Here is a 53,255-nt window from a genome sequence, read left to right on the forward strand (position 1 = left end):
ACAACTGCCCACTGTTTGCCCGGCAACTCAAATTTATATGCCCACATTTGTCGTTTGGAAGTATCTAGAGCATGCATCTGGCAACATCGAGAAGCCAACTAACAACAAACACAGACGCACACTCGCACCTAGCGAACAACAACAACACACATATACGGGATACAAACACAGAATACAGACATGACGTAATGGACAAAGTAAAGTACAACAAAAACAAATACTGGGCGATAATTGAACGATGGAAACAAAGGCACATTAGTAACATGTAAAGAACTAGAATGATGAAGATAATTCTACATGGTAGTTGTTGTTGTTTAAATAAAGTAACTGCGTAATAAAACTTTACGTTACAATTCAAATTTTTAAATTAACGGAAATTAAACCAATTTAACATAAATCTATCAGTTACATTCGTAACATTGCCTCCCGCTTAAGCCTGTTCGTCCCGAATAGGCACAGTTCCCTCTCTGTGGTATGGGCATTGGTAACACTGCCTCCCGCTTAAGCCTGTTCCTCTTGACTAGACGCAGTTCTCGTTCCGTAGTGGTGGCAACCGATTTAGATGTACCCTCTACTGCGTCAGCTCTGGACTTCTGCTCTTCCGGACGTTGCTTTCTTTCCAGGAATCTTGACGTTATACCTTCTTTCTTTGTGGTCACCTTCCTAAGTGCCACCTGGTCTTCATCGGACTTGTCCTTCCTTGTTGTACGGCCGCTTTTCGATGGACGTTTCCTCGACGTACATCTTCGCTTTTTCCTCCTCGTTGCGAGATTTTTCCGCTTTCGTACTGGCCATTTTTCGGCGGCTTCCACCTTCAGCGTACGGACATCTACAGCGATTTCGTCAGATTCTGCGCTAGGGCGACACATGCTTTTCTTCTCTTTGTAGCCCACATTAATCGGTATTTCCACATTGGACCAAGTCATCACACGGTGCTTTATGTCCAGGTTGATATCGAAGGCAATCATGAAGTCTACACCAAGTATGACTTCGTCCACAATATCGGCCACTATAAAATCGAAATTTACCGATTTTCTACCCATGCTCAGCCTTTGGTAGGCCTTTCCATGCACCGTTGTAGTCTCGCCTGTGGCCGTCCGCAATTTAACTCCATTTAACGGCAATACCTTCCCTTTTATCAAATCCGGTCTAATAATGGACTTTGTTGCACCGGTGTCCAATGTCAAGGTACGCAATACACCATTGACGAAGCCTTTAACCGTCAAGTTGTGATTCTTCTGCTGGACTATGGCTATAGAAATTGTTGGACCATCGTTTTCATCCTCTGTCAGAGGCGCCTCGTGATTAGCAGAACTTGCTGTATCTGATTCACCTGATGTCTCTCTTTGCAGAGTCTTGGCCACCGGTTGGTCGTTGCTTTTTGAAGGCGGTGAGGTGGATCTGAGCCTTGGTCGTTGCAATATGCATTCTCGTGCAATGTGTCCAGCTTTACGACAGTTGTAACAAGTCTTTTTCGTTTTACCAGCCCTTCGTTTCACTTTACCTATTACCTGCATTAGTGCATCTTTCATTAGTTCGACAACGGTCTGAGGATTGTTGTCCTCAACTTCCAGCTTCCGCACATTGCAAGCCTGAGGTTTCACCATTGTCTCTTGCTTATGTCCGCCACCGTACTTTAGTTCGAGAGCTGCAATTATATCTCCATAGTTGTTTCTAGAAGCGGCGGGAATATTCTGTAATACGTCAGCAGCACCGCCCTTCAATGCCATAAGTAGTCGTACCGCCTTGTCGTTGTCGTTCCACGAATTCCTCGAAGACACCGCCTCGAATTGTAATTTGAAGACATCAAACGATGTAGATCCGTCGAATTCAGGAGGCTTGATTTTCAGAGTGTTATCAATAACTCGCACTGGTCCTCCTTTGATTTCCAGTTCAGACATTTTCTTTTCCAGATTCACAATCTTCTCGTCGTGGGCCAGCAATTGCCTATCCAATTTCTTTAAATGGTTTTCCATAACCTCGAATCGCTTTCCAATAACTTGCGTAATATTATCGATTCTTTCGCTGATTTTTGCCTCTAATTCTTCCAATTTTTCGTCGAATTCCTCCGTCAGACATTTGAAGCTTTCATTTATTGCAACAGATTCCTCTTCCATTCTCTTATTAAATTCCTTCGCCAACGTTACTGCAATAACTTTTGCAACCTCCGTATAACTCGGAACCGCGTCTGAAGTTTCATCTCTAATATCAAACTCATATTCGTCGATGTTCATTCCACGGCGCTCGAACTCTTCCAACAAGCGTTTTTGTAGTTCGGCCTTGTTGCCAGTAGAACACAACTCCAACTTACTTAGCTCCTTCTTCAAATCTTCCACTCGTAGATCCTTAAACTTCATTGTAGGATGATCGTAATCTCACTTCCTGACACCAATTGTTACGGAATTAGATTTAACTAATCTCCGTGTAGACGTTGTTTTATTCCCCGATACGATTTGTACCAAATAAAACAGGGTTCGATTTAGATTACGTTTCTACAATGCTTTATTTACTTTATTACACTTATTCGGAGCTGACTGTTATAGCTAAGTACACAGCTTTACTTTACTTCTTTACTAGTCGATGTTTACACTTCGGTATAAAATTCACAACTGCCCACTGTTTGCCCGGCAACTCAAATTTATATGCCCACATTTGTCGTTTGGAAGTATCTAGAGCATGCATCTGGCAACATCGAGAAGCCAACTAACAACAAACACAGACGCACACTCGCACCTAGCGAACAACAACAACACACATATACGGGATACAAACACAGAATACAGACATGACGTAATGGACAAAGTAAAGTACAACAAAAACAAATACTGGGCGATAATTGAACGATGGAAACAAAGGCACATTAGTAACATGTAAAGAACTAGAATGATGAAGATAATTCTACATGGTAGTTGTTGTTGTTTAAATAAAGTAACTGCGTAATAAAACTTTACGTTACAATTCAAATTTTTAAATTAACGGAAATTAAACCAATTTAACATAAATCTATCAGTTACATTCGTAACAATAGGTTGGAGGTTTTTGTTCCGATAATATCGGTAGGCAAAACTATATATCGATAGTTGATTTTTTTTTTTAAATACTCGATTTTATCGATAGTCCATCGATTTTTTGCCAGCTCTATTGAACTCTCTTTATACATGGCATCACCTTAAAACAAAATTGGCATCACTTTTTTAGCCAAATGTCATAACTGTCAAAAATCATTGCCATCGTCTCGTGAATGAAAAATTGATATTTTCACGTAAAATAAAATTCGGTAAATTATATACAAATTTACTTTTGTAGTACAGAAACAGAAGAAATGGGAACAAAAATTTTATTAGAGCTTTTACCTCTATTTATCATGGCATGTTTGGCCAATGGAGATATGACAATTCAAGATGAATTGGTGGTAGGTGGCTAGATGAGTTTTTTTTTTCATTTGCTATAATTAATGCACTTTAACATGTCTCTTGCCCGTATAGGATGAAGTATCCGGTTTATTTACAATTGAGGGCAAAGTCTACCCACCAGAAGCACAACAGATGACCTATAATCCAAATGCAATTCCAAACAATAAATGGCAAGCGGATACAGTGCTCTCCATTAACGGTGGCGAATACAAAGGTTTTATAAGAGAAGATGGTTCGTTTGTTATTAGTTCCGTGCCTTCGGGTAGTTATGTTGTGGAGATTGTAAATCCAGATTATTTCTATGAACCTGTCAGAGTAGAAATTAATCCCAAAGGCAAATTCCGGGCACGTAAAGTAAACTACGTACAACCCTCCCAGATTGTACAAGTGCCTTATCCTTTAAAATTAAAGGCATTGACTAGATTTAAGTACTTCCAAACAAGGGAGCAATGGAAGGTAAGTTACAAGTTGTGGTTTAGCAAATTTTTTATATAAACATGTTCCTTTTTATACTCCAGATCACCGATTTCCTCTTCAGTCCCATGGTATTGATGATGGTAGTTCCCCTACTGCTGATGTGGGTATTACCCAAAATGATAAATGATCCAGAAACCAAAAAAGAATTGGAAAACATGCAATTCCCCAAAATGAATAACGAAATGCCTGAAATTAGTGAAATGATTACATCGCTGTTCACCGGCAATCCACCCAAGCAACCCGAAAAAGAGAAGAAACCATCATCCAGCACAAAGCAAACCAAAAAGCGAAACTAGTCAGAACAGTAGTGAGGTGATGTGGTTTAGGAAATTGTGTATTAGTTTATTAACTTGTAATACATACTAATATCAAAAAACACTATTATACTACATACATACATTTTTTGTAATAAAAATAATATAGAAACTTATTCAAACAATAAGCTACTTATTTTAGTAGCACGAATAAAGAAATAAACAAACCCGACTAGACAATTATTTCAAAAATCCAACTGTTTCTTTTCTCTTGTTGCCAACTCGGGATTCTTCCAAACGCAATGCTTTCTCAAGGGCATCATTGAGAGTTTCGCCAGCTGTAACTCCCAAATGTAAACATTTATACATGGTATCTTTGTGCAGAGATCCACCACCAACAGTGTGTATATGTGAGACATAACCTAAAAATATAGATAGAAAAAACAGTTGTTAAGATTAAAACTCGATTTTTTTGGTTGGGTTTAATTGCATATAAACTTCAGCAAATCGTTTACTTTTTAAATTGGGCAACACTGGGAACAGTTTGAAAGTGTAGCAATTTTTGGAAAATTTGGATCCCAGAGTTGAGGGACTGTTATTAGATTAAAGATTAAGCGCTGAGCATAAGAAAGAAAATTGGCCAAATAACCTGAAGTGCTGCAAACATTGAAGCAGGAATAAAGAAAATTCCTGGAAATTGTTAAGGCACTGGCGCTTTCTGGAAGAAAGTATAGAATTTGAGCCACGCTGACGGGTCCAAGGAGGTGAGCACATGATTTTATCTGCCAATTTGTCACGATTGGCAGGGCGAAGATTATTACGCCTCCAAGATCTCTTACTACCGATAAGCCATAGGCTACGATGGATATCTCCCGAAAAGTTTAATTTCTATTTATCCTGTATTCCCCCTTTAGACAAATACAGCTGATGACATTTGTGAATGGTTTATAGACTTTATAGCCTTTCTGTTGGTTATCATTGATTTTATCTAATGCATTACTCAAATTTATCTTCATCGCTTCGTTCGTTCCCCCCTTAGCCCCTTCGCTGTCCATAATTGTCCACATTATAAAAATTTAATTAATTTACTTGAACTACTTACATTTGTTATTTCTTTTCGATACTCCAACCACTAAACTTGCTGTACTACACTGTTCTTCCTCTGCTGAGGGATCCACCACACAACAATCGCCTATTTTACAAACTGTTACCAAAATGGGAATGTTATCAATTTGTATACGAGTACAGTTGTAAGGATCATCTGATATTAGTAGTTCAGCTTCTCCGGCATCCATAACTGCGGCAGTGACTTTAGGTATTCTTGTATTAAATATTGCAGCTTTGGACGCCAACGATACAGCATCAAATAAATTTCCACCACATTCTAAAATCTATGGAGATGATATTTAGCTTTCAAAACATCCGTAAATTTGTTATTGTATCTAATTACCAAGATATCTACATAAAGTTTCCAACAATGTTGTCCCGGCAAAATACACAATGATTTCAGATCAAATGCTGAAGGCGATTCATAGGCATTTGTTAATGTGTCGGCCAGTTCTAAGGCTAGTTCTTCACCACCTCTACCTTCAAATTCAGGGGTGGCATTGGCTGAACTGTAAAAAAGATAACAGAAATTAATGAAGGCAATGAAGTGAGTTCCATTATTTCCGAATGAAATTATATCATTTTCGATTTCCATCCATTTGTAATAGAATAAATGACATAATTCCTAATAAAGATTAGGAAATCTTTCAAGGGACATTCCGGCCATTCCATTAATATAGTTCACATACCAATCAACGAAAAACTCAATTTTCCCCTGATCAGGATGCAGTGATGTGGGCGTATCAATTTCACATTTTACTCCCACTAAAATATCCGTATTTGCTAAACGTAATCTAGCCGAGCCACTGGCATTATTAACTATTTCACATTCCAATTCCATGGGGCGATAATCTCGCCGGGAACGACCATCACAACGAAAGTCCTCCTGAAAACAAGAGCATTTTATTTCGTAAAAGCATTATAACAAGCTAATTGCAAAACTTACCTCGACTCCATGTAATATGAATGTTTTTTCAGCTTCGCTTAATGCAACATTTGCCATTATTCTCCTCGAATATTAAGTGTGCCTTTTATTTAAAAACAATTGATCAAAAAATATTTGGAGGTTATGTTTACAATTGATGTCAACAAATGGTTTGCAACGTTGCCAACTATACCAACTATAGGTTGTGAGGTAGGGAACACAAATCTTCAGCTGTAAACACATCCAACGTTCATGGCCCAATTATACAGGTCCTCTCTAAAGCGAATTCAAAGAATAACAAAGATTTGAAATGTCAAAATTCATAAACAAAGGCGAAAATTTTGTTTTCGCCGACACGGAGTATGTTCGAGGCGAATTTCTTTATTGTCAATTAAGGTAGATGCACACACAACATTTTCCGTGAAAAAGTTTTTTTTTTGTTTGGCGTAACAGAAAATACCAGCTGATCGATCTTTAACTGCCAAAATAAGTTATTGTAAATTAAATTCTAATACAAAACACAACAAATGTTGACATTTTACGTGTACAACATAAAGTTGATTTGTTTTCTTTTTTCGATATACATCATGGTTTAATAAGAAAGGTTAGCCAAAGCTTTATGCTAATTTAAATTTTTTCATTCGAGTATTCCTAAAACTTCAAAACAATATACACAAACTGTGTATGTGTGTGTGGTGTTTGAATAATATGTCAAACAATTTTAAAAACAATCGAATTCAATGATTTTTAAAATTATTTTTGGAAAATTTGTATAGAAATAATTCGTCAGGTTATCATTGAAACAAACATTTTATCATATCCACAACTTGACTATGCGGAGAAACATTGGTCCTTCATTCATTTTTCGCGATTTTTATAAAATGCTCAAAATTGGTGTTGTAAACAAACCCACTTGTTGCTTAATTTTGAAGTTTTAGGAATTCAGGAAAAACAGGGGTTCTAAAGATTTTTTTCATTTAAATCTACCTCTATACTTATACCATGATATACATCTACCTGTTCCTCTACAGTTTGACATTTCTCTACGTCACAGCGAATTCAAATGACAAATATGAATTTTGACAGCTCAAATCAAATTCATTTGTTTTTGAGAGAGGACCTTTATAATTGGGCCATGCCAACGTTTGAGTAAAGTTTTGTGCATGGCCCAATTACAGGTCCTCCACCAAGCGAATTCAAAGAAAAACAACGATTTTAAATGTCAAAATTCATAAACAGGAGCGAAAAATAGTTTGAGGCGAATTTCTTTTCTGTCAATTCAGGTAGATACATACACAACACTTTCCGAGAAAAAGTTGAAAAAGAGTTATTTTTGTTTGACGAAACAGAAAATTCCAGCTGATCGAACTTGAACTGCTAAAATAAGTTATTGTAAATTAAATTCACATACAAAACACAACAAATGTTGACATATTACGTGTACAACATTAAGTTTATTTATTTTTTTCGAGATACATCTACCTGTTTCTGTACAGTTTGACATTTCTATACCTCACAGCGAATTCAAATGACAAATATGAATTTTGACAGCTTAAATCGAAATCATCTGATTTTGCTGGGGGACCTATTATTGGACCATGGTTTTGTGTCATTTGTGGTAGATGAATAAAAGTCGTAGTGCTGAAGCGCTCGGCACATACGGTGCGTTGAGCGTCGCGCGACACCAACCACATGAAAAATGTGTAAGTGATGCCAAATTTTTTGAAAAACAACAACATGGCTGACGCATTAAAGTTAAACATAATTTAACTGTTTTGGGACAACGTGTGTCCCAACGTGTCACTTAAGCCCTCGGCACATACGGTCCGTTTAGTGACACGTTGGGACACGCGTTGTCCCAAAACAGTTAAAATATGTTTAACTTTAATGCGTCAGCCATATTGTTGTTTTTCAAAAAACTTGGCTTCACTTACACATTTTTCATGTGGTTGTTGTAACTCAACGCTCAACGCACCGTATGTGCCGAGCGCTTAAACGCATCGTATGTGCCGAGCGCTTTAGTCTGCCAAGTTTCAATTTGTATTTACTCTTCTACCAGAAATGACACAAAACTTTACTCAAATGTTGGATGTGTTTAGGGCTTTAAAATCTCATAACACTGAAGCTGAAAACACATCCAACGTTTGAGTAAAGTTTTGTGTCATTTCTGGTAGATGAATAAAGACAAAGTGCTGCCAAGTTTCAGTTTTTTCTCTATTCTTCTACCAGAAATGACACAAAACTTTATTTAAACGTTGAATGTGTTTTCAGTGGTTTCATGTGGTTGTTGTAACCGACGCCTTATGTTACATGGCCATATAGCCGCACGTTGAAACTTTCACAGTTATTGGGTGAGAGCGGAGGTGAAGTAGCTTATTCATCTCCGCTCACGGAGCAGGATGAATGTTTGGACTGGATTCGGATCGACCAGAAATTTTTACCACAGATAGGGCTTGCAGTGCTGATCACGCCAATATATATATATATATATATATATATATATATATATATATATATATATATATATATATCATGGGCAGGAAGTCCATACTTCCCGAGATATAGGCTCCGAAAGTTAGAAAGATCCCTTGGTTTTGAAGATATGTTTAGTTTAAACCGAAATTTTTTCATATATTGCCGGCCTTCGGTCGGAGATTTAAGACTTTCTCCTATGGACAGGAACAAATCTCGGCTAACGCGAACAAAATTTTCCTTCAAACCGAAATTTTTCTATCATCGATCCGAATCCAGTCCGTATGTTCAACTTATGCCCCGCTCTCTCCAAAAAGCGATGAAAGTTTCAACGTGTGGATTTAAGCATGTGTTATTAGCCTTCAGTGAATGGCATCACTTTTAAAAAGAAGAAGCAGCAAACCAAAAAACATTCAAGTCATTTTGCGAAAGATTCAATTTGCAATAGCCGGAAAGGTTTTAATATTTTCTTAAAAAGAATAGAATAATAAACTCCTCAAAATGGTTTTTGGAAATGACTGGATGGATGCTGCCCACAGCACTGGCGTAAGTTAAAATACATCTCAACAATTTAAATCATTTATAGCAATAAAGTTCGAACTTGGTTGCCTTCTTTCCAGACAACTATTATGGCCGTGGAATTTGATGGTGGCGTCGTTATTGGTGCCGATTCACGTACCAGTACTGGTGTCTATGTTGCAAACCGTGTCACCGACAAATTAACACGCATCACCGACAAAATCTATTGTTGCCGCAGTGGATCTGCTGCCGATACCCAAGCTATTGCCGATATTGTTGCATACTCATTGAATTATCATGAAAATCAAACGGGTGAAGAACCTTTGGTGGCGGAGGCTGCTTCGGAATTCCGCAATTATTGTTATAATTATCGTGATTCATTGGTTGCGGGTATCATTGTGGCGGGTTGGGATAAGAAAAAAGGTGGTCAAGTCTATTCGATACCTTTGGGTGGTATGCTGAAACGTGAAGCCTGTACAATTGGTGGCTCCGGTTCCAGTTATATTTATGGTTTTGTAAGAGAATTCTTCAAGCCAAACATGAAAAAAGACGATTGCGTGGAATTCGTTAAGAAGGGTAAGTTTCAAGAGAATTTATTAAACACATTATATAGCGAATGTTTGAAATTGGTAAATTAAAGGAAGGATAGTAGAAAATGCCGATGATTTGTCCTTCCTATAGGAAAGTTTTCAGATAACACGTTGATTTTTTAACTGTTTATAAACAAATAGAAAGTATGGACTTCCCATAGATGATATATATGTATATATATTTTTTTGTCTTTAAAGGCACACACATCTCAAAAAATGCAGTTTCGACAAAAACGCGTTTTAAGTTGGCGATTGAAATTTGACTTCCGAACTTAAAAAGATTATTACACAAACAATAAACTAACTACTTGAATTATGTCAAGATTCTCTAACCGGGAAGATGGTTGGTTCAAGATGCTCTTCAAATAAATAAATAAGAAAATCTCTTGATGTCTTCTATAGACAAAACAAAACCCTCTGAGGTCTGCTATAGACTGATGAAGATCTATTCAGGTCTTCCATTGGGAACGGAGCCTTCTATAAATAGGTGAAGACCTCTTGAGGCCTTCTATAGACGGATGCAACTCTCTTTTCTAGAGACATTATATAGCTGAGGTCTTCTATAGAAAGATGAAGAACTTCGAGGTCTTCTATAGGCAAAAGAAGGCATATTGAGGTATTGAGAAGATGACCACTTGAGATATTTTAAATACTGGTCTTTGGCTAAATATAGCTTCAGGATCCAAAATAATTTTTGAGTACGTATAGTTCAACGATTTCCACTCTAAAAAGCAGGCCATCCCTATTTAATATTGTTCCCCAAAATCATCCTACCGGGAAGACGGTTGCTGCAGAGTACTCTTCAACATTGTAATTAAATTTTATTTTTTTTTTCAGCTGTAAGACATGCCATGTATCATGACGGTAGTTCTGGTGGTGTTGTACGTATTGGCATTATCACAGAAGATGGCATTGAAAGGAAATTATTCTTCAACACTGAATCGGGTGAGGCCATAGTTGCCGGTCAATAAGTACATGTGTAAAATAAATTTGGTTTAATGAATATTAAAAAAAACTTTTGTAATAAATTTGAAATGAGAATAAAATGTGGAAGCGTTTTGGGGCTTCAAAGAAGCTAAAATTATATTAATACATCAATAGCTTTCATTTATTGTTGTCTTATTAGGACGAAGGTAATTAATTAATTGAAAACACCTTAGGTCATGTTAGCTTGATTAATTCAATTAATCAATAGTTTTCGTTGTTTTAAATCGAAGCGATTTCTGGGCCGCATATTCCGAACGTGTTTTTAGAGAGTAAAATATTTGTGCATTTGGATTAGTGGTATAAAGAACAAAGCGGTCTATTGATCAAAATACTGAATCAGTAAGTTTCCAATTTGAAATAAAACATATCAATATGTGTTTTTAATATTTGTATTTTTTCTTTATTTCGTTATAATAAATTTTAAAAACTATAATATATGTCAATTTTATAAATAAAAAGTAAACTTAAATAGTAAAAAAATTTACAATATCACACGTTAGGATTGTGTTTATAACTTTAGATGTTTTCAATACGCCAATAAGTTCATATTATTGTGAACACCCACCTATTTTGTTTGTAAAAAATGTTTAATTATGAATGTATTTTTATAAAAAATAATCACTAATTTTGGCTGATCCCATTTTCATATATAATAACTTATCGGCTAGTAATACTTTAAAAATGCCTTCTTAACAATATTAACTTATAAATTCAAACTTCTGCTCTCCCTACATATAAAAAAGTATTAGATATCACTAAACTACTAACAGTCATTTTGCTTTGGTTTTGTTGTTGTTGTCACATTTAGGCTTTCTTTCTCCCCTTCAATAACATTATTTAAAGGTTCTTCCTGTACATTTATGTTTGCCTCTTGCTGTTCTTGTTGTAGCCTCTGACCAAGACGTTTTTCTTTAAGATATTTACGATATCTATAGAACATCTCTGGCGTCCAAACACATATTACAAACAATAACAAAGCATTTTGTGCATGTAAACATAAAACATACGATTTGGTAAAATCTCTGATCCAACCCAAGAGTTGACCCACACTTATAACTAGAACACCTTTGGCAATCATGTTTAGACCAAGTCCTCCTGGTAGTTTTTCAGGTTTACAATGGCCAGATATTGTTAAATTGTTGTTGAGAACTGTGGCAGATTTTGTCATGCCAGTAAAAATGGACATTACAATAACACTAGTAAGATCTACGGATTCGGCAAGAGCTAAAGAAAGAATAAAAAAGAGCGAAATTGGTTACAGAACATAACGTTTGTTAAATTACTTTTATTAACTTACCAGCTCTGGATATAAGTAAGCCCACTGTACCGAATAAGAAAATAACACGATAAGGAATTTTCAATTTATCTGTTATGCAGGGCAATAAAAGACGGCAAATAATATCTGCTCCAGCCATGATAGACATACAGGTTGCTGTTGTTTTTCTGGTATAGCCAACAGAGTCCTATAAAAAGAAGAGAGGTGGTTTTTCAGTAAGATAAATTTTATTACGAAATTACAATAAATACAAGTTATGTTACATACAGGAAGGAGATTTCTACAGACAGAAGATCTCTGGAGTATTCTATGGGCAGAATTACTCTTGGGATTTTTCATAGACAAAAACGACCTCTTGAGGTCTTTTTTAGACAAATTAGGACCTTTTAAGGTCTTCTATAGATGTAGTTAGACCAAGACCTCTTCTGAAAAGCGATAAAGGACCCCTTGGGGTCTTCTATAGACAGAAAAAGTCCTCTTGATGTCTTCCATAGAGAGTAAAAAACCTCTTGAGGTTTTCTATGGACAGAAAAATACCTCTTGAGGTCTTCTTTAGACAGTAAAATACCTCTTGAGGTCTTCTTTAGACAGTAAAAGGCCTCTTGAGGTCTTCTTTATACAGTTATAGGTAGAAGAGGATCTCTTGAAGATCTCTTGTGATCTTCCATAGACAGAAGTAGGCACATTAACTTAATCTAAGGACAGAAAAATATACCTTCAAGTCTTCTATAGACATAAAAAATAACTCAAGAGGTTTTCTATAGACAGAAAAATACCTGAAGAGGTCTTCTATAGACAGAATAACACCTCTTGAGGTCTTTTATAGACAGAATAAGGCCTCTTGAACTCTTCTATAGACAGAATAAGACAACTTGAGGTCTTCTAAAGACAAAAGAAGACACCAAGAAGTCATCGTCATATAGAAATATCATCTCTTAAGATCTTCTATAGACAGAAGAATACCTCATGGGATCTCCTTTAGACGGAAAAAAGGCCTCATGAGGTCTTCTTTAGACAGAAAAAGACATCTTAAAATCTTTTATAGGCACGAAAATACGTCCGAAGTCTTCTATAGACAAAACAAACCCACTTGAAGTCGTCTACAGACAGAAGAAGACCTCAAGAAGTCATCTGTAGGACAAAAAAAGACCTCTCGAGGTCTTCCGAAGAAGAATGAGGACCTTTTAAGGTCTTCTATAGATAGAAGAAGACCTCTGTCCTCAGAAATGCGATAAAGAGCAGAAGACTTCTCGAGGTCTTCTGAAGACAAAATAAATCTTCTTGCGGTTTCCTGTTGACAGAAAAAGACCCCTTGATGTCTTCTTTAAACAGAATAATACCTATTGTCGTCTTCGATAGACAGAGCAAATAATACATAAAGAAACCTTCTTTAGACAGAAGAAGGTCTCTTTGAGGTCTTCTTTAGATAGAAGAAGGCCTCTTGAGGTCTTCATCAAACAGAAGAATACCTCTTGCGGTTTTCAATAGACAGAAGGCCTCTCGAGGTCTTCTTCAGACAGACCTCCTGTGGTCTTCTATAGACATAAGACTTCGTTAGGTCTTCTATAGACAGAAGAAGACTTCTTGTTGGCAGAATAAAATCTCTTGAGGTCTTCTATAGACAGAAGTATGTAGACCTCTTGACATTGACAAAAGAAGGTGTCTTTTTTATTTAATTGTTGTCTTATTAAGACGAAGGTCAGTCATTGTGAGAGTTTTATTTAATTGAATTAATTGAGCTTTCATGACCTAAGGAGTTTTGTATTGAAAAAGTGATATCTAGCGAAGTCCACATACAACAACTAATATGCTATGATCGTTTCGCTGGTGGTTTAGTTCAGCTCATAAGGCATATTTTGATGTGGTGCTAGACAAAGGCTGGATTTGAAAATTTGTATATATACTAAACTTATTGCAAATTTGCAGTTGTGAAGTATTTTAAGTATTTTTGAAGCCTTTTTACTATCAAGTCAGCCTAGTGTCTCTGGTCTTCATAGAATCCTTCTTCAATACACACACATATACAATCGATGATTTTTTCTTTCAAGAATTGTAATGCCTTCCAGTTCGGAAGTTTGATAGATTGGCAGTGGTTTAGAACGCAAAGACCTCGACAACATTGTCTGTTTGTTGAAGAGGACACGGGTTCAAACCTCAGCCGGGCGCAGGCTATGAATTTTTATTTAATTGTTATCTTATTAGATCTCTTCAAGTAATCTATGGACAGGGCAAGGCCACTTTAGGTCCTCTATAGACCTCGTTAAACCTTCTATGGACATCTTCCATAGACAGAAGACGCCAAACAGAATAAAGTGATTATCTAATAGACCATTGGCTAAATTTACATAATATTTTATCTAATTTTACATTAATCAATTTTATCATATGAATTCTTACCTGTAGAAAGCTTGGAAATATCATTGTGAAATTTATTGTCGATGTATAAACCAAAGCCATGCCAATGATTATACTCAAAAAGATGGGATCCTTTAATAATTCCAAATCCATAGCCTGTATAACCAACAGCACGACCTCGCTTGGTTGTGAAATAAGAATTAATGGCCATAAATGTAGAGGGTGCTATGAGACCTAAACCCAAACCAACCTGTAAAGAAAACAATTTAAATAAGTCCCTGTCTATTATTACAGTGATGCAATGCTGAACTTACAAATAAAATATAGCCCACTATAAAATGCCAATTTTCAGTGGCAAATGCACATAGACATAGGCCAAAAGATACCATTACACAGCCACATACGGCAACATTACGAGGCTTAAAACTCTTGATGGCAGGTCCTATGAATAAACCCGAAAAATTCAAAGCCAAACTGTTGAGATTTGTAATTAAGGCTGCAGTAAATGTTTCCTGGTGCATATCTCTAAGTTGTGAGCCAAAAAGCAAACCAAACACCGATAAGATAGATTGATTTGTCATCTACAGAAATACAATGCAGAAGAATAGAGTTATTAGGGGAATGGCCTTTTAAGTGTACAATCCGGAATACTTACGTTTATTAAAGCCACTGCTGCCACCACAACCCAGCCCCATCCTCCATCAGGAGGTACAACGGTTTCCGCCGAGATATCCATTTTAAATAAAGCAAATATTTACTTTACCAATCTGCAAATACACAATAAGAACATGTCTTATTAGATGTGCAATGAAAATGTTTCATTTGTTTTCCTCTTTCGAACCGAGGGAATGGACAACAAAAGAACTTTAAAGGTAAACATTGTAAGGCAACAAATGGTTCATATCTTTGACTTTTAATAATTCCATAGACTGTTTCGCTTTCAAACTAAATAGCGTTCTGCTTTTCTTTTGTTAAAGAGTTTGTAATTATGAGCTTTTGTTTACCCAACAAAAAATAGGTATTTACTTACAAATGTGCTGAAGTAGCAGACTGAATTTATATGGCTTATCTTTACGTTCTGTTCGTCGTTTATTGCCACTGCTTAGCAGTCTGATAAAACCCATATGGCTCTGGTTCCAGTTATATTTATGGTTTTGTAAGAGAATTCTTCAAGCCAAACATGAAAAAAGACGATTGCGTGGAATTCGTTAAGAAGGGTAAGTTTGAAAAGAATTTATTAAACACATTATATAGCGAATATTGGAAATTGGTAAATTAAAGGAAGGATAGTAGAAAATGCCGATGATTTGTCCTTCCTTCCTTTTCAGATAACACATTAAGATAAATTTCTTAACTGTTTATAAACAAATAGGAAGTATGGACTTCCCATAGATGATATGTATATATATATATATATATATATATATATATTTTTTTTTTTTTGTCTTTAAAGGCACACACACATCTCAAAAAATACAGTTTCGAGAAAATCGCGTTTTAAGTTGGCGATTGAAATTTGACTTCCGAACTTAAAAACATTATTACACAAACAATAAACTAACTACTTGGACCATATTTTCTGTGCGAGATCAAGCGTAATTTGAAGTGTTTTAGTGCTTCATAAACTCAAAAAACTTTTTTGTTGAATTATGTCCCGGGAAGACGGTTGGTTCAAGATGCTCTTCAAATAAATAAATAAGAAAATCTCGAAGTCTTCTATAGACAAAACCAAACCCTCTGAGGTCTGCTATAGACTGATGAAGATCTATTCAGGTCTTCCATTGGGAACGGAACCTTCTATAGATGGGTGAATACCTCTTGAGGCCTTCTATAGACGGATGGAACTCTCTTTTCTATAGACATTATATAGTTGAGGTCTTCTATAGAAGTATGAAGAACTTCGAGGTCTTCTATAGGCAAAAGAAGGCATATTGAGGTATTGAGAAGATGACCAATTGAGATATTTTAGATACTGGTCTTTGGCTAAATATAGCTTCAGGCTCCGATACAGTTTTCAACGATTTCCACTCTAAAAAGCAGGCCATCCCTATTTAATATTGTTCCCCAAAAAACATCCTATCAGGAAGACGGTTGCTGCAAGGCACTCTTCAACATAGTAATTAAATTTTATTTTATTTTTCAGCTGTAAGACATGCCATGTATCATGACGGTAGTTCTGGTGGTGTTGTACGTATTGGCATTATCACAGAAGATGGCATTGAAAGGAAATTATTCTTCAACACTGAATCGGGTGAGGCCATAGTTGCCGGTCAATAAGTACATGTGTAAAATAAATTTGGTTTAATGAATATTAAAAAAAACTTTTGTAATAAATTTGAAATGAGAATAAAATGTGGAAGCGTTTTGGGGCTTCAAAGAAGCTAAAAATATATTAATACATCAATAGCTTTCATTTATTGTTTTCTTATTAGGACGAAGGTAATTAATTAATTGAAAACACCTTAGGTCATGTTAGCTCGATTAATTCAATTAATCAATAGTTTTCGTTGTTTAAAATCGAAGCGATTTCTGGGCCGCATATTCCGAACGTGTTTTTAGAGAGTAAAATATTTGTGCATTTGGATTAGTGGTATAAAGAACAAAGTGGTCTATTGATCAAAATACTGAATCAGTAAGTTTCCAATTTGAAATAAAACATATCTATATGTATTTTTAATATTTGTATTTTTTCTTTATTTCGTTATAATAAATTTTAAAAACTATAATATATGTCAATTTTATAAATAAAAAGTAAACTTAAATAGTAAAAAAATTTACAATATCACACGTTAGGATTGTGTTTATAACTTTAGATGTTTTCAATACGCCAATAAGTTCATATTATTGTGAACACCCACCTATTTTGTTTGTAAAAAATGTTTAATTATGAATGTATTTTTATAAAAAAATAATCACTAATTTTGGCTGATCCCATTTTCATATATAATAACTTATCGGCTAGTAATACTTTAAAAATGCCTTCTTAACAATATTAACTTATAACTTCAAACTTCTGCTCTCCCTACATATAAAAAAGTTTTAGATATCACTAAACTACTAACAGTCATTTTGCTTTGGTTTTGTTGTTGTTGTCACATTTAGGCTTTCTTTCTCCCCTTCAATAACATTATTTAAAGGTTCTTCCTGTACATTTATGTTTGCCTCTTGCTGTTCTTGTTGTAGCCTCTGACCAAGACGTTTTTCTTTAAGATATTTACGATATCTATAGAACATCTCTGGCGTCCAAACACATATTACAAACAATAACAAAGCATTTTGTGCATGTAAACATAAAACATACGATTTGGTAAAATCTCTGATCCAACCCAAGAGTTGACCCACACTTATAACTAGAACACCTTTGGCAATCATGTTTAGACCAAGTCCTCCTGGTAGTTTTTCAGGTTTACAATGGCCAGATATTGTTAAATTGTTGTTGAGAACTGTGGCAGATTTTGTCATGCCAGTAAAAATTGACATTACAATAACACTAGTAAGATCTACGGATTCGGCAAGAGCTAAATAAAGAATAAAAAAGAGCGAAATTCGTTACAGAATATAACGTTTGTTAATTTACTTTTATTAACTTACCAGCTCTGGATATAAGTAAGCCCACTGTACCGAATAAGAAAATAACACGATAAGGAATTTTCAATTTATCTGTAATGCAGGGCAACAAAAGACGGCAAATAATATCGGCTCCAGCCATGATAGACATACAGGTTGCTGTTGTTTTTCTGGTATAGCCAACAGAGTCCTATCAAAAGAAGAGAGGTGGTTTTTCAGTAAGATAAATTTTATTACGAAATTAATAAATACAAGTTATGTTACATATAGGAAGGAGCCTTCTACAGACAGAAGATCTCTGCAGGAAGGAGCCTTCTACAGACAGAAGATCTCTGGAGTATTCTATGGGCAGAATTACTCTTGGGATTTTTCATAGACACAAAACGACCCCTTGAGGTCTTCTTTAGACAAATGACGACCTTTTAAGGTCTTCTATAGATGGCAGAAGACGACAGAATACTTCTTGCGCTCTTTTGTAGATAGACCAAGACCTCTTCTGAAAAGCGATAAAGGACCCCTTGGGGTCTTCTATAGACAGAAAAAGTCCTCTTGATGTCTTCCATAGAGAGTAAAAAACCTCTTGAGGTTTTCTATGGACAGAAAAATACCTCTTGAGGTCTTCTTTGGACAGTAAAAGGCCTCTTGAGGTCTTCTTTATACAGTTATAGGCAGAAGAAGATCTCTTGAAGATCTCTTGTGATCTTCCATACACAGAAGTAGGCACATTAACTTAATCTACGGACAGAAAAATATACCTTCAAGTCTTCTATAGACATAAAAATATCTCAAGAGGTTTTCTTTAGGCAGAAAAATACCTGAAGAGGTCTTCTATAGACAGAATAACACCTCTTGAGGTCTTCTATAGACAGAATAAGACCTCTTGAACTCTTCTATAGACAGAATAAGACAACTTGAGGTCTTCTAAAGACAAAAGAAGACACCAAGAAGTCATCATCACCTCTTAAGATCTTCTATAGACAGAAGAATACCTCATGGGATCTCCTTTAGACGGAAAAAGGCCTCATGAGGTCTTCTTTAGACAGAAAAAGAGCAGAAAAAGACATCTTAAAATCTTTTATAGGCACAAAAATACCTCCGAAGTCTTCTATAGACAAAACAAACCCACTTGAAGTCGTCTACAGACAGAAGAAGACCTCAAGAAGTCATCTGTAGCACAGAAAAAGACCTCTTAAGGTCTTCCGAAGACGAATGAGGACCTTTTAAGGTCTTCTATAGATAGAAGAAGACCTCTGTCTCTGATAGACAGAAAACCTCTTTCGTTTTTTTTTATAAACTGACCAAGACCTCTTCAAAAATGCGATAAAGAGCAGAAGACTTCTCGAGGTCTTCTGAAGACAAAATAAATCTTCTTGCGGTTTCCTGTTGACAGAAAAAGACCCCTTGATGTCTTCTTTAAACAGAATAATACCTATTGTCGTCTTCGATAGACAGAGCAAATAATACATAAAGAAACCTTCTTTAGACAGAAGAAGGTCTCTTGAGGTCTTCTTTAGATAGAAGAAGGCCTCTTGAGGTCTTCATTAAACAGAAGAATACCTCTTGCGGTTTTCAATAGACAGAAGGCCTCTCGAGGTCTTCTTCAGACAGAACTCCTGCGGTCTTCTATAGACATAAGACTTCGTTAGGTCTTCTATAGACAGAAGAAGACTTCTTGTTGACAGAAGAAAATCTCTTGAGGTCTTCTATAGACGGAAGTATGTGGACCTCTTGAGGTCTTCATAGACAAAAGGTGTCCTTTTTTATTTAATTGTTGTCTTATTAGGACGAAGGTCAATCATTGTGAGAGTTGTATTTAATTGAATTAATTGAGCTTTCATGACCTAAGGAGTTTTGTATTGAAAAAGTGATATGTAGCGAAATCCACATACAACAACAAATATGCTATGATCGTTTCGCTGGTGGTTTAGTTCAGCTCATAAGGCATATTTAGATGTGGTGCTAGACAAAGGCTGAGTTTGAAAACTTGTATATATACTAAACTTATTGCAAATTTGCAGTTGTGAACTATTTTAAGTATTTGTGAAGCCTTTTTACTATCAAGTCAGCCTAGTGTCTCTGGTCTTCATAGAATCTTTCTTCAGTACACACACACATACAATCGAAGATTTTTTTCCTTCATGAATTGTAATGACTTCCAGTTCGGAAGTTTGATAGATTGGCATTGGCTTAGAACGCTAAGACCTCGACAACATTGTCTATTTGTTGAAGAGGACACAGGTTCAAACCTCAGCCGGGCTCATGCTATGAATTTTTATTTAATTGTTGTCTTATTAGGTCTCTTCAAGTTATCTATGGGCAGGGCAAGGCCACTTTAGGTCCTCTATAGACCTCTTTAAGCCTTCTATGGACATCTTCCATAGACAGAAGTCGCCAAATAGAACTGGAAATAAAGTGGTTATCTTATAGGTCATGGGCTAAATTTACATCAAATCTCATCTAATTTTATATTAATCAATTTCATCATATGAATTCTTACCTGTAGAAAGCTTGGAAATATCATTGTAAAATTTATTGTCGATGTATAAACCAAAGCCATGCCAATGATTATACTCAAAAAGATGGGATCCTTTAATAATTCCAAATCCATAGCCTGTATAACACGTTGACACAATTTTCGACACAACGACGAATCACTTGCCCCACAACAGCCAGTTGTGGACTTTTCCAATGGCAAAGTTGTTGCTTTATAAATTTCAATATTATTTTGGCGTGGCAACAAAGAGACTTCCTGTGATTTTTGTTTATCCATATCCGAATCATTATTGACAATTTTAATTTCCATAACAGAATCTTCACGTTGAACTTTAGCTTTGTCTCCCGCGCCACCAATGGCACGTGGAATTATGGTAAAATGTTTACGATTGTTGTGTTTAACAATATGCGACGTTGTATTGGAACCATTTGTGGTATTTTTGTTTGGTGTTAATGGCTTCAATAAAACGGCACCAATCAACTGCAAAAAAAAAAGCAAAAAACAGAATGCAAAATAATGTAAATAAATATTTCTGATGAGACCAAACATATGTTGTTTCTAGAGCACACACTTACACCCATCATGGAAAGCAATGACATCGCCAGCACTGCAATACGAAAACCATAATTATCAAGGAAAAATCGCACTATGTGTGGTATAAAAACTTGGCCAAGACCAGCTCCAGCCAGAGAAACACCAACAGCACGACCTCGCTTGGTTGTGAAATAAGAATTAATGGCCATAAATGTAGAGGGTGCTATGAGACCTAAACCCAAACCAACCTGTGAAGAAAAGAATTTAAATAAGTCCCTGTCTATTATTACAGTGATGCAATGCTGAACTTACAAATAAACTATAGCCCACTATAAAATGCCAACCTTCAGTGGCAAATGCACATAGACATAGGCCAAAGGATACCATTACACAGCCACATATGGCAACATTACGAGGCTTAAAACTCTTGATGGCAGGTCCTATGAATAAACCGGAAAAATTCAAAGCCAAACTGTTGAGATTTGTAATTAAGGCTGCAGTAAATGTTTCCTGATGCATATCTCTAAGTTGTGAGCCAAAAAGCAAACCAAACACCGATAAGATAGATTGATTTGTCATCTACAGAAATACAATGCAGAAGAATAGAGTTATTAGGGGAATGGCCTTTTAAGTGTACAATCCGGAATACTTACGTTTATTAAAGCCACTGCTGCCACCACAACCCAGCCCCATCCTCCATCAGGAGGTACAACGGTTTCCGCCGAGATATCCATTTTAAATAAAGCAAATATTTACTTTACCAATCTGCAAATACACAATGAGAACATGTCTTATTAGATGTGCAATGAAAATGTTTCATTTGTTTTCCTCTTTCGAACCAAGGGAATGGACAACAAAAGAACTTTAAAGGTAAACATTGTAATGCAACAAATGGTTCACATCTTTGACTTTTAATAATTCCATAGACTGTTTCGCTTTCAAACTAAGTATCGTACTGCTTTTCTTTTGTTAAAGAGTTTGTAATTATGAGCTTTTGTTTACCCAACAAAAAATAGGTATTTACTTACAAATGTGCTGAAGTAGCAGACTGAATTCATATGGCTTATCTTTACGTTCTGTTCGTCGTTTATTGCCACTGCTTAGCAGTCTGATAAAACCCATATGATAGCAATTTTTTTAAAGCCAAATTCTATGTGGCAAAAACCAATAACAAAAAAGCATACATAAATATATATTTTAGTGGTATCGTATATAAACATTTTATCAATACTTTGTCCGTACAATTTATGCGCCTTCGGTAAGTACTGTTAAGAGATTTCTTGATATATTAAGTGCCTGCGATTCAAATAAACAGCTACGGACAATTCAGTGGATTTTTAGGGAGAGCATCGAAGTACTAAGAGACGGCACTCATCCCAGAGATAGATATAAGATTTAGTTTAGTAACCTACACTTAAAAAAATTATAAAATAAACGGATGGAAATACGAAAAAATATAATCCAAAATTAGAAACCGCCGCAGAAAAAAGAACCGTGATATACAAATCTGAGCCTGAAACACATTTGAAAATTGTAAAACCAGCAAAAGTAGTAAACTGCTCTCACATGAATTTTTGGTGTCTGAAATAAAGGAACGCTTTTCGAGTGAAAAGTGGTAAAATTGAAGATTCTTGCACGTAAAGGAACACAGCTATTGTAGGTCGCTACATAGTTATGGTCCCCTGGGACGACAGTGATTTTGACTACAAGATTTACCCATTTTAGAAAAAATTATTATGAACTCCTTACGTCAAGGTCAAAAATATACATTTTTTGTTTGTGTTAATATTAACGGAGATGATAATTATTGGCTGTTGGTAATAAAATGTCATGGAAACCTAAAAAATATTATAATGATAAGATATCAAGCTATTTTCATAACAAAACTTCCGCGCCTTTTCTGTAGGGATGTATGGATGTCTTTCACACATTTACAATAAGAAAGATTACACAATTTTAATACACCTGATACTCTTTTTATGTGAAAATATACTAGAGTTGGGTAATCTAGTTCCTAGTTCACTGTACTAGTTCCAAAACGTATGAGTAACGTAATAAAATCTAACGTGTGATATTACGTATACACATTTTGTTAATACTAATAATGTGGACCATTGGAACTAGATAGTTCCACACAGTTCATTTGCTAAAATAAATGTAAATTTATAAATGGAGTAAATTATTTGGCAATTAAATTATTTCAGAAAGACAAAATTAAAAAACCTACTTACCAAGACCAATTATAGTTCAATGATATCTGAACAAAAGATGTCACAGCTAGTACGAAATGCATGGTAGAACAAGAAAAGGTAGCAGCAATACCCAGCTGACTGAACGGGGCTGTAATGTTAGTGTCAAATTCCATACGACATTTTATATTTTTATTTCTATTTTCTATGTATAATTGGAATAATATTATATTTTGAGGAAAAAATATATCATTCAGGATAAAACTATTTGCCATAAAGACTTCATATAAATGACATGTAACCTCCTCCAAGTCTGAACTACCTGCCGCACACTAAAACACCGCTAATGGAAACGGGGAAAAAAATTGTTAATATGGTGTGGTATTTTGATAAGTTTGGAAAAATAAAGCCCTAATAAGCATGTGTTTTTTGATTTCAAAAACAAGAGATTGAAACAGCAAACATATTTGCAAGAATTATACTTTCTGCGAGAAATAATGCATTTAGTGGAATGAGTTTTTTATTCATGCTTTCCAAAATATTCAATCAAATGTGGAAAATATTAGTTTTATAAATTCCAATAATTTATAGACATTTCCTTGTTTGTTTACGTTTACCGATGACAGTTACATTACAAACAAAAACAAATTTCTATGTGGTTGTTGTTGAGTTGTAGTTTTTGTAGTATTTACTGTACCTTGTTCGTTCTACCATGTAGGCAATGTAACAACTTTATCCTATCGTCATAACCGATCTGTAGTGCGATTCTCCAACTCATTTTTTGAGTTACCGACAAAAATCGGTAAAATTAAAACGCAAAAATATGAATGAAATGTTCAAATAAAAGTTGACAACACTGTTGCTATCGGTAGACCTTAGCGACTACTTTCTATTGGTCGCTAACTAACCGAATAATATCGTTAATTACCGAAATTATAAGCATTTTAATTTTACCGATTTTTGTCGGTAACTCCAAAAATGTGTAATACCCTAGACAGACGGCAGCGTTAATTTGCATTAACTGCCTTATACCCTAGACAGACGGCAGGGTTAATTTGCATTAACTGCCTTAATACAAATTAATTCGTGCATTATCCACATTCTTAATGCACAAAATCGAGCTGCATTTAAAAGGCATTTAGGTATTTCAGTATGGCAATGCCGTAGAAGAGAGCCCATATTCATATGGAGGAGAGAGCATATTCATGCTCTGAGACACAAGGAAAACAAAAAATACATTGCAAACAACAACAAAACAGCAATCAGCTGTTTCGTAAATGCAGAAACTGTCGTCTGTCAGGCCAAAATTAAATACAGTTGTTAATGCAAATTAACGCTGCCGTCTGTCTAGGGTATTAATTCAAATTAATTCGTGCATTATCTACATTCTTAATGCACAAAATCGAGCTGCATTTAAAAGGCATTTAGGTATTTCAATATGGCAATGCCGTAGAAGAGAGCCCATATTCATATGGAGGAGAGAGCATATTCATGCTTTGAGACACAAGGAAAACAAAAAATACATTGCAAACAACAACAAAACAGCAAACAGCTGTTTCGTAAATGCAGAAACTGTCGTCTGTCAAGCCAAAATTAAATACAGTTATTAATGCAAATTAACGCTGCCGTCTGTCTAGGGTATTAGAGAATCGCACTACTGGCCTGACTTAGGGTCCCCAAAAAATTCCTATTTTTGGACGTAGATTGCCAATAATGAATAAATATGCTCTAATACACTATTTTTTTCATATCAACATGTCCAATTGAAAGGCTATTGAAAATACCTCGAACCACCTTAATGTCCACACACAAACCTATAGTATTTACAAACATATCACATTCAAACCCTACAAACTACCAGCCAGCAGTCAGTGTAAAATGGACGGAAGCTATTTTGTGAATTTTTGACACCAAAAAAGCACGTCTGGCACAACTTTGTTGCTATTCTTTTGTCTTCCAACACACACATACAAATTCCTGTAAATATGGTCATGTTGGTTGTAATTGTAAATCAAATTAATATTAAAAAAAACCTATCAATGAAGAAGGGCGCAAAAAACCTTTTCATATAAATTTGTGGAATTGTAAAAATACGTAAAAAACTTATATTACGTACGACTTACATCAGTGTTTAAGTTTATAGCATTTACATAATATACTTTAAAGAATTTCAATTAATATAGCAATAATGTATATATTACAATATTTAAATGTTTCACTTTATTTTTTTCACACGCCAAACGTCGTCCAAAACAAATAGACTAAAATCACAACAACAACACACTAAAAAGCGAGAGCGAACGCCTGCACGTCCGTCTCAATGAATGAATGAAAATGATGTTGTGCTGCAATTTGTTTATGTGCCATCATATTTGCGTTGCCAAATCTTCTAATTTTTGTCACTATTTTTAAACACAATGAAAGCGCTGAACGGACGAAACCAGCAAAAATGTCAAGTCATTCAATGTGATAGTAATTGCTTGTTTATATTTGTTATGCGGGTCATACACTATGGGCATGCAGGACAGCAACCGATGAACCATTGTGTAAGTGTGTGATTGAATAGTGTGTGGCATTCCTTCAATCCATATTGCAAAGATGATGAATTTTCCTCCAGAACTCGATTTTGTGTTGAAGTTTTCCAAATGTTTAATTTCCTCACAAATAATGTTTGTTGTTTTCAAAAATTATTTGTTGGTTACTTGGAAAATAAACAAAATTCATCGGATTGAAAGGGGTTCATTTACAAAATCAAAACTATTTTGATTTCAATCCTGCCAAAACTACTCCCAAATACATTGACAAAAACTTCAAAATTTACTAATACTATTACAAATGCTGTCGTGCATGCCCATAGTGTATGCCCGGCATTATGATCCGCCTTATGCGGCACTGTGGTGGGGTATCCAGCTAGTTCAGGGGAACTACACCCAAGACGGTCCCAACCTTGGCACCATCAGCCCAAGGGGATAAACAATAATTGAACTCGAACATGAGAAGACAAGAACACGACACAACAAATACAACTCTACATATACCAGTGCCAAGGTGGTGCTAGATGGAAACTTGCACCCACACATAGCCCGCCCAACTTTGACCCTTTAGTCCATTTCATCAATCATTATTAAAAGAGCCCCGTTCTCCACACACACTTACCTAGCAATTTATGTACATCGTATTACCCCCTTTATAACACAAAACTAGCACATAATATTTTCTTGGCAATCAAGCGTAAATAAGCTGCCTCGCCTGGTTGCCTTGCTTTCCTGCTTTATTTCTGACATAATAAAAATAAAAGAATAAAGAAGGCCGAGCAAATTTCGAACTGTGTTACCCTTTTCTTTTTTATTCTTTTATCAGGAGCAATCAAGGTAAGCAGGCGAGGCAGCTTATATATGCATAAGCTGAGAAGTAATCCTACACTCGAGTAATATTAAATGGCGGCATTAATAGCCCTCACAAAAAAACTTAGCATTAAAATATTAGCTCTGTTCCTTTACGTGCAAGAATCTTCAAGTTTTACTCGAAAAGCGTTCCCTTACTTCTGACACCATACAATTCATATGGAAACAGTTTAAAACTTTTACCACTTTTGCCGGTTTTACTATTTTTAAAAGTAAAGGAACAGACCATTTAAGTATTGTGACACAACTTATTTTAAAATATATCTAGTTTACGACAAACATTAAATCATGGTTTAATAAGAAAGGTTAGCCAAAGCTTTATGTCAATTTAAATTTTTTCATTTGCATACTCAAAACAATATAAACAAACTGTGTATGTGTGTGTGGTATTTGAATAATATGCCAAACAATTTTAAAAAGAATCGAATTCAATGATTTTTAAAATTGTATTTAGACCATTTGTATGGAAGAAATTGGTAATAGCACGGTTACACTACAGCTTTTTGCCGGGTTAACCCACTTCATGAGGATTTATTGCTTAATCTGGTCAAATCTGACCAGATTTGCCATACAAAAATTAAATCCACTCACGACTGGGTTTATTTTAAATCCGGCACAAATCCCCCAAAAATACAGTGTTGTATTCGGTATTTGTGCAAAAAAATCCAACTCTACTCAAAAAGTACCAAAAGTTGCAACTGTTTTTGCAACAGAGTTAGTCGTGTTTTACACGTTTACGATTGGTCGCATGAGATTTTATGGAGTTAATAAATCTAAAGTTATTTGAAAATCATAAAATTATTTATTTTTTTACTTTAGACACTTTTTTAAACAAAAAGTACGCTTGATACCATGATACAAAAATGTATCCCTGTGTGTAAAATATACCAATATGAGAAATTGTCATACGAGAAATTGTAAAAGTGTAAAACACGACTTTATTAGTTATTTTGTATGTATACGTAAACAAACATCAGCTGACAGTTTATATCCTCGAAAAGCTAAGTGTAACCAGCAAAGATTAACCCACTGGATCAATTAAACCCAGTGGGTTAACCTTCAATAGTGTAACCGGGGTATAAGATTTGCATTGAAACAATCAGTTTATCATACTCACAACTCGAATATGTGGAGAAAACTTAACTTTTCATTCATTTTTCGCGTTTTTTATAAAATGCTCAAAAAATACATTGTAAACAAACCCACTTGTTGCTTTTATTTTGAAGTTTTAAGAATTCAAGAAAAACAAGGGTTCTATAGATTTTTTCATTTAAATCTACCTCTTTACTTATACCATGCATTAAATGAAATAACATCAAGATATTTCTTTTTATATTAAGAACTAATTAAAAGTTTTATCATTATTTTCATTTCAGGGGGTTTTTAAATTATTCCTCAAGGTAATTGGCGCTCGTGCGCGTAATGGCCGTCAGTTAAATAAATTTGTTCTTCGTAAGCAGTGTAAACGGGGATTTCACTAGTTAATTTACCTGTCACTGCACGCTATTAATATTCCGTCAAAGGCTTACATCAATATTTTACTCAATTCAGCAATGAAAGGGTTTTCTTGGTAAGCACCAGAAACACACGGTTTACATCAATTCTTCAATGATCCAGGTTTACAGCAATCCAAAAATCCTGATAAAGTAATTACTACTTCCCCGATGTATTTTTATGGATAATTTTCAAATGGTTGAATAAAATATTGCTGCCCTCATCCCTTTTGGAACGTCGAGGAGGACAGTTGATGTCTTCTTTTAAATTGTTGGTGCAATCTTAAATAAAGAATAAAATAAACACAACACCAAACAATCACTACTTGTTACTAAATACATGCAACAAAATTTAAACTTATGTAGTTGGTAATCTGCCAAATGTTTGTTTATGTTTTTGCCAAAAATAGCAAAGTCCGCCACAAAATATTCGAATTTAAATCAGCTGATCAAACTTGCAAATTCTTACAAGGAAAGTTTTGCTTGCAAAAACTTATAAGTTCTCAGTAACAAAAATCTCCAAAATTCTCTCACAATTATCTCCAGCTTTTTGTAAAAGTTTTTACAAATTTGTACAAACTTTTGGGTTATCGTACAGACCTTATACCCCGGTTACACTTAACCGGATTAACCCAGTGGGTTCGGATTTAAAATGTCAATTTCATAGCGCAAACGTCAAATAAATCCTCTCGAAGTGGGTTAACCCGGCAAAAAACTGTAGTGTAATCGTACTATTATGACTAAAAAGAAGGGTCGCTTAAAATAGTATGGTGTTTTCGTGCGTTGTTTACAATAAATGACACAGCAATCGTCATTTATTTTTATATGGTAAATGACGAAAAATTTTGCCTGTTTCATCAAATAAATGACGAAACAGCCCTATTTTTATTTTCTGGGATTTGCGTATTTTTCGAGGTCGCTTCCTAACCTTTCATTATAATCTGCAAATTTCCAGAATTTGTTTCCGAAAATAAAGTCGGATGAAATAAAAACATTTGTTTTTATGTTCGTTTTGACCTTTAGTGATGATCTACAAAAAAATTTTGTACACAACATAATAATTATGGAAAATATACAATGAACAAGCAATATTTATTATTGACATAAATTTAAGAAACCGGATTACACCAGATTCCATAATTGGCGATTTTTTCCCATGCCTTTTTGACAGAAATGCGGTTCTTAAAATTGTTTTTCGAATTTAATTTTCTAGAATGAAGAAAAAGTGAGGCACGTATGCCCAACATCCCTCTAGAATATATGTATGTATGTATTTTTATATGTTTCCCTTGTAGACAACAATTAAATCATTCCACTGAAATAAAAAAAAAAAAATAAATTATAATCAACTGATAAGAAAATCATTTTCTTGTCATATGTATATTTTTGAAACCAGTTTAAACCGGTTAAACAGATTGAGCCTTCGACTTCGACACATGGGACAGACGGTATTTTTTTTCAATATTTTCTTTTGTTGAAATTATTTATTGCTATTTCAATAAAGCGTAACAGCAAAATATGATCAGTATTACTAAGTATGGTTCTATTTGAGGATTCTATATGTGAACATTTGAAATACTAAATTGATAACGGTCATTTGGGGTTAATGCGAATTTGCTACATTTTCAGTACGTTTTTCCTTTGCCACTCTTGAATCACAGTTGACCATCTTAAAACACTTGATTGCACAAAGTAATGGGTTGTGGCTAATTATGTGGGTCAATTGACGGATTTTCAGCATATGATTCAGAAGTAAATTTAACAGAACACACGGAAAGCCGACATGACCTCATTTAAGAGCTCCATTTGGTTGTGGGCTAACCTGATGAATGGACCTTTACAGACGTCTGTCCTTGACTTTAATCAAAAAATATATGCACAAAAAATTGCACAATTTAAGAGATTTTTGCGGCATAGTGTTTTGAAGCTAGTGCAGCATCCGCTGTGCAAAGTCATCAAAATTGATAAGACATCGTTAATCAAAACATATTTTTTAATTGTCAGATGGGTTTATTCTCAATAATCAAAATGAAATCCAGTTCTTAATACCGGCTTATACTGGTTTCGCAAACTGGTTTAATGAAATTTGAACTTTACGGCGTGAAGGTGCAGCACATTTGTTTGGAAAAAATGGGACGGGAAAATTAAACGGGCTATAAATAATACAGGAATAGATGTTTAAAATCTGTGGTTTATAAATAACAATAAGGTTGTTGGGAATGCGGATGATATGCAATCAAACGGTATGAAAAATATTTGATTTGCTTCCTCTGACGAATAACAAATAAAGTGACAGCAATGACAGAATAGCTGTTTGGCTCGGACATTCCTTCAAATGTGGCAAAGCAGTTCAGATAGAAGTATCAAATTTATAGGTTAGCTTGAAAGTAGGGTCTTTGCCTTTCAAATTCAGCAATGTAAAAGGTATGCTAAAACAATAGTCAGTATGCAAAACCATTTTAAGAACATTCACATTCATTAATTGAGTTAAAAAAGAGCACTAATATTAAGAAATTTAGCATGAATATTTAATGGCGCCCAACGTGTAGACTTATATCGACATTAAAACGTTTACCGGAATTCTCCTCAGCGTAATATTGGAGGAAATTCCTGAGTATTTTAGTAGTATAAACCCTAAACACCGTTTGCATTATAGCTCTATTTCCTGGTTAACCTTTTATGAGGATTTATTTTGCCGTATACGCAATGGAATTGACATTTGAAACCCAGTCGGTTTATTAAATCCGTTAATATGCAAACTAACAATTAAACGGGATTTGCATTCGAGCTTTTTGCCAGGTTAACCTTCTTTATGAGATTTATTTGACGTTTGCACTATGGAATTGACATTTGAAACCCAGTGAGTTTGTTAAATCCGGTTACGTGCAAACGGGGTATTATATTCAAGTGGTGTCTTAAGACATGTCTTTCGGACTCGCTAAAAACGTAGGGGTTATATCATCGATCTAATATAAGTCGGGATGTACTCATTGATTGACATCCCCTTTGTCCCGGTACACACTAGCGTTAATTTCATTAACAATTTCATGAAATTAGGCGTTCTTAAATCGAATTCCCCACTAAAACAATTTTATGATTTTACTCTAATATGGAAGCCGATCTAGAGACGCATAATTTCATGCAAATTTTATAACGAAATCATAAATAACGGCCGAGACAAATTCCCTCTAGGAGCTCAATTTTGTTTCTTTGAAAATGTGAAATAAAAAGTTGTGTTTTCCATAGAACAAGAATCCAGCCCCAGGTTGCCCTTTTTCATTATTCCTTTACTTGAAATGACGCAATCAAAGCGAGCAAAGAAAACGAGGGGCTGACACATAGATTTAAGCTGTCATTTTAATACAATATATGTCAAATAAATCGAGATAATGCTATTAATCATCGTATAAGTGTATAGTCTAAACCAAGCTTAAATGTTTGGTTTGACTTCTGCGTTTTGTGTTAAAAAAAACAATAACCACATGCCACGACACCTTGTGTTGCAACCCGAATTCCAGTGGAGAATAAGTGTCATCTCTATTGCGTATACGTCAAATAAAAACTCATCTGAGATATAGTGGATTTAATTTGATGTAAACGCAATGGTATCAATTTCGTAAATTTAAACGTACTATGGGGCTTATAGCTGGTTTACATTACGAAATCGAGTCGATTTCAAACTGTCAATTCCTTTGCTCAAACGTCAAATAAAATCGAATTGATATCATTTGAGTTTTCATTTGACGTATACGCAAAGGAATTGACAGTTTGAAATCGATTCGATTTCGTAATGTAAACCAGCTATTAAGTTGCTGAGTCAAACTTGAACTTCAGGCACTTATGCTATGTTTATATTTACGAAATCCACTCGATTTCAACTGTCAAATACATTGCTTAAACGTCAAATGAAATCCAATTGATTTCAGATAAGTTTTCATTTGACGTTTACGCAAAGGAATTGACAGTTGAAATCGAGTGGATTTCGTAAATGTAAACAAAGCATTAAGCCCTAGACACATCCAACGTTTGAGTACAGTTGGACGAAATATCTATTTACCAGGCCACGTAATGGCTATATGCTTTTTTACATGTATGACATCAGCTGGTCTGTATATTAGTATACCCATAGCCATAAGTAGCATAAGTAGTCAAAATATTTGTTTACATTTTCATACAATTTATTCACAATAACATAAAGTTAGACAGTAGCATTGTTCCTTTACGTGCAAGAGTCTTCAAGTTTTACCATTTTTTACTCGAAAAGCATTCCTTTACTTCAGACACCATACAACTTATATGGGGGCAGTTTACAACTTCTGCTATTTTTGCCGGTTTTACCATTTTCAATAGTAAAGGAACAGACCAAGTATGAAACACTGAAATTTTGACATGAAATTATGCGTCTCTAGATCGAGTTCCATAGTAGAGTAAAATCATGAAATTGCTGTGGAGGGGAATTCGACCTAAGAACACCTAATTTCATGAAATTTTTTAATGAAATTCACTCTAGTGTGGACCGGGACTAACGCTACCTCATAATTTCAGCATGGTTGGACGTAATAATGAAGAAAAATCCAATATACATTGCTCTTTTATCTTCTATCGAAAATGACGTCGAACTTTGCTGAAACGTTGGATGTGTTTAGGGCTTTAAAGTACAATGAATGAACCATTTGTCAAACAAATCGTGATAGAACCATTATTGCGAATCAAACGAAATTAAATAGCCATCTCCATACATTATTCGTCAAATAAATATTTGTCCTAAAAACGTCGGGGTTTGAGTGCCAGTGGGAATTAGTTCTAAATACTGCCCTGTACACTAATGCCAAAAACACAATAAACGTTTAAGTAAAGTTTTGCACAGTTTTTCTCTATTATTTTACCAAAAGTGATGTAAGACTTTACTCAAACATTGATTGTGTTTTCGGTTTTATCGTATTTCCGGCTTTAAATGGGGAAACACCAGAAAAGACACAATTTTGTATTATATGGCGGTATTAATTTTGAAATCTTTCAATATTTTGCTTCCTCCAATTGTCACTTACAATTTCCTTTAAAAACAAATCTTTCGTAATTTATATTTGTTTACAATTTGCAAGCAGGGAATACCGGTTCATCCACAATGTTTTCCTTTTCGAATTTCTTCCAACACTTCGCCGCATTTTCTTAGTTTTTCCCACATTTCTTCATTCTTATATTAAAGCTTAACAAAGAAATTGTCTACTCACATTTTTAATATGCCGCACGAATTGTTTAAGTGATGATTATTGTCTTGTTCACACTTTTGTTTGTTTATATTTTTTACAATGTTTATTTAAATTGTCTACTTTTTTTATTATTGTGACTATTGTTACTCGATTTTTTTTGTTAAGAGATGAAAGAACCTTAAAAGTCACTATTTCACCATGTGTTTTTGTTTATGAGGAAAAAATTTAATGTGTTGTTCACTAGACTTTCAAATAGATTCTGATTCCGTAGTCAGTCGTGCTCTCCTATTTAATACTCACCGAATGATGCTGATAAGTAGCTGTATCTGTAGCCATCAAGCAGCGTTATGAGTGGTGAATTATATTTATATTTGATATGATGTGAAATTTAATCAATTGCGTTTTAAATAGATGGGGTTCAGGTATATAGTAAATTTGGAATGCGTATTCTATAAAAATAAAGGCCTGGGTACATAAGCAACCTCGTCGCCTGGCTTTCTTGCCTTGCTTCGTTTCTGACATAATAAAATAATAAAGAAGGCCGAGTCAATTTCGAATTAGTTTGCCTTTTTCTTCCTTATGCCAAGTTTACACTTGCGCTCTAAAATCCATTGGATTTCACGAAATCCTGAAATACACCCCGGTGTTTACACTTATTTTTTTGTTGATTTCAAGCATATCACAATAATCAAGGTAGATGCAAATGCGCAGCTGATCGAACATGAATTTTCGAAAAAAGTTGTTGTAAATTGAATTAATCATCAAAAATTTACGACAATATAGAACTTTACTGCTTCATTTCGAAAATGATCGTAAAATTATCTATATATCGTATTAATTGTTTATAATACTATAAAACTAAAAAATGATTTTATCGTTGAGACATTACAATAATAAATTTTGATACATAAAAGTTGTGTTCAGAAACTGCAAAATATTACTACTTGCAGTATTTTCCCCGTTTAGTGCTAGAAATGCGTTCCAGTACTCCGAAATCTAGCAAGACTTGCACTTGATTTTGAATAAAAGGCTCTTCTCCTGTTCTCTGCTATAAAATATTTTTTGGAATTTTGGAATCTGGACACGATGGCTGATACGCTGATTTTGGCATTTTTGCTGGAGTTTTTGCAATTTCCGTCATTTTTTCGTTCCCGTATTTTTTAAGAAATTTGTATGGGGAAGCAATTTTTGACAATTCGGTCTATTTTCTAACATTACCATTAAAAAAAGTACGGGATCACAATGAAAAATAGCATTGTAACAATGTAATTTAATATTTTTTCACGTTGTTTACAAATTTTGATATTAACATATTTTGTTCCAGCAATTCTCACATCTACCTTGTTTATTGTGATACGTGAAAAGTGTTGCAACTTTTGGTACTTTTTAAGGCAAAAGCAAGGTTGTATATCATGTGTACTGTGATTTCGATGTTGATTTCGCTGAAATCACGAAATAAGATGATTTCATTTTTGTATGCGAAATCATGATAAATTTTGCATGATTCCGCGCGAAATCACGAAACGCCTTCGAAATCACGAAAAGACGCCGAATGTAAACCAAACATTATCCTTTTTATTATGTCTAAAACGAAGCAATACAAGAAAGCCAGGCGACGAGGACGAGGCCTTATCGGACTTGGGCGTTTAAATGGTTTAAATTAAAATTCTATTGATGTTGCGAAATTTTTATACCTTGACACCTAATACCAATAATTGCAGTCCGATTCAACTTTAGCTCTATGTTGAAGTTTTTCATAAACGAAGTACTATGGAAATGTGTTTTAAAGTTCATTTAGACTACGCTGGATTTAGCAATTATCTGGCTTTATTTGACATATGCTGTATGAAAATTACAACTTAAATCCACTGGATTTGCTAAATCCAGCATAATCTAAATCAATTCTTATAGTACGTTTATATATAAACGGATTTACAAATGTCAATTCCATAGCGCAAACGTCAAATAAATCCTCATTGCTTGCAATCTTCGCTTTGCTCCATGGCAGAATAAGAAGGTAATCTCATTTGAAAAAACCGTCCTTGAGCTGCCAAATACAACCATGTATTCGAAACAATATGAAAGTTGTTGTTATTGTATGTCAATGACAACAATAACAAAATATTGTTTGTTTACAATTTTTACTGGAAAGAATAATTTATTATTTCGGGAGAATGTGTATAAAGTTTTCCTTTCTGGCGTGTAATTCGTTTACTTGAAGACGTTTCTGCGGCTGCAGAATAAAATATTGAAAAAAGTAAAAAAAAATGACTAGCCAACGGAAGAGCAAATCAAAGAATAGATAATCCTTGCAGCGGCATCCAAGTCGCCCATACGCCGCGTGGTCATCACGGTATACACCAATTGATACGCAATCCCACGACAATCTAGTATCAAACCTAGGTGTTGACCTATGCTGCTACAACAACAACCAATTGATGCGCTGTAACAAGCCGGACAAACCGGTAAGTAATTGGAATTGATGAATAGGTTTACATTAATATAATGAAAGTGTGCTGCTTGTTACAGGTCACCACAGAATCATCACTTTTCTGGTAATAGGTCGAATGTTACCCTACTAATTTCTTCCGCCTTTGGCGCCGCAAGGTCAATGAAAACCAACGTCGCTAGGCTTTAGTCTCTACCAATATAGGCCATCAATGATATGCCTCTCTGAATTCCATTTGGTCGTTACTGATAAAGTACAAAAGTTGGAAAAGACGAACCAATATTTTGACATACTCAGGCTAATGAAGATCTGTGCTGACATCGAAAAAGTGTGTGTTCTGTGCTAGTCGTGGTACCATGCTTGACCATCGCCGTATTGCCCGTCGTGGACGAAGTTTTGTGTCGTGCCTTCTGTAACATTCCCGGCTTTGAAAACACAAGATGTGAAGATGAACCTGTAGAAATTAGCTCTTGGTGACCGTGCTGGTCGTTTTGCCGAATTTACATTCGTTCGCCTTAAGAATTTACAACAACTTTTGTCAACCTAATTTGGCTAAAACCGATTTGTCTCGCCTTCTTAAATATGGACAAATCAGCAATAAGGTCTTCTCTCATGTCCGTCGTATCATATGGACACTGTCGTTTTGTCGTCCGGACTGCTGGCGGACCATTTCCAAATGAACAACACTGAATTGTTGCCACAAAAGATGCTACCAACCAAGAAGAATGCCGCTGCCAACACAGTATAAAAATATGTACAAAACTATAACGTTGTGCAACCGTACATCTTTTACGGCATGTATTGCATTGTCTAGTTAAACATCTATGAATGTTTTTCTTTACATAAATAAAAACTGTAAAATGTCATTCCCATTTATAGGCCTATTTTTATGGTGGTACTAAAAATCTGAAGAAGTGGACAAATTTAAAAAAAACAAATTGGGGAAAAGACAATTTCTTATTCATCTCCTTCTAGGCGGTTGTTATCCCTATCATTATTAAAATGCAATAAAGATTTTTTGGATTTAGATTTAGCAGTTCTATACACCTGTACAATATTGGACTGAAAGACGATTATTGTTTAATTAATTGTTTAATTTAATAAATAAATAATATATTTTTAGAAGAAATGAGATAAAAAATGGTAAAGGAAACAATCCAATTGGAGGCATTAGCAAAGGCAGGAACGACATCACAGCCAACCAAAACGAGCAAGAATTGAGACAGAGTACCTGTAATTACATGTACACATTACTGAATATTCTAATGCAATTATACCTTTATTTAAAAAATAGATATTTTTACAGCGACAGGATTCGGCGATCATTACGCTTATATATATCATCGTCAATCCCACGGCAGCGGGTTCTTTCGTACGGGATTGACCCGAAACCATAGTGTTTCGGCCAGCGGCTGCCAACCCAGCATCAAAACCTATGCCACTACATAGTTTTTTGTGCTGCATATAACCGTTGTTAAATACAATACACACATTCTTCAGCATGTGTCCAACAACGGATATTATGTGCGTGTTCAAAACAAGTCCATCTGAAATACAACACATTACCGTTACACATTTATAGTTACAATGCTCCTACAACGCATGGAAAAGTTGCATCTTGCTAAAACACATATTTATACCCTCAGCCTTTAGGCTATGAAGGGTATATACACTTTCATACGGGCAAAATGTGCCTCATAGAAATAATGGTTTTAGACCCCAAGTATGTTTGGACGAAATGTGTTTCAGACAATTTGGAGTCGATTGAGCAATGTCCGTCCGTCTGTCTGTCTGTCTGGCTGGAGCGCACGATAACTCTCGAAGGGATGAACCGATTCGGTTCAAATTTTGGCTTTCGTAAAATTTTGTCCAAACTTAGTTTAAGTTCGAAGATGAGCTATATCGGTCCACTCCTTCCGGTACCTCCTCCACAAAAGTTCGAAAATGTTCGGAAAATTTGTACGCACGATAACTCTTGAAGGGTGTAACCGATTTGGTCCATACTTTGCCCATCGTGGAGCGTGTACCAGACTTAGATCAGGTTTTAATATGGACTCAATCGGTCCACTCCGTCGGGTACCTCCCACACAAAATTTTGGAAAAGTTCAGTTTAGGAACATCTCTCGAATCGCTTTGATTTTTGCTTTAGCAACTTTTATTCACTGCCCTCCATACGACGGTATAAGTTTCATCAGGGGCAAGTCCATACTTCCTGAGAAAATAGCCTGAAAGTTGCAAAAAACCCCTATGACACCGTGTGAGGAGGTTGGAGGGCAAAAAAACTCTCGAACAGGTCTGCCGATTCGGTCCAAAGTTTGGCCTTTGTAATATTTTGTCCAAACATAGTTTAAGTTCGATGATAAGCCATATCGGTCCACTCCTTCAGGTACCTCCCTCACAAAAGTTCAAAAATGTTCGGAAAAATTGTGCGTACGATAACTCTTGAAGAGAGTGGCCGAATTGGTCCATACTTTACACATCCTAATATATCTACCAGATATAGATCAGGTTCAAATATGGACTATATTTGTCCACTCCATCCGGTACCTCCCACTCAAAATTTTGGATACATGTTCACTTTAAGACCTGCTTTGATTTTTGTTGAAGCAACTTGCATTGCTACATCAATTGCGATGGTAAAAGTTGTTTCAGGGGCAAGTTCATACTTCTTGAGCAAACATCCCTGAAGTTCTAAAAAACCCCTATGGTACCATATGTAGTGGCTGGAGATCCATTCTTTTTAGTATCTCCTCCGCAAAACTTTTGATATTAAATCCTAATCAACATTTTTGTCAGTTCAAACGCCCAAAATTCTTAAAACTCCCTAAATACATGCGTTTTTTGGAAAAAAAATTGTTTCAATATACACAGGCTGAGGGTATATCTCTGTCGGCAAAGCCGACTGATACTTTTTTACTTGTTTTTATTAAAAATTTATTTGAAATTCTCGTTTCAGTTTTAAAATAAAAATTTAACTGACATTTGTATGTTTGTTTACAAAATACATATACAAAGTTTGTCAAAATCGTTTTGACTATGAAGGGACGTCAAAGCTAATACAACCCTGTGAGCTGTGAGCGTAAGACTACCTTGTATCATTGTATCATGGCTTTGCTCTAGTAAAAGAATATATGAAAAAAGCAACCTATTTCGATTTCGTCTCAGCCGTTCTTCATTCTTCTACCAGAAATTATGCCACGCAGGCAAGAAAAATCCATTGTGTTTTAGATCAGCACCTAATATGATTTCGTTTTACGAAATCCTAGAAATAAATGAAGTGTATTTACATTTGATTTTTGTGTCATTTGTTCACACATACACACACACGCACACAATCATACATACACAATAATTTTTATTCGGAAAAAATAGGAATTTCACAACACAAATGTTTATCAACTAATATGAGCTGTGTTCCTTTACTTACCTGAGGTTACCATTTTTACCATTTTTAACCTGCAAAGCGTTCCTTAACCCCGAAAAGTGGCAAAACTGGAAGCAAGTTTTAAGAGAGTGAGAGTGGAGAGAGTGCGAAAATGGCTTTCTCTTCTACCGCAAGCTACCAGCAAAATTTCTGCAGATTAAAAATGGCAGAACTGATTTTTCGACTTTTGTTTGACGATTATTTCGCAATGAAAAAGAAAATTGACGAAAAACAGAAGAAAAAGTCGAACGCTGACAAAACTAAATTAAAAACTGTGAAATAAAAGACGAAAATTGATTTTTTTATGTTTCTTTTTGAAAATGCTGCCATATCTACCATTTTTTCGTTTCTTTACTTTTCTGGTAAAAATGTTCATGAGAGAGCAATTTTGACACTTTTCTCTTTTACCACCCTTACCATTAAAAAAGTAAAGGGACAAAGCTATGACTTAATTCAAAAACAAAAAACATAATTTTTGCAAGTTTTTTTAACCATTTATTTTCACTTTTTTATTGTTTGAGTATTTTTGTTTTTCTCCATCATACAACAACAACATAAAACAGTTGCATAAATGACGTAGCTATCCCATTTATTTTTGTATGGTAAATTACGAAAAATGTTGCCTGTTTTATGCCAAGTTTATACTTGCGCTCCAAAATCCACTGGATTTCACGAAATCCTGAAATACCCCCCAGTGTTTACACTTATTTTTTTGTTGATTTCAAACATATCACAATAATCAAGGTAGATGCATATGCACAGCTGATCGAACATGAATTCTCAAAACAAGTTGTTGTAAATTGAATTAGTCATCAAAAATATACGACAATATAGAACTTAACAACTTTATTTCGAAAATAATCATAAAATTATCTATATAACGTATTAATTGTGTATAGTACTAACAAATGAAAAAAATAAAAAATGATTTTATCGTTAAGACATCATAATAAATTTTGATAGATAAAAGCGGTGTTCGGAACCTGCAAAATATTATTAATTGCAGTAGTTTTCCCGTTTAGTGCTAAAAATACGTTTCCGTACTCCGAAATCTAGCAAGACTTGTACCTCTCTTTAAACAAAAATAGCTTTAAAAAACACCCTCTTCTCTTGTTTTCTGCAATACAATTTTGGCCTAGTAGAAACTAGCAGCATGTTCTTTGGCATCTAAATACGATAGCTGATACGTTGATTTTGACATTTCTGCTGGAGTTTTTACAATTTCCGTCATTTTTCCGTTCCCGTATTTTTTAAGAAATTTGTATGGGAATCAATTTTTGACAATTCGCTCTTTTTTCTAACATTACCATTAAAAAAGTACGGGAACACAATGAAAAATAGCATTGTAACAAAGTAATTTAATATTTTTTCACATTGTTTACAAATTTTGATACTAAAAATTTTTATTGTAGCAATTGACCATCTACCTTGTTTATTGTGATATATGAAAAGTGTTGCAACTTTTGGTACTTTTTTAGGCAAAATCAGGGTTGTATATCATGTGTACTGTGATTTGGATGTTGATTTCGCTGAAATCACGAAATGATATGATTTCATTTTTGTATGCGAAATCATGATAAATTTTGCTTGATTCCGCGCGAAATCACGAAACGCATTCGAAATCACGAAACGACGCCGAATGTAAACCAAGCATTAGCAAATAAATGACGCAGCAGCTCTAAAACCTCATTTTTGTGGTAATGCAAAAAGCATATTAATCTCCTTTATGAGGATTTATTTCACTAATTGGCTAAATCCACTTTATCTACTAAATCCAGAACAATGTGAATGTAGTATTACTTACGACTTCAAAGGGTAAGTGAGTTTAACACACTTTTATCGACATACTGAAAAATTTGCCACAAACTGTTAGTGACATCTGTTGGTATGATTATATGATGTTTGTCTTCGCTACAAGAAAACATTAAAAAGTGAAAATGTTAATAGTTCAAATTATTCTCACTAGGGGCTCAATTTCCGTTCTATGAAAACACAGATTTAACATAGGGTTTACAAAAGACACATTTTCCTCAAAATACTGAATAGACAACGCATTCAAGCTCTTGTCGTTTTCTCCAATCTATCAATCATATTTATTTCCAGCAAAATGTTTGCATTTATAAATGCTGTTTAATCGCTTGTACATGTGCACTGCATTTTTTCTATGAAATTTACAATTTCAATTTTCTTTCAATCCCGCATAAATTATTTTTTTTACGCGACGGAACTAATTAGTCCTTCCGCGTTTACAAAAGACAACGCGGCTAGCAAGATGCCATTTTGCATCCAATACACCAGAGTTATGGCAATTGAACTATATTGAACGACCTAGTTCAATGGACACGGGTCGTTTGTATGAACAAACTGCGTATACGTAATATCACACGTTAGTCCGAATTCACACGTTCAAAGTAAATTGGAAAGAAAATTGAGAATATGGACGAGGGAGTAGAGGGAATAAAAGGGGGTACACACATGCCTGTACTCGCAAATTCTGTTTGGTTTCTTTATTCTTTGCAGATTTTTTGCATTCTCTTCCATTTTATTTTCTCCGTCGGCAAACAAACAACAACGCATGTATTTGAATTAAAAACAATGAATCCGAGTTTCACTTTTTCAGAATTCGCGAACTGTTGACATATTGTACATAATATGACTGAAATTCCATAAAATCACGTGTTTTTGGAGGGATCCCATTATGTCGACCATTAAAATTGATTTATGTGGAAGCTGTATTGGCATCAATGTAGAAAAATGGGTAAAAATGGGTTGAAGCCAACAAGTTTTTTATGCTCCCTTCCGATTTCTGTCGACTTATAGAGCAATCCCCAAAGAAAGACTCAAAGAATAGGTCTGTTCGATAAGTCAGCTGATTTGACAAAGAAGAAGTTTGGGGGAAAAGATTTAATTTAACAATTGAAGGTTGTTAACGACATTTATTTGATTTTCCACTGAAAATAAAATTAATATTAGCAAAATATATCTAGTGTGATCTCCAGGGAGGTCTACATAGTGTTCCTCCTTCTCCACGGATGCACCGCTTTTGCTGGGATTTGATACCTTTAAAATAAAAAAATAGTCTTCACAAACTACAAAATAAGTTATTGTACTTACCATCTCGTTTTCCTTAATTTATTTAGTTATTTCTTCCCTTTTTATCTTGTAGTTATTTTAATAACCTAATGTTTATTTTTCAAAATAGTAAGGCTTAATCCCTTAGTCGTTGTTTTAATATTTTATTAAAACAACTTTAATTTATTAGTGGGAAAAAATTGGCGATGTTTACCAAGGGGTAAGGCAGGGAAGACTATAGTTTCAGATCTCGCCACAGATCTTCATCAGTTCCCTAGTTTCTTGTTTTTCAAGAAGAAACTTTTTATACCCAAGTGTCTATTGCTCGCTTAAATAGATAGTGAGCAAAGAAACACTCTGCTCGAGAATTTCTTTGGCGCTACCTAAACTCGAGCAACTTCACTTGCAAACAAAACCAAATCTTTCCCACTGCTATGCGTTCGTCGATTGTCGACGAAAAAACACATAACTAATTTTTTGGTATTGCATACAACATCTATAAACAACATTTCGACTGTGCCCGGGCTCACAATTAGGAGGGTTGGCGTTTTTTATTTGGGATGAAAAAAAAACGCCAACCCTCCTAATTGTGAGACCAGGCATCAACAAATTAGTTATGTGTTTTTTCGTCGACGAACGCATAGCAGTGGGAAATATTTGGTTTTGTTTGCAAGTGAAGTTGCTCGAATTTAGCTAGTGCCAAAGAAATTCTCGATCAAAGTGTTTCTTTGCTCACGTATCTATTTGGGCGAAGAATTGACACTTTTGCTTGCAAAAACTTGTAAATTATCAGTAACAAAAGTCTCCAAAACTTTTCAAAATTCTCTCACGATTCTCTCTAAATTCGCTCTCTATTACTTTACAAGTTTGTTATCGAACAACATTTTATAAAAGTTTGTACAAACTTCTGGGTTATCGAACAGACCCAATACTGCATGGGCAACATGATACTAGTGTATGATTTTTCGATATATCCACTGCATCCATATAAAATTGACTCTGACATTTCGGGGTTTTTAGAATTTTTTAAATAACCCAAACGCGCAACTAGGTAATATTCAAAACTCATAACAGGATTATAGAACTCGTGATTTTACGTCGTTTAATGTATATCTCATGCGGAGCACACGTATGCAGCATCCTAGTAATTGGAGTCTAAAGGCAAAGTTTGATGCGGGAATTTTCTTAAAAAACCTATTTTTGCGAGTAAAATTTACAAGTTAAATTTTCTTTGAATCCCGCGAGAATTTAGTTTTTACGCGAAGGATCTAATGCGTGTGAATTTGCTAAAAAGCTTGTCATAAATTACAGAGATTCGCGAGTAATATGGGCCTTTTACCTAAAATAGAAGCTTTGTTCAAGAACTAAAAAGTTATTACAATTTTTACCACTTTTACACATTTTACCTGACAACCCGTTCCCGTACACAGAAAAGTTGTTAAATGTTCACTACTCTTTAAACGAAAATGGCGCTGAATGACGCTCTCTTTAAAGGCTTTCTTCTAATTGGCTGGTAGGCCGAATTCTACATTTGTTCCAGTTTTTTGAAGTTTTTTTCATTTTTCCGTTCCAGTAGTTTCTGAATAAAGTTGTAGGAGTACCTCATTTTTCTCAGTTCGATCTTTTACAACTTTTACCATTAAAAAGGTACGGGAACACACATAGAATGTGGAGGCACATCCGCGGTTCCTGAAGAATCTATTTATTTGATATTCACTGATTCGCAAATAACAAGCATTTTAATTTTTTTTATATTTTTTGAATGATTGAAGAAATCGTTCGGTGGAGACAGATTTGACTTCAATATTGATATAATTGTTAAGAAATTCGTATTTTATGAACTTCGAAAATCATATCTTGAAAGGTGACATAATGACGGAACTTACTGAAAATTTGTCTCTGGGATAAATGCAGATGGTACTAAATGTAAGCTATGTAACCCCGTTTTCACATGAAATTGACAGTTCGTAAAAATTTTAATACACTCAAACATATTGACTTGCAACCAACTTTCAAATCCACTGCCACACACGCAAGTGCCAATTAAAAAAAATATAATACATATACCCAAAGGAGCTTCAAGTCATTGGCATGTGTAAAGGCCGGTAGAATATAAAAAATTCTTTAGGTATATATTCTTAGTCTTTGTTGAGGCTGTCTGAGGTCGAAACCTGAAACTACCCAAAACCCTAGTGATCACATTACTTTAAATATTTCCCATACCCAGCAATGGGCATGGGTTAACAAAGCAATTGTACAGCTGTGTCGAAATGTGCGGTTGGGTGCCGTAGCTATACATAAAATTATTATTAAAAACTTAACAGAGCTTGACAAAAATATCTAATATGCTTATCTCTTTCCTTCCTACACAGCGGGATAAACGAACCATCCCCATCACACCACCAACATACACTACACTCCTCATCTCTACACTACCATTACTCTACAACTACCATTACTCTCAAATACTCAAGATGATCAAAATGGACCTCAAAGTCTCCGAGTGGAGTGACTGCCAACACAGTAGCTTCGTATCCTTAAATTTACACAATGGTTTCATATTGATCTTTATAGAACCCCCATCTCCAGAGTTACTACAACGTCTCCCCCAAGACTTGAGAGCTCCAGAAATATTACAATGTCTCCCCACAATTGAAACCCCTGAACCGCAAATCTCTCTACCCGATATTGAACATAACAACAATTCAACTCCTAGTAAACCTCCTCTTCTAAAATGCTACCAAGGACAAAAATTTGGCTTGAGAACTCCAGAAATATTACAATGTCTCCCCACAATTGAAACCCCTGAACCGCAAATCTCTCTACCCGATATTGAACATAACAACAATTCCACTCCTAGTAAACCTCCTCTTCTAAGAAGCTACCAAGGACCAAATGTTGGCTTGAGAACTCCAGAAATATTACAATGTCTCCCCACAATTGAAACACCTGAACCGCAAATCTCTCCACCCGATATTGAACATAACAACAATTCCACTCCTAGTAAACCTCCTCTTCTAAGATGCTACCAAGGACCAAAATTTGGCTTGAGAACTCGAGAAATATTACAATGTCTCCCCACAATTGAAACCCCTGAGCCGCAAATCTCTCTACCCGATATTGAACATAACAATTTCTCTCCCAGTAAACTTCCTCTTCTAAGATGCTACCAAAGACGAAAATTCTATGTAGAGTATAAGCCATTTTTAAAAATAACAACCAGGAACCATCTCCATCACCATGCACATGTAACTACCACCAAAATAGCGATGTCAACAAAAAGTTGGAACATGCTAATAATGGGTCTGTACGATAACCCAAAAGTTTGTACAAATTTGTAAAAACTTTTACAAAATGCTGTTCGATAACAAACTTGTAAAGTAAAAGAGAGCGAATTTGGAGACAATGGTGAGAGAATTTTGGAGAGCTTTGGAGAGTTTTGTTTACAAGTTTTTGCAAGGAAAATTTTTCTTGTAAGAACTTGTAAGTTTGATCAGCTGATTTAAATTCGATTGTTTTGTGGCGGACTTCTTGGCAAAAACATAAACAAACGTTTGGTGATTGAAATAAATAGAAATAAACAAGTGGGAAAAGCGTTAAGTTCGGTTGGGCCGAACTTTTTATACCCTCCACCACAAATTTCAGCCATTTCGGTGGATTAATGTGGCCACAACCTTCAAAATACCGAAAATCGGAAGTTACCGTTCTATGGGGGCTATATGATGGCGGCGACCTATACCTACAAATTTCTGGGGGGAAGTTTTATATCCCCAACGAAGACTAAATACCAAATTTCAGCCATCTCGGTGTGATAATGAGGCCAAAACCTTCAAAATACCGAAAATCGGGAGATATCGTCCTATGGGGGCTATATCAAAACGTGGACCTATATAAACATTTTATGGTAGAAATGTTTCTTAGCCTCTGGAAACACAAAATACAAAGTTGCAACCGATTCTGTTGTCAAATGGGACTAATACATTCAAAATATATTAAAATGACGCGTACTTTATATGGGGCGTTATATGGGGGCTATACCAAAACGTGGACCTATATAAACCAACTTTGGTAGGAATGTTTTTTGGCCTCTGGAGACACAAAATACCAAATAACAACCAATTCGGTGGTAAAATGGGACAAATATCTTAAAAATTCCTTAAAACGACGACGCGTCACGCGTCATTTTGTATGGGGGCTATACGAAAGCGTGGACCTACATAGCCCACTTTCAATACCAAAAGTCCTACGTACAAATAATAGATTTTCCCAAAATTTCATCCACCTACGTCAATCCGTTCCGACGTTAGAGTGATTTCCACAGACGGACAGACAGACAGACGGACGGACATGGCCATATCGATGTAGAATTGCACGCTGATCAAGAATATATATAGTTTGTGGGGTCTACAATTATTATTTCGAGTAGTTACAAACGTAGTGACAAACTTAATATACCCCCATCCTATGGTGGAGGGTATAAAAAGGGAAAAATTATTAAATAAATTATGGAAAACGATAATGTAAATAAAATAACTTATTTTGTAGTTTGTGGTGAGTACTTTTTTATTTTATTATTTATTTATTTAATCTTTTCCGCCAACATCTTCTTCTTCTTCAAATCACCTGACTTCTTGCAAGTTTTTACAAATTGCTGTTCGATAACAATCTGCAAATTTTTAGCTTCGAGGGAGTAAGATTGGTGGAGAGACGTTACTGAGAACTTGCTGAGTACTTGAAAATACTTTTCACTTGCGAAGTTATCGTACAGACCTAACGAAAACCGCAAATTAAAAATAGAGATTGAGAGACTGAAGAATCAGTTGGAAATTCAACAAACACAACACGAATCTATTGTGAAACAGCGGAAAAACGAGGAGAATCGCTTGAGGCAAAAGTTGGACGATATGGCATTAGACTTGAAGAGAATACATGACAATTCTATATACCTGAAGGATAAACCGATAAAAAGTTGATTAATTTATCAAAAATGATTTGTGAAAACTCTAACACATATAGGGGGTTATCATGAATGACATTTCCACGTGAGCTTTGACTTTCCGCCTTTAAGGGTGAAAGTGAAAAAATTCACGGGGAATTGCCGATCATGATAACCCCCATAATGAGGTTCAAAAAAATATGGCTCAAAGCCTATATCTAACATCAAGAAAGGCGTACAACTTTCTAAGAAATTATTATAATTGTCACCTCCCATATCCATCCACGTTGTTACAGTGGCGGACAATAAAACGATTGGAACTTGGAATAGATCTCACGATTATGAACAACCTTAAAAATATAGTGGCAACATTAGGCAAGAGGGATCGTCAAGTTGTCCTCGCCTTCGACGAAATTGAGATCCGGAAAGAACTCGAATATAACAAGGCAGATGACTCAATAGACAGCTTCGAAGATTTGGGAGGTGACATTCGGTCATCAAAAATTGCTACAAAAGCACTTGTATTTATAGTCAAGGGCATTTGCAGCAATTGAAAATACATAACCAGTTTTTACGCCTTGAGCAGTTCCGTGCATGGAGAAACTTTAAAGAGCATCCTGTTCCACAATATTGATTCTTTAGAAGAAATTAGCTTAGATGTAAAGACAACTGTGTGCGACCAGGGTGGTTCCAACCAACGACTACAAAACCTTATATGTGATGTTGAAAATTCCCATTTCTTCATCTACAATAACAAAACCATTGCATTCCTATGGGATTTCCCCCATTTATTCAAGTCGATTAGGAATAACATTTTTACAAACAGTGTCGTCGTGGATGGAAAAACAATTCAAAAACAATATATAGATGCAGTTGTGGAACATGACACAAAAAACTTTAATGTCAAGTTGTGTCCAAAGGTGACCGAAAGGCACATAAATTTAAACAATTGGGACAAAATGAATGTCGCCAGAGCAATGCACATAATGAGTCATACAATGTCAGCCGCTATTCAAACGCTCGTAGCAACCGGTCATCTCCCACCTGAAGCAATGGTCATTAGCGAATTCTTGCAAAAACTTAATGACATATTTGACCAATGAAATGTAAAAGAGCTATACTCCACCAATCCCCATGGACAACCAATTCTTAGAGGATGTTCTAAGAAGATTGAATCTCTGAAAGCGGCAATCGAATTTGTATCGAAGATACAAGTAATGAGCAAAGCGAAGTGCGTTAGGGGATTAGTTCAAACCATCAAAGGCATAATTCTAATTTCTGAGGAGCTGTTAAAAGATTGCGACGATGTGGATTATATTCTTGTGGGCAAATTAAGCCAGGATGCTCTAGAAAATACCTTTTCTAGGTTCAGAGCCCAAGGAAATAATTCGCATCCGTCGGTTAGAGAGCTACCCGGTACACCTCGCAAAAATTTTTAAATTTTTGGATTCCTTAGACATTGTGCAAACTAATCGGGTGGAAATGCAGGCTGAGCGTTATGTGGTTGGCTACACAATCTTGAAGACCATAATCAATAAAATAAGGTGCCAAAAGTGCCGCAACGCCATGACCAAAGCAACCAAAGACGAGAGCACAGAGGTTTTCATAAAAGCCAAAAATTATAGCAACAATAGCAGCCTGTACCTAACGAACCCCGAAGATGAAGTATTCATAGTTTACCAATTTGTTATATATTGGTACAAAAATATATTTGAACATTTTGCCCATTCTCCATTACTCAAATCAATGAAATCTGAAGCCATAATAGTAAAACTGAACAAACAATTCCCTTGGTTCTTAACAAACGGTGACTGCAAAGAACATAGAAAGCAGCATCTTCAGTATTTAGTACGGCTTTTAATTCTCAAAAATGCAAAATGGTTGTCTGATGAACTAACTGTAGAAGAAGCGCGGAAAAGACAACAGAAGGCCAAGAAGAGAAAGCTAAATATAATAGAAAAGAACAAACTCAAAAAGCCAAAAACTACTATGTAAAGAAGCTTGGTTCCTTAGTCGTTGGACGTAGTTCAGTCTGATCCTTATCAATTCGCACTTGGTAAGTAAATCTGCTAAAATCATTTAAAAAATTATACAATATGTAATAGTTCTATCAATTTTTGGATGCAGTCTTCGGTTACAGTCTTCACCAATTGGGCCGGTGAAATTCACATGGCTATTGCCTACCCACATCAACTTGTTTTTGTTGGATTTTTTAATTTCGAGTGGTCGACACTTGGGAAATCGCTGTGTTACTCAAAAGTCTCCGGCCCATATTGTGTGGTCATGTGTTTTACCAATGTACCAAAACGGTAACCTCAGGTATGTAAAGGAACACAGCTAAACATGGTATAAGTAAAGAGGTAGATTTAAATGAAAAAAATCTATAGAACCCTTGTTTTTCCTGAATTCCTAAAACTTCAAAATAAAAGCAACAAGTGGGTTTGTTTACAATCCATTTTTGAGCATTTTATAAAAAATGCGAAAAATTAATGAAGAGTTAAGTTTTCTCCACATAATCGAGTTGTGAATATGATAAACTGATTGTTTCAATGCAAATCTCACCAATTTCTTCCATACAAATGGTCTAAAAACAATTTTAAAAATCATTGAATTCGATTGTTTTAAAAATTGTTTGGCATATTATTCAAACACCACACACACATACACAGTTTGTTTATATTGTTTTGAAGTTTTAAGGCCGCGGCACATACATTCCGTTAAGCGTTGCGTTACAACAACCACATGAAAACTTCAAGAACAAACTTGGCATCACTCACACTTTTTTCATGTGGTTGTTGTTTTTAACGCATGACGCGACGCACAACGTACCGTATGTGCCGGGGCCATTAGGCATACTCGAATGAACAGATTTAAATTGACATAAAGCTTTGGCTAACCTTTCTTATTAAACCATGCAGCTAAAGCTTCATTTGATCTATGCGTTTCCACGCAATTGGCCTAAAACCCAAACTATTCCATAAAATCGATTTTTTTGTAATTTTCGACTTTTGATGAAAAATTTAAATATGCGATAAAAATTTAATCATGAATATTAGAATCATATAAAGTCAGGGATTTGTTAGAATTATAGTAAGAGCATTCTCTCAATCAAAACCCAAGGGATTGGCATATAAGGATATACCTATATTACTCACCAAAGCATGGTATATGTAAAGAGGTAGATCTAGATGAAAACACGCTATAGAACCCTGGATTTTCTGAATTCCTAAAACGTCAAAATTACTAAACACAAAAGCAACAAGTGGGTTCGTTTACAACACATTTTGTGAGAATTTTATAAAAAACGTGAAAAATTAATGAATTATCAAAGTTTCTCCACATAATCGAATTGTGGAAGTGGTGAAATGATTGTTTCAATGCAAAGCTGAAGAATTTCTTCCATACAAATGTTATAAAAACAATTTCAAAAATCATTGAATTCGATGGTTTTTAAAATCGTTTGGCATATTTTTCAAACAGCACACACAAACACACATATTGTGTATATAATTTTGAAGTTTCAGGAACATTCGAAAGAAAAAAATTAAACTGACAGATAGCTTTAGCTAACCTTTCTAATTAAACCATGCACCAAAGTTTTTGGCACTTTTAGAAGGAGGCCCGATTGCAGGAAATCTATACGTTATAGAGGAAAAAGTTATTATTAAAAAATGCTTAAAAGGTCTCAAAAATATAATTTTCATAAAAAATTTTAGGTTTTCTTGCAAAAAAATTCTCGGCGCTAAGTGGGTTAAACAAATAAAAAAATGAATTTTATTTATTCTGGGATATCTTGCACACAGAATATTTTGTGGTTGCTGAACGGTTTGACATTTATCGATATTTCCGAAAAATCGACAGTCAAAACTGATCGTGTGCACGCTGCTTTAAGCTGGGTACACATTGTCAGTTTTGAATGACAGCTTTGTGGTTGCTTGCTAGTGTGGCCGTTCATTTTTGTCATTCATCATGCAACCACAAAATATCCGAAGAATGCATATAAATTCCATCCAAAGCACAACATAAAATGCCGTGATTTGGATCGAAAATGGAGTGCTTTCTAGTTGTGTGCTGTGGAAGCAAAATGGAGTGCATCCTAGCTACGCGCTCTTTTGTAAAATTCATAAGTGAATTCATAGGAAGAGATGTACTGCAACGGCAAATGTGTGTATACTGATTAAACTTTTTGCTGGGTATTTTTTTTTCATTTTTCGACTATTAGAACCCTATTATAACTCGCCAACATGGTACAAATACACAGGTAGCATTATCATGCCAGCTGATGGTAACATAAAGTGTCAACTGCATTGAATTGATGTAAAATTTTGACACCTTAGATCTGTTCCAGAACTAAAAAGTTTTTACAATTTTTACCACTTTTACACATTTTGCGTTCCCGTACACAAAATTTATATGAAAATCGTTTACGACTTTTACAACTTTTACGACTTTTACCACTTTATAAAGTACGGGAACAGGCCACTTATGTTACCAACAATTGCCGATGCGGCTACCTGTGTATTTGTACCATGTATTATAGCCTTTTGCAGGGTTAACCTTCTTTTTGAGGATTTATTTGAAATAAAAGCAATGGAATTGACATTTAAAACCCAGTGGGTTTGTTAAATCCGGTTATATATAAACGTACTATAATAGCTTCGTTCCAGAACTAAAAAGTTTTTACACATTTTGCACATTTTTCCCCAACATGCGTTCCCGTACACCAAAAAAGTTGCGAAATGTTCACTTCTCTTTGAACAAAAATGGCGCTGAATAGCTTTCTCTTTAGAAACTTTTTACACGACAAATTTGGGCGAGCAAAAATTTGCAACATGTTTGCCGGCTTCTGATTGGTTGATTCGCCGACTTTGCCATTTGTTCCAGTTTTTTTTTGACGTTTCTGCCATTTTTCCGTTCCCGTACATTTTAGAAAAAAAGTGTATTTGGAACTCATTTTCGACAGTTTGCTCTTTTGACACTTTTGTCATTAAAAAAGTACTGGAACGAAGCTAATGTGTCAATTACATTGAATTGATGTCAAATTTTGACATCTTATCCCAGCAAAAAAATTTGGAAGTAGTGCAATGCAGAGTTATGATTTCAATACATCTTTCGATGTAGTCCACACGGAGTTATGAAAAATGCACTCCGCTCGACACATTTTAGAAGCACACGCTTAAAGATCCCTAGCCAAGCAAGCCAATTTTTTGATCCCTAGTCTTTTTTTCTGAACACAAGAAAGAGTGTCTAAAATTATAAGAACTTGTTTAAAGAAATAATGAAATGCAAACTAAAGTTACGAAAATTGCTGTAATTAACGAGACGCAAATTATGTTTGAAGTGGAGTTGGAGCTTTTTGGAAATCTGAACTGGAGTAGGAGGATGATGAAGCAATATCAATTGCGGTGTCATAAAAAGCAGAGAGAGTTTTATTTATTTTGGGATATTTGCAATGGCTTGCATTTTATAGCATCTTTAGACCGCATTTAAATTCAATACAAAACACTACCTCAAAGGCTGTGATTTGGATCGAAAATGGAGTGCATCCTAGCTGTGTGTCGTGGAAGCAAAATGGAGTGCATCCTAGCTGTGCGCTCTCTTGTAAAATTCATAAGTGAATTCATAGAAAAATATGTACTCCAACGGCACTTGTACTGTACACCAATGCCGTTCTTTCGTATTGTTAAGTGCAGTACACATTGTCAGTTTTGAATGTCGATATTTCGCAATTATCGATAACTGTCAAACCGACCAGCAACCACAAAATAGGTGTGTACGATAACCCAATAATTTGTACAAATTCGTACAAATTTTTACTGAATGCTGTTCGATAACAAAATTATCCAGCAAAAGAGAGCGAGTTTGGGGAGATTTTTGGAGAGTTTTGTGACTGAGAACTTGCAAATTTTTGCTGGGAAAATTTGTCCCGCAAAAATTTGCAAGTCTGATCAGCTGACTTTTAATCAACTGTTCAATGTAAACAACTCGAAATGTTAACATTTTTGACCAAGAAAATTTCACAATTGCACATTTTTTTAGATTCTAAAGCGTTGTGGATAGGATTAAAGCATTAAATAAGTAAACTGCAATTTTAAAATTTATGTTTTT

The 53,255-nt window shown here is 35.1% G+C and overlaps 5 protein-coding genes and 1 pseudogene across 12 annotated transcripts; 3 read left to right on the plus strand and 3 right to left on the minus strand.

Moving 5' to 3' along the window:
• Positions 1 to 3,170: 3,170 nt before the first annotated feature.
• On the plus strand, positions 3,171 to 4,396 carry EMC7 (ER membrane protein complex subunit 7). The gene is made up of 3 exons (XM_073990411.1): positions 3,171 to 3,412; positions 3,486 to 3,869; positions 3,932 to 4,396. The coding sequence occupies exons 1-3, from the start codon at positions 3,323 to 3,325 to the stop codon at positions 4,184 to 4,186; spliced, it is 729 nt and encodes a 242-aa protein (XP_073846512.1). The 5' UTR covers positions 3,171 to 3,322; the 3' UTR covers positions 4,187 to 4,396.
• Rrp42 (exosome complex component Rrp42) lies at positions 4,209 to 6,361 on the minus strand. 2 transcript variants are annotated; one of them, XM_073990410.1, is made up of 5 exons: positions 6,198 to 6,361; positions 5,941 to 6,137; positions 5,595 to 5,760; positions 5,243 to 5,535; positions 4,209 to 4,566 (listed from the first exon to the last, which is right to left on the minus strand). In XM_073990410.1, exons 1-5 carry the CDS (start codon positions 6,252 to 6,254, stop codon positions 4,506 to 4,508), a joined length of 774 nt encoding a protein of 257 aa, XP_073846511.1. In that variant the 5' UTR covers positions 6,255 to 6,361; the 3' UTR covers positions 4,209 to 4,505. The 2 variants fall into 2 exon arrangements, with proteins under 2 accessions (XP_073846511.1, XP_073846510.1); XM_073990409.1 differs by having other exon boundaries at positions 5,247 to 5,535; positions 6,198 to 6,348.
• Positions 6,362 to 9,029: 2,668 nt separating this feature from the next.
• On the plus strand, positions 9,030 to 10,849 carry Prosbeta1 (proteasome beta1 subunit). The gene is made up of 3 exons (XM_073989628.1): positions 9,030 to 9,194; positions 9,269 to 9,743; positions 10,595 to 10,849. The coding sequence occupies exons 1-3, from the start codon at positions 9,150 to 9,152 to the stop codon at positions 10,726 to 10,728; spliced, it is 654 nt and encodes a 217-aa protein (XP_073845729.1). The 5' UTR covers positions 9,030 to 9,149; the 3' UTR covers positions 10,729 to 10,849.
• A 467-nt stretch (positions 10,850 to 11,316) lies between these two features.
• Positions 11,317 to 15,171, minus strand: LOC141405368 (uncharacterized; annotated as a pseudogene).
• Positions 15,172 to 15,482: 311 nt separating this feature from the next.
• On the plus strand, positions 15,483 to 16,773 carry LOC141405367 (proteasome subunit beta type-6-like). The gene is made up of 2 exons (XM_073989636.1): positions 15,483 to 15,592; positions 16,519 to 16,773. The coding sequence occupies exons 1-2, from the start codon at positions 15,556 to 15,558 to the stop codon at positions 16,650 to 16,652; spliced, it is 171 nt and encodes a 56-aa protein (XP_073845737.1). The 5' UTR covers positions 15,483 to 15,555; the 3' UTR covers positions 16,653 to 16,773.
• Positions 16,774 to 17,045: 272 nt separating this feature from the next.
• LOC141405365 (uncharacterized) lies at positions 17,046 to 33,552 on the minus strand. Of its 7 annotated transcripts, XM_073989633.1 has the most exons (8): positions 22,213 to 22,324; positions 21,999 to 22,120; positions 21,624 to 21,735; positions 21,283 to 21,549; positions 21,012 to 21,218; positions 20,440 to 20,916; positions 17,967 to 18,132; positions 17,046 to 17,893 (listed from the first exon to the last, which is right to left on the minus strand). In XM_073989633.1, the coding sequence occupies exons 3-8, from the start codon at positions 21,702 to 21,704 to the stop codon at positions 17,433 to 17,435; spliced, it is 1,659 nt and encodes a 552-aa protein (XP_073845734.1). In that variant the 5' UTR covers positions 21,705 to 21,735; positions 21,999 to 22,120; positions 22,213 to 22,324; the 3' UTR covers positions 17,046 to 17,432. The 7 variants fall into 7 exon arrangements, with proteins under 7 accessions (XP_073845734.1, XP_073845731.1, XP_073845736.1 ...); XM_073989630.1 differs by lacking the exons at positions 21,999 to 22,120; positions 22,213 to 22,324 and adding an exon at positions 33,288 to 33,552; XM_073989635.1 differs by lacking the exons at positions 21,999 to 22,120; positions 22,213 to 22,324 and adding an exon at positions 28,054 to 28,072.
• Between the last annotated feature and the right edge of the window lie 19,703 nt (positions 33,553 to 53,255).

Source organism: Musca autumnalis, unplaced genomic scaffold (assembly GCF_047663935.1).
Source record: "Musca autumnalis isolate F117 unplaced genomic scaffold, ASM4766393v1 scaffold_5, whole genome shotgun sequence".
NCBI lineage: Eukaryota > Metazoa > Arthropoda > Insecta > Diptera > Muscidae > Musca > Musca autumnalis.

Bases quoted from the DNA above. Each gene is read 5' to 3' on its own strand.
- LOC141405365 (XM_073989630.1), bottom strand. From the start codon at position 21,704: ATGGATATCTCGGCGGAAACCGTTGTACCTCCTGATGGAGGATGGGGC. The intron at 20,917-21,011 runs GTAAGTGTGTGC...TTTTTTTTGCAG, and splicing joins CATTGCTTTCCATGATGGGT to TTGATTGGTGCCGTTTTATT. The intron at 17,894-17,966 runs GTAAGTTAATAA...TTCTTTATTTAG, and splicing joins CTTACTTATATCCAGAGCTG to CTCTTGCCGAATCCGTAGAT.
- Rrp42 (XM_073990409.1), bottom strand. From the start codon at position 6,254: ATGGCAAATGTTGCATTAAGCGAAGCTGAAAAAACATTCATATTACAT. The intron at 6,138-6,197 runs GTAAGTTTTGCA...TCTTGTTTTCAG, and splicing joins TCATATTACATGGAGTCGAG to GAGGACTTTCGTTGTGATGG. The intron at 5,761-5,940 runs GTATGTGAACTA...TCTTTTTTACAG, and splicing joins ATTGAGTTTTTCGTTGATTG to TTCAGCCAATGCCACCCCTG.
- EMC7 (XM_073990411.1), top strand. From the start codon at position 3,323: ATGGGAACAAAAATTTTATTAGAGCTTTTACCTCTATTTATCATGGCA. The intron at 3,413-3,485 runs GTAGGTGGCTAG...TTGCCCGTATAG, and splicing joins CAATTCAAGATGAATTGGTG to GATGAAGTATCCGGTTTATT. The intron at 3,870-3,931 runs GTAAGTTACAAG...TTTATACTCCAG, and splicing joins AAACAAGGGAGCAATGGAAG to ATCACCGATTTCCTCTTCAG.
- LOC141405367 (XM_073989636.1), top strand. From the start codon at position 15,556: ATGAAAAAAGACGATTGCGTGGAATTCGTTAAGAAGG. The intron at 15,593-16,518 runs GTAAGTTTGAAA...TTTATTTTTCAG, and splicing joins CGTGGAATTCGTTAAGAAGG to CTGTAAGACATGCCATGTAT.
- Prosbeta1 (XM_073989628.1), top strand. From the start codon at position 9,150: ATGGTTTTTGGAAATGACTGGATGGATGCTGCCCACAGCACTGGC. The intron at 9,195-9,268 runs GTAAGTTAAAAT...CCTTCTTTCCAG, and splicing joins ATGCTGCCCACAGCACTGGC to ACAACTATTATGGCCGTGGA. The intron at 9,744-10,594 runs GTAAGTTTCAAG...TTTTTTTTTCAG, and splicing joins CGTGGAATTCGTTAAGAAGG to CTGTAAGACATGCCATGTAT.